Source organism: Ammospiza caudacuta, chromosome 15, assembly GCF_027887145.1.
Source record: "Ammospiza caudacuta isolate bAmmCau1 chromosome 15, bAmmCau1.pri, whole genome shotgun sequence".
In the NCBI taxonomy this organism is placed as follows: domain Eukaryota; kingdom Metazoa; phylum Chordata; class Aves; order Passeriformes; family Passerellidae; genus Ammospiza; species Ammospiza caudacuta.
Window position 1 is genome coordinate 17,692,208 of NC_080607.1, and position 72,089 is coordinate 17,764,296.

Sequence of the window (72,089 nt, forward strand, 5' to 3'; positions counted from 1 at the left end):
GCAATATTCTCACTCACACATTGCAGGAGTGAGATCCTGGGCTGGCTGAGCCCGGAGTGCTTTGGGTTTGTATCCAGGATCTCTCTGCTCCCTGCAGAAATGGCACTCCCAATTAGCACAGCAGTAATCAAATGAGCTCCAATTCCTCTCAGTCACCTCTTCACAGCCTGAGCAGCGTCAGAGAGCCAGGAAATTCCTCAAGGGTCAGAGGGGAAAACTTCATCAACACCTCAGTGAGAATGGGGAGGGCCATTACTGCCCTGGAGATTTATTGCTCAGCTAAAAAAAAAAAAATTAATTATATATCAATAAAAAAAGATAGGTAGGTAGGTAGGTAGGTAGATAGATAGATAGATAGATAGATAGATAAATACATATATATCTATTTATATATATGTGTGTGTGCATGTATTTTTATATATATATGTATATATATGTAATTATATACATGTAATTATAGATATACACACATATATAAAATTTTATATATATATATATATAAAATATATATTATTCTATAAAAAAATATTATTTTCTCTCTTCCTAAGCTTTGTCCTGCTTACATTTTTAATCCCCACCCTTTCTCACATTTCTGCTGTTTTGCAGAGATTTTGCTCTTTTGATTGTGGCCTGCAGGGCCCCCGGGGCTGCTCCTGTTCCTCCCAGGGCTTTCCCATCCCATCCTGCCCAAATCCCCCGCATCTCTGCCCTCCTCTCTCCCTGCCAGCCCCACTGCTCAGCTGTTTGTTAAACCATCTCCGTCAGGATAATTGGGCTTCCCAGGGAGGGGAGGATTTGCTGTCTCTGAATCAATTCCCCTCCTGGCAGCCTCCCTCTAATAAAAACATTTTTCTCTCCTTGCACTTAAAAGCTCATAAATATCTCTTTGGAGAGGAAGTCTCTGACCTTTGGGGCTTGCGGCTGCGTCTCTGTGAGTGACAGAGTGAACTCCCCGAAGCTGCAGGTTTTGGAGAGATGAAGTGTGTATTTCAACAAGGGAAAGGAAGGGAATGCTGAAGGCAAACTTGTTGAAATACACACTTCATCTCTCCAAAACCTACAGCTTCGGGGAGTAACCATCCATCCCATTACGAGCAGACACGGGGGTGCTGTGCCACACAAACCTGCAGGGCCCCCGGGGCTGCTCCCGTTCCTCCCAGGGCTTTCCCATCCCATCCTGCCCAAATCCCCCGCATCTCTGCCCTCCTCTCTCCCTGCCAGCCCCACTGCTCAGCTGTTTGTCAAACCATCTCCGTCAGGATAATTGGGCTTCCCAGGGAGGGGAGGATTTGCTGTCTCTGAATCAATTCCCCTCCTGGCAGCCTCCCTCCAATAAAAACATTTTTCTCTCCTTGCACTTAAAAGCTCATAAATATCTCTTTGGAGAGGAAGTCTCTGACCTTTGGGGCTTGCGGCTGCGTCTCTGTGAGTGACAGAGTGAACTCCCCGAAGCTGCAGGTTTTGGAGAGATGAACTGTGTATTTCAACAAGTTTGCCTTCAGCATTCCCTTCCTTTCCCCGTTTTTCCTTCTTTACCTTTTGCCCCTCTCTGCTCCCCTTCCTCCTGCCCAGAGCTGAAGGGTTATTTAAAGCAGAAAAGCATCAAGAAATCGTCAGCTGGAATTTTTGTCTGAGTTCTGTCTTTTTTTTTTCCATTTCCACTCTGTATCAGAAGGGTAGTTAACTTAAATCTCCTGATTTTGCAGGAAAACATTTTATTTATCAATTATTTCCCTGTTCCCTACACCTGTTGAAACGCATCAAAGCACACACTCAAGTCAAAGCCCTGAAACACTTCGGAAAATTTCCTGTTAGGCGTTTTTAAGACAAAATTTAATAAAAATGAGCAATCAAATTCTCCAAATTCACTCAGGTCTTTTTTAAGGTAATAAAAGGATTGAAAACAACCTGATAAATGTTCTGCAACATGATAAATGTTCCCAAACATGCTAAAAAATATTTAATTTGCAAAATTTGTGTGAATTTTTCATTGGTTTCAGGAGAAAAATTAGCTTCATTGACTGAGTGGAAAAAAAACCCCAGGTTTTTTGACATTAACCAGTTAGAAAGCAAATAAAGTAAATGTGACAAGTTAAAACAGCAGGAACTGCACAGGGCCTGGCAAAATCCGGGCTGTGGTGATTCTTTAAATGAATTCATGAAATTAGCTCTGATGATGCACTACAGGAGGAAATTTTGATTTACAGAATAAAATCAATGCAGAGCAGAGCTCAGTCTTGAGCTGCTACACAGACCCCTGCAGAGAACCTGGAGCTTTACAGGGAATGTTTGCCAAAAGAAGTCCTTGGGTAATACAGAACATCCATTTTAATGACTCTCTCTTCATCATAATGTGGCTGTGAAAGTGCAGCAAAATATCCAGGAGCACTGCTGGGAACCTGAGTGAGCAACGTGAAATTATGATTATGGGTAAGTCTAAGAGCAAATTATGAAAATGAAATCTAAATTTAAAGCCAGCAGCCCCCCGTTAAGAACTTTAAGTATGATTGCAGGTCTGCATTATTGGATAATTAGTATACAAATGAAATACTGGCAGGAATATGAGAAATATTATTTATGGGTGCTTGGTGTTAAGAAATTATTTCAGTAGGTAAAACCCTCAGGCTGGGCTTTACTCATTGGAATAAAGAATGATCCATCCCAGTGCTCAGCAAAATTATGATGCAAGCTGAGGCTGTTTGTTTTTTTTTCTTTTTAAGGCAAAATGTTGGTGAAATCAGAACTGAACTGATTGAAAGGTCCCGTGTCAGACGGTGTCACACAGAGCCTGGGCTTTTCCTGAGCATGGGAAGTTAAGCCCAGCTTTGGAACGGGCTGGGACAGACTGGGATGGATGAGGGGAGCTCGGGCGAGGCCCCAGGGATCCCTGGCAGTGCCCAAGGCCGGGCTGGGCAGGGCTGGGGTACCCTGGGGTGGTGGCAGGGGTGGGTGGAGGAGCTTCAAGGTCCCTCCCACCCCAAACCGCTCTGGGATTCTGAGATCCCAAAGCTCAGCGTCAGCAAAAGCAGAGCAAGAGGAAATCTCAGCTTTGTTCCAGCTTTGTTCCTGGCCTGGAGCATGGGGCTGCTTCTCCAGAGATGGAAACTTCATGAATTCCCACAAATTCCCATGGATTCCCATACGTTCCCACAAAGTCCCATGAATTCCCACGGATTCCCATGAATTTCCAAGAATTCCCACAAAATTCCCTCTGATTCCCACAAATTCCCATGGAATCCCACAGATTCCCATGGATTCCCATTAATTCCCATGAATTTCCATGGATTCCCATAAATCCCCACAAATTCCCACGGATTCCCACGGATTCCCATAAATTCCCACGAATTTCCATGGATTCCCATAAATTCCCACGAATTTCCATGGATTCCCATGGATTCCCACAAATTCCCACGAATTTCCATGGATTCCCATAAATTCCCACGAATTTCCATGGATTCCCATGGATTCCCACAAATTCCCACGAATTTCCATGGATTCCCATAAATCCCCACGAATTTCCATGGATTCCCATGGATTCCCACAAATTCCCACAAATTTCCATGGATTCCCATGGATTCCCACAAATTCCCACGAATTTCCATGGATTCCATAAATTCCCACGGATTCCCACAAATTCCCAAGAATTCCCGCTGATTCCCATGAGTTCCCAATAATTCCCACGAATTCCCACGGATTCCCACAAATTCCCACGAATTCCCGTGAATTCCCATGGATTCAGCTGCCCCCTGCACCTGCAGCAGGAAATCCCAGGGTTCAGGGTGGGGATTTTGGGGCTCAGGACAGAGCCAGGAGCTTGCAGGTGAGTTAATTTTTGTGGCAGCTGCCTGGCAACTCCCGCAGGGAAAGACTGAAACCCTTTTAAAGCATTTAAAGATTTAAAGCATGAGGAACTCATTTACAGATGGGACTGTGCCAGCTTTGGTCAGTGGGAAGCAGCAGAACCAGGAGTGAGGGACAAACCTGGGGTGGCCTGGAATGTGCAGCAGAAAATGAAACTCAAACATGGGATGGACTCCCTGACATTTGAGGGCAGGTTCAGAACTCCCCAAGTTGAGCAAACAAAGGATTGCTCAAATGCCAGCATGGATTTTAATTACAAAGTGCAGCCAAAGGAGGGAAGGGGCTTTGGTGGGACCGAGGAGGGGTGGCAGGGTCAGGTTTGGGTGGGCTCTGCTCCACACTGAAGTCAGGAGGCCAAAATTCACCCTTTATCCTCCAAAAGGCCTTTCAGGGTCATTAATTGCAGATGCACTGAGCTACAGGTGCTAAATATTTTCATGATGCTTTAAATAAAAGTTCAGTTTCTCATTTCCTTGTGTTTTGTTTGGTTTTTTCTTTTATTTTTTTTTTTTTTTGCCTTGTTTGCATTTCTACTGGAGTAAAAAAAAACTCTATGACATACAAAAAGCAATAAAACAAATGAAAGGTTTCATTTCAGGGCTTTTTAAACCCAAGCCTGTGTATTCCTTTTTCCCTGGATTGATCTGGACAGCTTTGCTTTCAACCCAGTTTAATTGAAAATATGAAAATGAAACATTACACTTTTCCTCATAAATAATTCCAATTTGCTGCTCTGCAGATGATTGGAGGGTTGCAGCTTCTCTTGTTCTGGCTGTGTAAAAACCAAATATTGATATGATGTAAATGTCAAGTTTCATTTAAAACAAAATAGATCCTGAAGAGCTGCAAAACCATTACAAATCATTTCAAAGGAGCAGACACAGGATTTTAGGGACTTTTTTTAAACTCAGCGCTGACTTTGGCACATTGCTGAGGGGCTGAATTTGGAAACGCAGATTTCAGGTGTCTGTCATGGGGGATGCAGGATTTGTAATGGAGCTGGTTTGTGATTGTCCAGCTGGAATTCCCCCTGGAAATGGGAATTTCCCCCTGGAAAGGGGAATTTCCCCTGGAAGGATTCACACCATGAAAGGTGACAAAATCAATGAGCTGGGCTTGGCTTTGCCCACTGGGGTTACCAGTGAATAAAAGATGCTGAAGAGGCTGATCTGAGGGAAAAATGCCAAAATAATTTATATAACGAATTATTATCTTCAAGGCATTTACCACATAGTGTGGCTACAGCTGATAGGCCAAGAAACACTTATATTGTAATTAATTAACAGTTAACTTCTGATTGTGATGGTGTGAATTATAACACCTGTATTGTCTCACCCTTTTCATAAGACTAAAAATAAAATACAGAATTTAAAGCACCTCTCAGTTGCCCCATCTGGGTCAGAAAAGGGCAGAATCCAACACCACAGCACTGGGACAGACTGAATTTCGAATACAGTGACTTCTGCTGGGTAAATTCATTTTGGTGGCAGCTCTTTGCAAGGAGATGTTTCCAAGAGAGCAAAACCCAACATTTTCCAAGGTCCTGTTTGAAGATCACTTGGCAAAGCTTGGTGAAACACAGCTCTCTCCATGGACCTTGGGAATGCATTGGAGGAGGATGAAAACAGAATTAAAACCAAGGAGAATTAAAACAGAAGGAGAATTAAAGGAGGATGAAAACAGAATTAAAACCAAGGAGAATTAAAACAGAAGGAAAATTAAAGGAGAATTAAAACAAAATTAAAATCAAGAGTGAGAGATGTGCAGCAGAACCCGGACAGGGTTTGGCATTGCCCAAACAGGACATGAAAAATAAAATCCACCCCAAAGTTCTCACTGCAGACTGTGGAGGAACCAAGAGCTCAGGAAATTCTTTGGGAGGTAATTGGGAGAATTGGGCACCTTCCTGTCGTGCTTGCAGTGCTGAAAACCAAATCTTTGTGTGCAAGGAGCTGCTCTGGTCCCTCATTAATTGGGCTGCTGGGCCCCTGCAGGATTTTATTAGAGGAGCCCATTGACATTTATTTAGTAAATCCCCTTTTAATGAGTTTTACACTCATGTCTACCCCAGCTAAAACTTTGGGCCAGAAAGCAAACTTTTTTGAGGGGGAAAAAAACAAAATTAGGAAATGCAAAAAGGAAAGAAGCGATTTATTTCTAGGATTGGCATTATCTATGAAGATTTCTGCACAAAGCAAACAGAAGAAAGTCAACAACTTCCTCAGCACATATCCCATTTATTGTCAGGTGTGTGTCAGCTTCTCCACAATTTAGGACCATTATTATTTCATTATTATTTACATCACTAGCTTGTAATATATATATACATATTTATATAAATAAAACATATATAAAATACATATAAAAATGTATAACTTACATCAACAAAAATACAAAATATATATTATATAAAATTATACACATATATTATAAATTATATGAAAATATTTTTAGATCTAAATTTTAAAAAATCGATATAACATAACTTACATCAACAAAACTATAGACTATATATTATATAGTAATTATAAATATATATTATAAATTATTAAAACATTTTATATTTTTATATAAATAAAACCAATCTATATAAGTATATAAATATAAATAAACAACCCATTAAACCCATTTAAATATATGAATATACATATAAATATATAAATATATATGTATATATTATATATACATATATATTATATGTATTATGTATAATATATAATATATAATATATAATATATAATATATAATATATAATATATAATATATAATATATAATATATAATATATAATATATTATATATTATATATTATATATTATATATTATATATTATATATTATATATTATATTATATTATATTATATTATATTATATATATATACATATATATACATGTACATATGCATATATATATATATATAGCTAGCTTTTATTTTTAAAAATATCTATGAAATTCAATGTCCCCTGTTATTTTTCAAAGGCGCCTCTCTGTCATCTTTATGAGAACTCCAGGGAAAATTTACTATCCTGGACAGTGACTGAAGTCCACAAAAAACCCTCTAAAGATGAAAATATTTAGCACCCTATCAGATGGAGACATCTTTTTGAAGAGGAGGTTTCAGAGCACAGAGATTTACAGCAGAGTTTGGGATCATTGAGAATTCAGGACTGAAAATCTGCCCTGAAATGGATCCACCTGAGCAGGGAAATGCCTGCACTGGAGAGCTCAGCAGCACAAAATCTGATTAAAGAGAGTTTCCGCAGGAATAGGGGATTATTCTCCTCTCCCCAGCACTGGGCTTTGCCTCCCCAGTGGATTTTGGGGATAATTCTGGGATTCTGCCACAGCCCAGACCTGGAAATGCACAACTGGCTCTGATTCAAAGAAGTGTCCGCAGACAATGGATGGCTCCCAGAGATAATAAAATCAGCTGCCAGTACATTAAACATGTTTTTCCCCTGACTGGTCATCACCAAATATCATCAGATCTGCCCCAAGAAAGGGCAGCCTGTTCTTAATGGGCTGACGAGCTCGGGAAGATCACATCTGATTTATTTGGTCATTATCAAAGCCAATGAAGAGTTCAAAGATGCAGAACTCCTTGTTGTGATGGGCTTGTTTTCCTCACTCTCACAAAGTCAGGATGGAATTTTTACCAGACACAGAATATTTCAGGGGCTGTTGACTGGAAACTCATATTTCACTGACTACAGGAATTTTGAAGGACAACCTAACAAATACCATGACCTAAAAAACTCTTTGCCTATAATGAAAAGCTGGAAAAGGACTTTGAGATGAACTTTGTTGAGGAGTTCCTGGGACAAATATGGGAAAATAGAGAGGGAAAATACAAAGTAAAAATAAATAATAAAAAAAAAAATCCCACTGATTTTTATAATCTATATCTAGAATTCCATATAATCCATCTGTAAATTCATGTATCATTCATATTCAATCCATATATATGTGATGTCTCTCTCTTTACTTGGCCAAAGAAAATTGTTTTCCATCTTCTTGGAGGATTCAACATTCAAAAATCTGCACAATATTTAATAAATTAATGGAGTTTGCAATGCCTCCCTCTCCATCTGCCAGCAGCTTGGTGCAGGCACAACAAACCCAGCTCTGGCTGGGGGACAAAATGGAAAATTTGTGTGCAATATTTAAACACCTCCAGAAATAAACAAACCACCCAGACACCTCAAATGAAGTGAATTTGTTTGCTGCTACAATAATTTAGTAAATGGTTTGATGTTAGAGAGAAATTACAGCCTGCAGATGTTGGATCACTGCTCAGGGCATTTGGGCACTTCAGAGATGCATTAAATCTCCTAAACACCTGTAATTAAAGAAGGGGTGGAAATTAGGTTCAATTTTATTTGTTTTTATGGGGAAGTCAGGTATATTTTGGACATTTTTTTATGATTAAGATACTAAGCAGGATGTCAGGGGTTTGCTTAGTGATGCACTAAATTGTTTTCTTCAAAATTAATTCAGCACCTGTTTGATGGCTTTGCTGTGAATATTCCAGTATCTGGAAGATCCTCAGCTGAAAAATAGATCTGCCCATAAATCATATTTGGTATTTTACAAATATTCATCATGACATAAAACTCGCATATTTTTGCCAGAGATGTTAAATTTTGTGTTCCAAAACTCAGCCCTGACAATATTGAATATGGGCTAAAGAAACATAAAGAATTTATCAAAAACCTGAAGAATTTATCAAAATTTACCAAAACCTGAAGGATTTATCTTTTATTGCCCATAGCAATTTAAACAGACTCTGCTAATTGGCTCTGACCTTGATTAACAGAGGGTTACAGGAGGACCCATGGCCAGAACTGCTCCAGGAGCACAAATAACCAAAATTATAAAGCTAATTTTGGGTCATGCTTTCCCCATCTGAAAGGGCATTAAAAAAAAAATCCATATTTGTGCTTTTGCAAAAGCAAAAACTCATGACAGTTTGTGTTTTCAGCAGTTAATTAATGACAACACATTAATTAGAGATTCCAGCTCTGAGATGGGAATCACAATCCTGGGCTGAAAACTTTCCACACTTCTCACTTCAAATATTCATTTCATTGCCACTTTTTTTTTTTTTTGTTTTGCTGCTAGTATCAATTTTGATTAATTAGAAGAAGAAAAGGAAAGGTTTTTCTTGTGGAAATTTGTGAAACCTTGGTGCAGCCAAGTGTGGAGGCCAGAAAGGCAATTAACCCCGGGCAGGCTGGAGGCAGGGCTGGCGAAGGAAGGATTGTTCTTTATTCCAGTTTTTCCTGCACGTTCCCAGCTGGAAATGAGGGCTGAATATTCATCTCTGCCCTCTGAGGAGCTGGAGGCTGCTGGGTTCCCCACCTGGCCGAGAGCTGAGGAATAAATGGGGTTTTGGAGGCCTCATTAAGGCAGGGAAATAACGAGCGAGTCTCCAGAAATACAATTTCCTAAAGAAATATGAATTTCTCTCAGCACCTCCATAAGATCCAGCAGGATTTTGCATTTATCCTCACAATGAGAACAGCGGTGCTCAGATAACCAATGCCACTAAAATCCGTCCATAATATCAAATTTTACCCAGTACTACACAGGACATTTTAACTCAATTCTCCCTTAGCTTGTTTCAACTCTGTTTTTTCTTCCTAAAAGACACACAGCTCTGGAAACACATTCCTGGATCACATCCCAACCTGGGTGCCAACTGAATACAATTAAAAACAATTTCTTTTTGTTAAAATCAATTTATTGAAATTTTTTTTTTTAATCAATTTCTCTCTCAGTATTTGAATTCCCAGCATGTAAAATTGGTTTTTTTCCACACCTTCCACCATCCCAGGCTGCTCCCAGCCCTGTCCAGCCCGGCCTTGGGCACTGCCAGGACCTGGGGACAGCTGAGGAGTGTTCATTTGGTTTTAAGTTTTTATTATTTGAGGTAAGGTTGGTGGTGGATTAGGGAAGGCATTAATTATGTATCTGTTTTTTTTTTTTTTTTTTTGTTGGGATTTGTAAAAGCTAAGTTTTGAAGTAGATGAGAATGTATGAATTTATTACTGTATTTTTTTGTGGTTTGTGCAAGGTGATTTATGAAAGAGGTGAATGGTTTAGATAATTCTTGTTTTATTTTTAAATAAATGTTATCACATAACGGGCAGCCACAGCTTTTCTGGGAATTCCTTCCCAAAATCCCACCCAGCCCTGCCCGCTGTCACACTGAATCCATTCCCCGTGTGCTCCATCCCTCAGAAATCCTCCCTCTCCACCTTTTACAGCTCTTCCAGGTACTCAAACAACTCAGGTATTTAAACAATATCAAACCTGGAAATGTGCTTTATTCCTCACTCCTGGTGTGTTTGTTCCACTCTCCATCGCCTCTCAGACTCTCCTCACCCCCAGCACTCCCCAGAAAGATCCTGAGCTGGATTTGTTCCAAGGAAACTTTGCGGGACTCTCACTTTAATCACTCCACTGAACACAGAGACCCTGAAAAAGCTGATTTTTTTTTTTTTAACACCTCACATAATTACATTTTCCAGCTTATTATTTCCCCTTACACCAAATATCTATAGTTGTGTTTCCTGTATTATCCCAGCCCAAAATGGGGACAAGGGGGTTCTGCTCCTTTCCAAAGCTCTGAAAAGGTTTTTGGGGTTGTTTTGTTGGGCTCTGACAGCTCAGCAGAGCTGAGGAAATGATCCAGGAGTGTGAGGTTGTTCCTGCAAATTGAGGCTCCAGGGGAAGCATCACCTCTGTGCTGGTGTGGTTGCGTTAGGGATGCATGGATAAAGTGATATTCAGAGTTTGGGGTCTCAGAAGGCAAAGGGGAAGTTTATTAGACACATTTATACAAGTTTATTAGACACCATGTGTCAAATATATATATATATACTAAAAATCTTATATATATAATAATATATAATTATATATATATATCATGCATATGCTATTATTATACTACTACTATTATTATTGTACTATTATTGTATTACATACTATATTATAGTATATACTATATTATTATACTATTATTATATATACTTTTATTATATATACTTTATATATTATCTACTATATTATTATATTATCTTATTATTGATATAGGATATATATAGTCTATATTATATAATAGATATTGTATATGCTATATATACTATATATACTATATACTATATACTATATACTATATACCATATACTATATACTATATACTATATACTATATACCATATACCATATACCATATACTATATACTATATACCATATACTATATACCATATACTATATACTATATACTATATACCATATACTATATACCATATACTATATACCATATACTATATACTATATACCATATACTATATACCATATACTATATACCATATACTATATACCATATACCATATACTACATACCATATACTATATACTATATACTATATTCTATATACTATATTATATATATTGTATATAAAATATATATAATATATAATATATATTATCATTTATTAGACACAAAATATTACACTTTTTTAATAATTACATGAAGTTGGATTTGATTGGTTTTTATTAACACTTTTTATACTATTGGTTTATTAGGAATAACACTCTATTTTATTTATAAATAATAACACATTTTATAAGTAAATAATATGTTTAAAGCACTAGTTATAAAGATTAAGGATGGGGTTTTTTTTTTTGTGAGTTTTCTCAAAACTTCCTAGAGTAAGGCTTGGGAAAGTTTATCTGACTCTTTTTGACCAGACTTTCAGGGTCTACATCACTTCACAGATAATTTGAGACTGTAGGAGCTCCAAAGGGGTTTTAATTTAGGAAAAGCTCTGAGTTTCTAAAAACTGCGCAGGGAAATGACCCCATGGCAGGAGCACAAATCAGTTCCAGCCAGGATGGGTGGGGAGAGCTCAGCTACTCCAGCCCAAGGAGGGGTGTTAAAATAAAATATTTATGGAGGGCTGTTAAAATAAAATATTTATTTTATATATTTTCCATCCAACTCCAGCAACTCTCTTTCTTTTGGTTTGTTTTTTTTTTTTGTAGTTCTTAAGTTCAATATTGAACAGGTTTTACTTGTCCAATTTAGTCTTGAACTTGAACATTTCATCACTTCTGTATTTCTCATTCCCTGAATGCAAAAGAATTCCAGCAAAATACCACTAAAAATGAACTGAAAATGACCCTGGCTTTTAGGGTCTGGCACTGAAATAGAAAAAAATTAAAATAAATAACTAACTAAATAAATAAATAAACCATGCAGTAATTTTTAAGGCATTAAATTTTGATTTCCACAACATCACAGTGAATAAAGCCCTACCCCTCTCCCTGCTCACTGGAAATTGCCAGGTTTTCATATTTGTTTCCCTTTCTTCTCTTTGCTATCTTTTACATAAAAGACAGAACCACTTCATCAGTTTTTTAAAAGCCTCAAATTCCTACTCATGGAAGCAATTCCTTATCAATTCCCCAGCCCTCCTGGCTGCTCACTCTCTAAAATTGATAATTTCACCACTTAGAAAATATTTATCCATTCTATAGCTCTTATCATCCTTTCCCCATACAGAAATAAGTCAGAAAATTGACTGTCACACCTATTTAGATTCATTTTATGCTTCCTATGGAAGCAATTTCAGGATTTATCTATATTTTGTATTAGAATTCTTTTATATCCAATTGTGGAACATCCAGGGGGAAAGAACAACCCAAAAAGTTCAGCTAAAATATTTTCTAAATTCCCTGTATATTCTGTATATTAATCATAGAAATAGATATTAAGAATAGAAATGCATACATTTTAATTATTTTTAGCCTTAATTCTAATGCAAATGTTAAAAATGTTGTGGCACATGAACTAAAAGCATCTTCCACTGCATTCTGCTGAAGTATTCCTTAAGAAAAGGACTTTCAAATCAAAGATATTTTTATGACATCTTTTCTATCATCAGCACATTTCTAAATGCCAAAAAGGATTATTAATGAATATTTACAATAATAATCTACAGATCTAATCTAATAATCTACATATAACAAAAAAATGAAAATCATCTTAATCCCCTAAAAATTTGGCTTTTTTTTGTGCAAATCAGCGTTGACAACTGAAAATCAACATTAAAACTGTATTTAATATAATATCTCTGAGTTATTTTAGGTGGGACAAGTGTCAGATCCAAGCTCAGACCTTAATTTAGCCAATTAATCACTTTTATTGCAGGCATCCCATGGAATATCCACTGCTTTGCTCCTCCCATCAAATTCCTCCCAAAACACAGAGATTTCCTGTGACCAGCGCCCAGCCAGAGCAAACACTGAGATCCTGCAGCATTTTCCAGTCCTTTCTCTCGATTTTTCTTTTATCTCCACACTCTGCAGAGAATTCTGATTTTAAATACCCAAATGTTCCCGGAAGCTGCTGGTAGTGGGGATTTCCTCAGGGCTCTGTTTCTAAATTGAAATTTTTCAAAAAATAGTGAATTTGGGTGTATAAGCAGCCAGCTCCACACAAATGAACGTCTGAGCAGCCCAGATTTAAATCAATTCCGTTCTCCTCGCATTTCCAAAGCTGCAGGACACATCTGGCCCTGCTAATGAAAGGCCAAGATATTCCAGCAGCAAGGTCAGATTCCAATTAATTCCCCTTGTTCTCTGTCTGAACCTGGCTCATTACAAGCCTACATAGATCAAACACTGAAATATTCCCTGAATTGTTCAAGATTTTCCCCCCAGTGACGGCTGCAGTACAAAAGCTGAATATTACCAAAAGCTCTCCTCACGATTTGCTGGTTTTAATCAACTTCTCTTGGTTCTGCTGTTTGATTTCTGGAGTGATCAGGTAATTAGTTATTATAAATTAGGGGTTTAGGTATCAAATTTCCACACAAGGAATTTTTTCCTATCTCTGGAAGTTTCCAAGGCCAGGTTGGGGACAGGATGGCAGTGGAAATCGCCATGGCAGGGCTGGGACAGGATGGCAACCCAAAAAAACAAAAAAAAAAACAAAAAAAAAAACCCAAAACTCAATTATTTTATGAATCAGGGGTTTTGGGGTGAAATTTAGAGCTCCCAGTGAATATTTTTGTCTCTACACTCATTGGCAGGTGTTGCTTTGCTTGTAGTGTGAGAAGAGCAGAACAACAAGATCCATAAAGAAATCCATAAATCCAAAAGAATGGGATTTATCCATAAAAATCCATAAATCCCAAAGAATTTTATTTATCCATAAGAAATCCATAAATCCAAAAGAATGGGATTAATCCATAAGAAATCCATATTTATCCATAAGAAATTCATAAATCCAAAAGAATTTAGTTCATCCATAAGAAATCGATAAATCCCAAAGAATTGGATTTATCCATAAGAAATCCACAAATCCAAAAGAATTTTATTTATCCATAAGAAATCCATAAATCGAAAAGAATTTGGTTTATCCATAAGAAATCCATAAATCCCAAAGAATTGGGTTTATCCATAAGAAATCCATAAATCCAAAAGAATGGGATTTATCCATAAGAAATCCATATTTATCCACAAGAAATTCATAAATCCAAAAGAATTCGGTTTATCCATAAGAAATTCACAAGTCCAAAAGAATTGGGTTTATCCATTAGAAAACCATAAATCCAAAAGAATTTTATTTATCCATAAGAAATCCATAAATCGAAAAGAATTTTATTTATCCATAAGAAATCCATAAATTCCAAAGAACCTGGTGTATCCACAAGAGTTGAGAGCTGGAGGAATTTGACTTTTTTTCCCTTGTAAGAAGTGATTTGTGTAATAAAGCTGTGGGGAAATTGAACTTGTCAGCGTGTTAAATGCATTTGTCTGCTGGAATAAAATAAACTACACGTGTGCAATTATGGGATTGGAGGCTGAAATTCCCTGTGATTCAAACTCTAATTTATCACCAGTTTTTCTTTAATCCACTCAAGCTTTACCAGTTAACGCTGCATAATAATTTCATTTGAAATGGAAATGAAACAGAAGGCTTTGAAAACAAACATTGAGCATTATTTAAATCTCTGCATTCCAGCTTTGCAGCAACAATTCCAGTGATTTACTGAGCAGGACACAGCTGAAAACTGCCAGGAATTTGGCAAAAAAAATTATGTGTGTGTGTATATATGTATATAAAATACTTGACATTTAAATATTGGTGGGCAGAGTACACTCAGCACTTCAAATATATATTTTAGGAGATGTATTAATTTAAAATAACTCCACAGAGCAGTGTGAGGTTTGTTCTTTTGGGGTTTTCCATCTCTCCAACCAGCCAGATCTTATCTTGAAAGCACCACTACAGTGGAAGGAAAAATAGATTTATGAGCTATTAAAGAAGCAGATGTTATTTTATTTTATTTTATTTTATTTTATTTTATTTTATTTTATTTTATTTTATTTTATTTTATTGTTTTGGCACTGCTCAAACCCAATTTGCCCTTCACAGACAGAGCTGGTATCTCATTTTCTCACAGTCACCCCAGCCCTGGTTTCCCTGCTCTTTTAAAGGGGATTTTTGTGAAGATAAGGTTGATTTTCATATAAATATATATTTGTGTGTAATTTATTTATTTTCATATTATTTTATTTTTAATTTTCATATTAACTTTACTTATATATTTATTTTTAATATTTATTTGTGTGTAATTTTTATTTTTATATTAATTTATTTTTATGTGCATATTAATTATATTAATATATTTATTTTTTATATTTTTGTGTGTAATTTATTTATTTTAGTATTAATTAAATATGTTTATTTTTAATATTTATTTGTGTGTAATTTATTTATTTTAATAGATTTAATTTTTGTTATAATTTAATTTATTTTAATATTAAAATGGGAGCAGAGGCACAGGCAGGGTCAGAGCGATGGACACAAATCCCCCAGGACTTTTCTGCCCCTGTCCCTGTGGTGAGCACATTTCACCACGTGTGTGACAGCTCCAGCTCTTCCTGCAGGAAATTTGGTTCATAAATAACTTTAGAACATAAGGACATTAAAATTATTGGTGTTTACATGAAAAATAATTGAATATCAATCAAAGCACACTGGCAACCTCCCGACAGCTCCAGCTCTGCTGTAATTCATGGAATTAATCAAGGCCTGACACTGGGAGATGTTATTGCAAAGGCTGAGGAAGGAGCAGGAAATTACAAAGTTTAAAAAAAAAAAAAAAAAAAAAAACAAAAAACAAAATAAAAACAGGATAATCTATTTTTTTTTCTTTACTTCCACTGTATGTGAAACTTTCCAGTGGAGGAGAACAAGGCCATGAAAATGCTGCCATAGTTCAGGCCCAGCTAATTTATATTTCAGCCCAAAAATCCACTAAAATGGTGGTGAAAGGGCTGCATCGGGCACGTCTTGAGTTAATCACAACAAAAATGACATTTTGGAGGCAGGAATTCAGGAGATGGTCAGGTCTGGAGGGACATTCCAGACCAAAACCTTCTCATGTACTGCCCCAACTGTGAGAAATTTCACTCAGTGTCCCTGATGGCTCTGTCCACCTGAAATTGTCACATTAAACACCCAGATCTTCAGTCCCCTTTTAACACCCTGAATTAAAACCCATATTAGGATTTTAACATTAGCAAATATTTTAATATTAGAATGCAATTTTAAAATGGCATTCAGTGTCCCTGATGGCTCTGTCCACCGGAAATTCTCACATTAAACACCCAGATCTTCAGTCCCCTTTTAACACCCTGAATTAAAACCCATATTTTAATATTAGCAAATATTTTGATATTAGCAAATATTTTAATATTAGCAAGTCTTGCCATCAGCAGGGTGGCAGTGACTGGATCCAGCTCCTGATTTCCTAGGGGTTGATTAGTGCATGACTCAGGAAAACCAGACTGGGAATTTCCTGGGGTTTAGATTTGGGTTAAGCCTCCACCTGCTCATCATTTGGAGATCTCCAAACCAACAGCGGAGGGAGGCTGAGGTGCAGCAGGGCTGGGCAGAGCCTGAAGGGCTGCAGGGCAGAGAACAGAGCACAGGAGGAGATTTCAGGAGCTGCTCCTCATCCCCAGCTCACCCACAGACAGGGCAGCGATATTTAATATCTCCGACCCCGATCATGTGCTCAGCAGCAGCTCCTAAAAGAACAAATGGCTTTTCCTGCAGCAACAATAAAGGCAGATCTCTCGGGAAAGAGGAGATGAAGTGGTTTTTGTTTGTCTAAAATATGAGCTGGGAAAATAAATAGCTGTGCCACACAGAAAATGCCGTTCAAATAAAACCCTGCACTTTCCTTTTGGATGGGATATTAAACATGACACTGAGATCCCTGCCCAGCTCCCATTGCCCCACAGCCACCTCTGGGTTACACACATTTTGTGATTTATTGGCCCTCACATGCAATATGAGCCTGTTCCTGCCTTGTCATTAATTCCTGGTGCACATTAATTACCAATTGTCATTAATTACTGGTACACAATTCCACAGCCCCAGAGCCTCTCAGGGGAAAGGAGGACATGTAAATACCACACATTTAAGGAGTATATTGATGTGTGTATACCACATATTTAAGGAGTAGATTGATGTGTGTTTATGCAGATGGATCCTCTGCAATAATTTATATTTTGTTGGGATGATTGCTCAGCCAAACACATCTGAGTGGCTTTTGCCAGTGCAAGAACAACAAAGCACAGAAATAAACACAAACTAAAGGGGAGCTCAAGGAACAAACAATACCTTCAGCAGTGGAGGATTCAGCACTAAAATAGGAATCAATCAGATCTATTATTTTAATCTACTTCCCAAAAGCCGGAGCAGCTTTTTTGGATTGCCTGCCTTGAGCAGTGGTGCTCCAGCACCTCCAGAGTGAGAGAACCTCTCCTTACGCCTTCCCTGCTCCAATCCTGCAGATTTAATTGCTTCAGGCTCCTGCCCTATGCACAGCCCCCTGAAATTGGTGCAGCCTTTTCCTCTGGCTGCTGAACTCGCTGTGTCCCTGCTCTGTGGCTGCCTAAGCAGTGGAACTAATACAGTTTGAGGGTGCATAATTCCCGTTCGTGTCAGAGAGGAGAGGATTTCTATGGAGATCAGCATCTCCTGATTGCATGGCTGATCACTCCTCCCCACTCCACAGGCCAGGGAAATAAATGTTTTTTTCCTGGGAGTGAATAAATTCAGGGGTGACAGCTGAAGTGATGGAAGTTAATGGGGAGAGGAGTGATGAATAAACCCTGAGCTCTCAGGACACCTCACCAAACCTGGGACAAGGCTCTGCCCTGCCCAGAGCATCCCCACAGAGGGGAACAGGTCACCCCAAACCCAAACAAAGCGAGAGGAAAAAGGGGGAAATCCTTGGAGAGGGAAAGGGCTGTGGAATGAGCAGGGCTCCGGCTCAGCTCCATCCTTTCTGCACTCCTGGGGCAGAGTGGAAGGGTCAGCACCTCCTGCCTTGCTCTGGGGGATTTCAGGGAATTTCACCATCTGCAAGGATCCTCTGCAGCTCACAGGAAAGGCAGCAGCAACAGGAACTATACCTGGGCAAGCAATTCTGCACCTTGCATATGGGGAAAATAAATCTGTGTGCACTGGCAGGACAGCCTGGGGTTTTTCTCTGATTCAGGGTGGTGTTGCCCTCCAGGTTTCAATTCCAGAAGCATTTGAGTGGTTCCATGATGGAAAACAAGTGGAGAGTGGATGGTGAGAACTGCGCCAACATAACCCCCAAACAGAGCAGGCTCTCAGCATCACCTGGGAACATCCAGTCACCAAATTCAGAAATCATCTCATGTTAAGCCCCAATTCCACAGCCTTAAACTGCTGTCTCACCTGGGTTAATCGGAGAATCAGAATAAAATGTTTTTATTCTCCTGTCCCAGCGTGGTTTTTTTTTTTAATTTTTCCCTTCCTGTTCACAGCCACAACTTCACATCTATTTTAACCACAGCTCCATGGCCCAGCCAGAATACCTGAACAGCAGCAGCCGCAGGTTTGGGCACTGAGCAATTCGTGTCTCCGGAGCAGAACTCAGCACATCCCCTGCTGGCATCCCGCGGCAGCCTCGGGCACTGCGCCCGGCCGGACAAACGCTGCCGGCTCCTCGTTCATCCCCTCACTCATCCCCCCATTCCCTGTACCCTGCGGCTGGAAAAACAAAAATCCACCTCACCAGCACAAACAAAATAAGATTTGTGATGGCTTAGAGCAGATGAACCCCTCCCTCCTTTTACCTGCAAGATTCCCAGAGTGTGGAAAAGCTGGGAAAACACTCGTGGACAAAGCAACCACCCTGAATGCCTCAGCACCCAACTCCCTTAATGTTTGTTTTTTTTTGGATTGTCAAAACTTACTATCTTTCTTTATAAGGTTTTTTTTTTAAGTATTTAATTAAGAAATTACACTTAAATTATTTTTTCTTTAAATTTAATAACTAATCACTCCAAGTTCACAATGTGCACTTTTTTGTCTAATTACAACACGCTACAACTTATGAAAAAGAAGGTGAAGAAGGTAAAGGAGTTTACTCGTTTCTGCCTGAAAATTTTTATCTTGTTTTATAAATTTTACTGTATTTTAAAACTTTAATCTCTAAGTTTTCTACTACACGACATTACACACTTCTAACCACACTACACACTTGTAATCCCAGCTCTCCCCATCAGTTTTGGAAGCCTTCTCCACAGCCTCAGGTCAAATGTAGTGTTTTTCTTCTGAGGGTCAGAGTTTGTCAGCACAGAAACTCTCAGACTCTCAGCCTCCAGATCTCCAGCATCAGAACCCAGAGGCAATAAAAATCAACCACCACAAACTTTTCCCCGCGTTGGTAAATCCAGAATGCGGAGAAGTCAATAGAGCCGAGCCCAGGCTCTAATTAGAGGCTCCTGTGTGAAACCAGCTTTCCTTCAAACACCACAGGGCTCGCGGCAGGGGCAGAATATTCCCTGAGAACCAGAGAAAGCTTCATTAGTGTTGGTGGGAGCAGAGGATCAATCTGCCCTTGTGGAAGTTAATGAGAGCAGCAGATTCACATCCTGGCCTGATCTCGCAGCCCGGGGCTGCAGGGCTGTTGGCATCCCCAAACGCTCAGCACCAGGCTCAGGTGCAGCTCTGCCCAAATTGATTCCACCTGTGTGGCTGTTTAACCGACTGCCAATCCGCCTGCAGGCCACAGATCCCAGAGATGCTCACCTTCAATATTAATGGAGCTCTTCTGCTGTGAGGGAAGGGAAAGGAAAGCTAAACACAATTATAAGAATAAGCACCGACAGCAGGGAAAGCTGGAAAAATAAAAGGTGTTTCATTCAGACAAATGCTAAACCAACCCACTTCAATCAATCACTGCCTTCCCTCGAGGAGGCAAAAATTGCTTTATTAAATCTTGATCAAGAGAAAAAGGGAAGATCTTCATTTAAGGAAAAAAAAAGATTTGAACTATGATAAAAACAAAGATGAACATAATCCTTATTTACAACGAATTAAGTTCCTCTTTGCACTGTGGGGTACCTTCCCCAATGATGGCAGATTGATTTTATTTCCTTCACAAACACATTTGCCTGGCTTGGCTTCCCCGAGAGCCTCCATTCCACTCCAGCTCTGTTCCCACAACATTCCTGCACGTGGAAATCCAGCATTTACCTTTTGCTATTTTTAACTCAAAGCCCGAGACCATGATTCTGTCCTAGAAGAAAATTAGCTTGTGCTAATTGAGTGACAAAAATAAACAAAAAAACCCAAAAAAAAAACCAAACAAAAAAAAACCACCAAAACCACCCCCAAACCAACAAAAAACCAAATCACTGCACCACAAATTGCATGGGACTTTTTTTTATTTTCAATGTTTACAGAGATGGAAATAAATACAGGAAAGAGGAGATTCTTTTAAAAGAAATCAATCAAGTCTTCAAACAGGAAAAATTGTATCCAAGAGTTGTTTCAAACTGGCCACCATTCCAGAGATCAGGAACAGGGTGACAATAATGGGAAAAACTCAAGGTAAGCATTGCCACAAATCGGTGTCGGGAGCCAAAATAACCACGCTACAGCAGATTCTCACATATTTACAACATACCTATCATACAAAATCAGTGGGAGTGTTCAGGGAGTGATTTCTTCTCTGTCCAGTGTATTTAAAGTTACACCAGAGGGTTTGGTGGCTTGGCTCTTCTCCCCAACATCCACAGGAGCGTTTCTGCTTTTGGCAAAGCTTAAAAAATCCTTTGTATCGCAGGAAATCTTCATCCAACATGGGCTTGTGTGCATTTGCACCCTTGTCTGCCATCAGCCCTGCTGCTCAGAGGGCAGAGGCAGCGAGGCTGTGCCTGGGCTCCTCTCCTGAGCTGCAGGATGGGAAGGTGTCCGTGGTGCCAGGGAGCTTCAGGGGGCTGCGAGCACCTTGAGAGAGAGCCAGGGAGGGAAAACCAGCCCAGTTAAACACAGCAGCCAGGCAGGATTCACACACACAGCACTTAACTCAGCCTAACCCTGCTTAATCTGCTGCTCCAGCTCAGAAACACCCACGCAGGTTTTCTTTACCCCTTCCTTCAGAACAGAAAGTTTGAAAAAAAAAAAGTTATTAATTTGCTTTTTATAAGTTCTGACTTGCATTTAAAATGTAAAAATGCTCTTTTAGATCCTTTTTTTCCCAGTCTAACAAGCAAGGTATTTTTCTAAATATAAACCAAGTGGTTTGTACCCCTGCAGCCTGTTTCTCTCGTGCCAGCTCCGTGCTGCATTACTGATTTAATAAAGGGCTCTGGGGAAGGGCACAGACTGTGCCACCAGCAGCTCCTCCTGCCATGTCCCCATGTCCCCATGCATGGACAGCTCTGGGCAGGCAGGCAGTGCTGCTTCATCCTGCATCCCTGCTCTGCAAGGAGCTTTCCATGGGCTGCCTGCCCCCTCTAGCGTTGGAAAGAAAGAACAGGGAAAAATAGTTCCTTTAAGGCTTTTTTTGGGGGGTTTTTGGGGGATTTTAATTCTGAAAACAAACACAACTCCACGGAGCTGACTTTGGCCCAGCTCCTCTGAGGTTTGAGCATCTCCTTTTATTTCCCCTCGTTTCCCTCTTCTGGGGGACGTGGCTGTTTTGGGTGAGTTTTAACAGGCACACAAAGTGAATGATGAAGGCTCTCAGTACGAGGCAGCCATGCAGAGCCAGGTGGTACAAAAGGCACTGAGAGCTCGGGGCAGGTCTGTCCTGAGCCTCCTCTGCTCCAGCACAAACAGCCCCAGCTCCCACAGCATCTGTGCTCCAGACCCTGCCCAGCCGTGGTGCCCTCGCTCCCCCAGCTCAATGTCCTTCCTAAACTGGGGACACGGCACCCAAACTGTCCCTGCTCCTGCTGGCCACAGCATCCCCAGCTGTCCCTCCCAAACAGGACATGTCCTTGTCCCCAGAGAGCTGAGCAGTGTTCAGGTGAGTGCCACCCCCACGAGTGCCACCCCCATGGAGCAGAGCAGTGTTCAGGTGAGTGCCACCCCCATGAGTGCCACCCCCACGAGTGCCACCCCCATGGAGCAGAGCAGTGTTCAGGTGAGTGCCACCCCCATGGGTGTCAGCCCCATCAGTGCCACCCCCATGAAGCAGAGCAGCGTTCAGGTTGAGAGTCACCTCCACGAGTGCCACTTCCATGACTGCCACCCCCATAAATGCCACCCGCATGGAGCAGAGCAGCATTCAGGCTCAGTGCCACGCTGGGGGCAGTGTCAGGGGTGGCTCCGTATCAGGTGTGGCTCAGTGCCACCTGGCAGTGTCAGGGCTGTCTCAGTGTCCCCAGGGCAGTGCCAGGGCTGTCTCAGTGCCACCCTGGGGGCAGTGTCAGGGCTCAGTGCCAGGGCTGTCTCAGTGCCACCTGGCAGTGTCTCAGTGTCGCACCGGGGCAGCGCCAGGGGTGTCTCAGTGCCACCCTGGGGGCAGTATCAGGTATGGCTCAGTGCCACCCTGGGGCAGCGGCTCAGTGTCCCCCCGGGGCAGTGTCAGAGGTGTCTCAGTGTCCCCAGGGCAGTGTCCCAGTGCCCCCCTTGGGGCAGCGTCGGGGCCGTCTGTGTCCCCCAGGGCGGCGCCCAGCTGGCATGTCCTCACCTGGCAGCCCCAGCAGGTGCCCCGTGCTGTGCTGGCGGGTGATGTGGTGCCAGTAGGCGCTGCGGGGCAGGGGCACCACGGTGCCCAGGGACACGGCCCGCTCGCTCCTCCTCAGCTGCAGCTGCAAGGCACGACAGGGTCAGCCACACCTGCAGCACGCCTGGGTCAGCAACTGCTTCTGACAGCAATGCCAGCTACACATATTGCACTAAATGTTATCATCGAGCAGGATTTAATAATAATAATAATATAATACTAATAATAATAATATAATAACAATCCTAAGTAGTAATAATAATAATAATCCTATATAATATATTGAACAAACTAACTTTGTACCCACAAACATTGAGGAATGTGTGTGCCCTTGTTGTTTTTATCAGCAATTGCTTTTCACAGGAATTCCAGTTATACATATTGCCTTGAATTTTATAATCGAGCAGAATTTAGTAATAATAATAATAATAGCTAAATGTTATAATCAAGCAGAATTTAATGATAACAATAAAAAATTATTATTATTATTACTACTACTAAAAATTGAATGAACTAACTTTGCACCCACAAACACTGTGGAATGTGCACTTATCCTTGAACAGGAATTCTGCTTATACAGATTGCTCTAAATTTTATAATCAAGCATGAAGAAATAATAATAATAATAATAATAATAATAATAATAATAATAATAATAATAATAATAATAATAAATGTAATAATTATATACAGCATAATTCTTAAATATAATAGCATAATAACTAAAGTATAATAATTACTTTATTATTAATAGTAAGAATATTAATAATAATAAAGTAATTACACTGCTAAGGATGATTACGACAATACCAATAACACTCCCCCTGAAGAGCCCAATCTGGTGGGTGCCCACTGCGGACCCCCCTGCCCGTGCCCTCCCCTGCCCACCGTACCCTGGAGTCCTTGGCGCTCTGCAGCAGCCGCTGGTGCTGCTCGGCGATGGCCAGGGCGGCCGAGTGCACCTTCTGGTAGATGGCCTCGCCGTGCCTGGTCTGGAAGATGAAGAGCCCCTCTCCCGTGTCACACATCCTGCAAGGCACAGCACAGCCCAGGGCAGCGCAGGGTCCAGCCCAGAGGGAGCCAGAACCTCCCCGAGCCACCCCAAAACCCCCTCGCACAACGAGGGGGGAACCAGGCGGGGACAAAGTCATTGCCACCCTCTGTTCCTGCCTTTCGTCAACCTGGAAATGGAACAAAGTTATTGCCACCTCTGTTCCTGCCTTTTCTCGACATGGAAATGGAACAAAGTTATTGCCACCCTGTGTCCCTGCCTTTTGTCAACCAGGAGGGGACAAAGTCATTGCCACCCTGTGTTCCCGCCTTTTCTCAGCCTGGAAATGGGAAAAAGTTATTGCCACCCTCAGTTCCTGCCTTTCCTCAACCAGGAAACGGAACAAAGTTATTTCCACCTGTTTTTTGCCTTTTCTCAACCAGGAAATGGAACAAAGTTATTGCCGCCCTCTGTTCCTGCCTTTTGTCAACCTGGAAATGGAATAAGTTATTTCCACCTCTCTGTTTCTGCCTTTTGTCAACCAGGAAATGGAACAAAGTTATTGCCATCTCTCTATTTCTGCCTTTTCTCAACCAGGAGGGAACAAAGTTATTGCCACCCTCCGTTCCTGCCTTTCCTCAATCAGGAAACAGAACAAAGTTATTTCCACCTGTTTTTTGCCTTTTCTCAACCAGGAAACAGAACAAAGTTATTTCCACCTGTTTTTTTGCTTTTCTCAACCAGGAAATGGAACAAAGTTATTGCCACTCTCTGTTTCTGCCTTTTCTCAACCAGGAAATGGAACAAAGTTATTGCCATCTCTCTATTTCTGCCTTTTCTCAACCAGAAGGGAACAAAGTTATTGCCGCCCTCTGTTCCTGCCTTTTGTCAACCTGGAAATGGAATAAGTTATTTCCACCCTCTGTTTCTGCCTCTCCTCAATCAGGAAATGGGAAAAAGTTATTTCCACCTGTTTTTTGCCTTTTCTCAACCAGGAAACAGAACAAAGTTATTTCCACCTGCTTTTGCCTTTCCTTAATCAGGAAACAGAACAAAGTTATTGCCACTCTCTGTTTCTGCCTTTTCTCAACTTGGAAATGGAACTTGGGATCATTTAGTAAGGAGGTAATATAAGAGTGGATCTTGGGTCCATGAAATATCTCTGAGAGTTGTTCTCAATTTTGGTTCCCAGCAAGAACCAAGAGAGCACTGGGGCTCTGTGCCCTCAGGACTTGGAGCTCTGGAATTTGTTTTGTCTTTCTGCCTAGGGAAAAGCCATGGAAAACCACAGGGACAAGCAGCCACTGATACAACAGCCACAGAGCTACAAATGGATGTGCAGAGAATACAGGGAACGTAAAAAAACCACAGAAACCAAAGGGCATCATTGCTGTCTGTGCTTGTGTGCAGCCCTGGTGCGTTCACTGACACCCAGCTGCTCCTTCACCGGTGCAAAGGCTCTGGAGAGCTCCTACACAAACCCAGATTTTTATATTTAGGCTCTATCTGGAATCTGTGTCAGGCAGGATTAATTTGTCTTCCCCTTTTGGACTTTTAATGAGTTATGCAGACTTTTGTCTTCCTCTTGAAACAACAAATACAAATTTTAGGTGGCTTTTTTTAGGGGTGTAGATTTGTTCCAGTATTTTAACCGGTGTTTGTATTTGTTTCACTATTTTAATTGGGTTTTGGGACTTATATTTGTTTCACCATTTTAATTAGGCTTCTGGGGGGGTTGCACTTGTTTCAATATTTTAATTTGCTTTGAGGGGGGTTATATTTGTTTCAGTATTTTAATTGGATTTTTAAGGAGGGTTTATACTTGTTTCAGTATTTTAATTGAGCTTTTTGGAAGGGTTTATATTTGTTTCAATATTTTAAATGGACTTGTTGTGGGCATTATATTTGTTTCTGTATATTAACTGATTGGCTTTTTGGGGGGGAGTTTATACTTGTTTCAGTATTTTTATTGGATGATTTTTGGGAAGGGTTATATTTGTTTCAGTCTACTAATTTGGTTTTTTGGGAGGGTTTATACTAGTTTCAGTATTTTAATTGCATTGCTTTGGGAGGAGTTATATTTGTTTAGTATTTTAATCAGGCTTTTGGGGAGTTATATTTGTTTAGCATTTTAATTTGGTTTTTGAGGGGGTTATATTTGTTTCACTATTTCAATTAGTTTTTTAGGGGGGAGGCGTATTTATTTCAGTATTTTAATTTGGATTGGGGGAGGGGTTATATTTATTTCAGTATTTTAATTTGGCTTCTGGGGGGTTATATTTGTTTAGCATTTTAATTTGGTTTTTGGGCGGGGCTATAATTGTTTCACTGTTTCAATTAGGGTTTTTTTTTGGGGGGGGGGGGGGGTTATACTTGTTTCACCCCTTTAATTGCAACGGGTCCAGGCTGGCTTCTGGCTGCAGATCAGCTCCCAAACCCTTGGAAACCCTTGGGGAAAGGTGGAGACACCCCCGGGAAGGCAGAGAGGAGCCGAGCCCACCCGCAGGAGCCAAATCCACCTACAGCACCCGAGCCCACCTACAGCAGCCCAGCCCACCTGCAGGACCTAAATCCACCTACAGCACTCGAGCCCACCTACAGCAGCCCAGCCCACCTGCAGGACCTAAATCCACCTACAGCACCCGAGCCCATCCGCAGGAGCCGAGCCCACCCGCAGGACCCAAGCCCACCTACAGCACTCGAGCCCATCCGCAGGAGCCAAATCCACCTACACGACCTGAGCCCACCTGCAGGACCCAAATCCACTCACAGGACCCAAGCCCACCTGCAGGACCTAAATCCACCTACAGCACCTGAGCCTACCCACAGGAGCCGAGCCCACCTGCAGGACCTAAATCCACCTACATGACCTGAGCCCACCCGCAGGAGCTGAGCCCACCTACAGCACCCCAACCCACCTGCATGACCCAAATCCACCTACAGCACCCGAGCCCACCCACAGGACCCAAATCCACCTACACGACCTGAGCCCACCTACAGCACCCCAGCCCACCTGCAGGACCTATATCCACCTACAGCACTCGAGCCCATCCGCAGGAGCCAAGCCCACCTACACGACCTGAGCCCACCTGCAGAAGCCGAGCCCACCTGCAGGACCTAAATCCACTCACAGGACCCCAGCTCACCTGCAGGACCCAAATCCACCTACACAACCTGAGCCCACCTGCAGGACCAAAATCCACCTGCAGGAGCCAAATCCACCTACAGCACCCCAACCCACCTGCATGACCCAAATCCACCTGCAGGAGCCAAATCCACCTACATGACCTGAGCCCACCTGCAGGACCCAAGCCCACCTGCAGGAGCCAAATCCACCTGCAGGACCTAAATCCACCTACACGACCTGAGCCCACCTGCAGGACCTAAATCCACTCACAGGACCCAAGCCCAAAGCCCACCTGCAGGACCCAAGCCCACCTGCAGGAGCCGAGCCCAGCTATAGAACCCGGGCCCATCTACAGCACCCCAGCCCATCTACAGCACCCCAGCCCACCTACACGACCTAAATCCACTCACAGGACCCCAGCTCACCTACAGGACCCAAGCCCACCTGCAGGACCTAAATCCACCTGCAGGACCTGAGCCCACCTACAGGAGCCGAGCCCACCTGCAGGAGCCAAATCCACCTGCAGGAGCCGAGCCCAGCTACAGCACCCATGCCCACCTACAGGAGCCCAGATCCACCCACAGGAGCCCAGCCCACCCACAGCACCCATGCCCACCCACAGCACCCATGCCCACCTACCTGCCCGCCTCGAAGGTGAACCAGGCTGGGTCGCGCCCGTAGCGCCGCAGGGCACTGAGAGGCCACGAGACCAGTTTGACTCTGGGATTCTGGATGTCCCAAAGACAGATATTCTCAAATGTTATCTGCAAGGTACATTCCCCATGCACATCTAAATTAGGGGATGGCATCAAATACACATTGAATCTCTCTGGGAGAAAAACAAAAGGTTAGTCTAAAATCCCTGCCCAGCACAGGTGCAAGTCATTCAAGGAATTTCCTATTTTCCATCCCTATTGTTTGCACTTAGAGCTAATCATTCCCACACAAAGAATTCCTTCTATAACTCTGTAAACCCCACGTTTGGGGCAGTCAAATGCTGCACCCAAAGGGCATCAAATATTTGTGTGTGCACTCAGAGCCTGAGGAGAAGTGCACCAGCATAATCCTGGTATTTGCAAACAGCTCATAAAGTTGTGAGCAATTTGTGAATAAATCCAGTGCCTGAGCAGGTAATGAGCTCATTTGCACAGGAAAGTGGAGTAGCCACGGGCTCAGGTTTTGCATGCAATTACTGTTATTTATTATTCTCTTTACAAAGCCTCAGCCACTGACATCACACCAAAAAGACACACAACAAATCGTTCCCATCTCCAAGAGCAGCTAACTGATCTGAGAAAGGGAAGTGCTACTCCAAAATAATTCTAGATAACTTATTTATTATCTCTGGTAGCAAGAGCCAAAAATAAACCCCCAACCAACCAAAACCAACACCCCAAAACAAGCAAGGAGGACTTGGAAAAACAGTTTTGCTCCTTTTAATTTCCAATATCATTATGTACAGTCTAAAAGGCTTGAAAATAATGCAATAAAAAATGGAAAATGTCGATATTTCTGTACCTACCACTCTGCTCCCTCTCTACTCCAGATGCCAACAAGTCAGGCTCTCCAAGGCTAATGTCATTAATTCGTGTTCCCAGGCACTCCATCTGCAGCACCTTGCACCACTCATCTGCCTCAAGCTCTGCACAAATGCCCAGAAAATCTCTGTGTGGGTACATCGCGTTTATAATTCCACAGCCAGCGCTCCGAGCGCGGCTGTTTGACCCACCTGAGTCACAAGCGAAGGTTCTGGAGGTGTCATCACTGAAATAAATGCCCACCGCGTGCTTCTTGGTGCCTTTGGGCAGCCTCGAGATGCTCTTCACGTTACTGAGCTCCGTGACCTGGGAAAGCACAATTGGGGATTTGAGTGGGGAGCTTGGAAAGGGATCTGTGCATCGCTGGGGAGCAGAGGAGGGCAAGGAGAGGGAGAGGAAGGTGGGACAGCACCAGCAGGCCCAGGGTCTCTGGGATGGCTCTTGAGGAGACGCAGCCCTGCAGGAATCACCTCAGTGGGAAATGCCAGGGGAAATTCTGTGATGGTGCTCACGGGGGTCCCAGGGTGAGGGAAGAGACGAGGATCTGACTCCATGCTTCAGAAGGCTGATTTATTATTTTATGGTATATATTACATTAAAACTATACTAAAAGAATAGAAGAAAAATTTTCATTAGAAGGCTGGCTAAGAACAGAATAGAGTAGAGTAGAGTAGAGTAGAATAGAATAGAGTAGAGTAGAATGGAATGGAATGGAATGGAATGGAATGGAATGCAATAGAATAGAATAGAATAGAATAGAATAGAATAGAATAGAATAGAATAGAATAGAATAGAATAGAATAGAATAGAATAGAATAGAATAGAATAGAATAGAATGATAACAAAGGTTTGTGGCTCAGACTCTCTGTCCGAGCCAGCTGACTGTGATTGGCCATTAATTACAAACAACCACATGAGGCCAATCCCAGATGCACCTGTTGCATCCCACAGCAGCAGATAATCAGTGTTCACATTTTGTTCCTGAGGCCTCCCAGCTTCTCAGGAGGAAAAATCCTAAGGAAAGGATTTTTCATAAAAGATGCCTGTGACAAAATTCCATCCTCCCTTGGGAGATGCAGCAGCCACATCCTCCAATGTGGTGGATGTTCACAGGGTCCCAGGATGAGGAAGAGATGAGGGTCTGACTCCATGTTTCAGAAGGCTGGTTTATTATTTTATGATACATATTATATTAAAAGAAAATTATATATTAAAACTATACTAAAAGAATGGAAGAAAGGATTTCATCAGAAGGCTTGAAATGAATAGAAAGGAATAAATAACAAAAGCTCATTAAAAGGAATAAATAAGAAAGGACTCTCTGAGAGTCCAAGCCAGCTGACTGTGATTGGCCATTAATTAAAAACAATCAGCACTGACCAATCACAGATGCACCTGTTGCACTCCACGGCAGAATATAATTGTTGTTTTTCTTTTCCTCTGAGGGTTCTCAGCTTCTCAGGAGAAAAATCCTGGCAAAGGGATTTTTCATAAAGTACCATGGTGACACTCCAGCTCTGTAGGACATCAGTGAGGGACATCATCCAGGACATCACCATCCTGAGGGAACTGCAGCCAAGGGAAAGGGGGAACCAGAGCTCCCTCCAGGCTGAGCAATATTCACACGAGGGGCAGGAGAAACACAACCTGGGGCAGCAGCACCAGAGAGGGGCAGAGGGAAACCCAAAGGATTCACCCAATTTGGAGCTCCAGCACAGTGCAGAAAAGCTGCTCTCTGTATTATTTTTTATTGAGGATTTGTTAGACTGCTCCACTTAAAAAAAAAAAATAAATAAAAGCAAAAATAAAATCACAGTTTTCAGTATCAGAAAGTGTTTTAAAGATTCAGAATCAGATTTCTGTCGTTTGGGTGCCAAACAATGACTGGAAAAAGCTTTTACACCCAAAGCCCTGAGCCTGGTGCCTCACTCCTCACTCCCAGCTAAGTGACAGCAATCACTAAAATAAATGTTCAGCAGCTCCTCCTCAGCAGAGTGGTCAGACTGGAAACATTTCATTTGCCACCGATACAGTTTTGCCTGGAAAACAATTACACGTTCCAAAATCCAATTTTCCAAATGGATTATTCCATAAACAGGCAGAAAAGACTGCTTAAATGACTCCTGCTGTTGCAAGGCAAGATTAATACAATCAGATTAAAACCCAGCCCCTCGAGGGCTCAGTGTATTCCTGTCAGCAGGACACAATTGGCTCAGCTTTTATTGGAATATTGAGGATTCTGGCACATCACTAAGGCAAAAGAAATAAGAATTTCCTCCTTCCTCCAGTATTTTGTTCAAGAATGTGGCAATTTGTGGTTGCTTATTTATTTTTAACAAGTGAAAACCAGACACTCACCTGAAAAGCAACTCGGTCTGCAGATTTTGCAGCCTGAATTCTAATTATTTTCCCTCCCTTGTGGCACCAAAGGAATTATGTGGGCAATTTGCTTTGTGTATGCAAATTCCCAGTTCACTCCATAAACCCCAACTGAGTGCTCCCACATTACCTTCATTTTAGGGCACTGTGACCTTCCCACTTTTAAAAAATAGAGCAAGATTAGATTAGAAAGGATTTAAAGGTTAATATTACACCAAAAGAATTATTTCTGTTTAACACATTATTTCTGTTTTACACCTCCAGCGGTGAGGATGTCCCCTTTAGGATTTTATAATGGATAAAACCTCCCCCAGGACTGATGAGGGCTGTTCGAGTTTTGTATTTTTATCAATTATTTTCTCAATAATTTTATGTTATCAATAATTTTTTCTCAATTATTTTCTCAATAATTTTATGTTATTAATTAATGTATTGATTGATAATTTTTTGTTATCAATAATTTTCTCAATAATTTTACGTTATTAATAATTTCCCTCAATTAGTTTGAGAGAAACCTGTTCCTTACCTTGTGGTAGCACCTGAAGTAAGCAGCTCGTTCATCTGAGAACTTCTCCAGCCTCTTGGGCCCTTTGCTTGAGGCCTTTTTGAACACCAACCAGCATCTCTGGTAAATCTGGAGGCACAAAAGGATGAACTTGGCACCTGCACTGAGCCGAGCATCAGCAGCACCAACAGGGAAGGGAAATCCTCAATCTGCTGTGGAACCCCAGAAGTTCATGGGGAGCACAAGGCCAGGCTGTGGGGGAGCTCCATCCTCTTTTTTTGGGCCCAGCCAGAAATCCTCGTGTGTGAGGAGGGTTTTTGTGAATTCTGTATTTTGTGAATTCTGTGCTTTGTGCATTTTGTGAATAAGGGTGCCCTGTGAGCACCAGGAATAATGGACAATGCAAAAAGCAGATTATTTAAGCGCAGAACCCAGGACCATCCTGTCACTTTGCTCCCAGGGTCTAACTGAATTTAAATCCAGGTCATTTGGGGCAGGCTCTGTGCAGGGTGGATTTAAAATCACCTTTTCCATCTCTCCATCTCCTGCCACATTCCCTGCAGCCCTCCCAGAGCTCTCAGCTGAGCTCAGCCTGCCCACAGAGGCAGGAGTTGCCAGCCCTGCCAACTGCTCACAGCCCACTCTCCATCATCACACCTGGCAGCTTCCAACTAAGCCCAAACTGCCACCAAAAACAGTGGGATTTCGAGAGCAAAACAAAAAAATAACCAGACAGGCCCTCAGCAAGTGGCTCACAGCATAAATTCAGTGATCAGTGATGGCATCCCAGCCATCAAATACCATTTATTTTACTTTTTCAAGTCCAAAAATGCCGTTCTCAACCTATTTAGTCGGTTTACCAGTAAGCAATTAACCAATACCACAAAATATCTCCCCAAATCTCTCACAATTCATTATCAATCCCACTAAAACCCAGAATATCTAAACCAAATTTCTCCCCCTGAAACACCCTATGAACCTCAACATTTAGAAATCCCTAATCCTTACATAAATCCTTAATATGGCTGAATAAAGCAGAAAAAACTCTTCTGCTGCAGGCCATCAGAGAAGAGCCAAGAAGCATTTACAGCAGAAACCCTCCCTTGGCAGGGACAGCTGAGAAAAGGCAGCCAGGCTGGGGCTCAGCATCAGATCTGGCTCCTTGGACATCGGCCGAGCTTTGTGCAGGGCACGGTCACTGCTGGGCATGGGACTGGAGAGAGACCCAGCCTGGGGTGGGACTGGGCAGGAGAAACAGCAAAGGCTTCCCTGGGGCTAAACTGGGCTCTGGGCAGGCAGCTGGTGCTGCCAGCAGCTGGATCTGCAGCTGGACGTGCAGAATTTGCAGCAGGATCTGCAGCTGGATGTGCAGAATTTGCAGCTGGATCTGCAGCTGGACGTGCAGAATTTGCAGCTGGGTCTGCAGCTGGACGTGCAGAATTTGCAGCAGGATCTGCAGCTGGATGTGCAGAATTTGCAGCTGGATCTGCAGCTGGACGTGCAGAATTTGCAGCTGGGTCTGCAGCTGGACGTGCAGAATTTGCAGCTGGATCTGCAGCTGGATGTGCTGCCCAGTCGTGGCACAATCCTGGGAACAGCCCCGTGCGGGATCAGGGAGCTGCAGGGTTTGCAGTGATCCCTGTGTGCCAGAGCATCTGGCTCTCCAGCTCCGCAGGCCATGGGGCACTGCTGAGCTCATTAACACTCACAGAGCTCGCTAATTAGGGCATGGGATGCTCTGGGTGACGGCCACCCCAGCCCTGCCAAGGACACTCCAGCCACAGCAGGGCAGCAGGCACGGCTGGGAGCTGCCCCACGCCTGGGATCCTCACAAACTCAGCTTTCCATCCCTCACAGCGCACAAATATCTCTGCAGGAGCTGCACTTGCTGTATTTCAGAGCTGGACTCGTGATTTTAAGATGACACCTAAGAAGACCCCAAAAAAAAGGGGCAGAAGTTGCACAGGAACAAACCCTTTGTGCTAATAAAGCAACTTTTCCAGCCCTGAGCTGCCACATCCAAAGCCAGCCAGGGGAGAAGGGCTGCAGTTTCTCCATCCCTGAGCAGCCCAGCTGTGCCTGAAAACAGAGTAAAAACCTACAAACCTGGGGTGATGATGATTGTGAGGAGCTGCCTGCAGATCCCAGGTGACAAACACCCTGCCAGCATCCCTCAGCAGATGGGATAATGGGAATAATGGGAATAATGGGAATAATCTCCCACTCCCGGCCTGCTGGCACCCTCTGGCACCAGCCGTGGGCTGCAGGGAGCACCAGAGGGGTTTCTGTGATCAATTTTTCCACAGTTTCTGCCATCCCTGCAGACAGCTCCAGGTGTGCAGCGAGCCCTGGCTCAGCACAGGTGAAGTCACCCCATTGCTCCCCATTTCCCCAAAGCGCTGCAGGCAGAGCTCAGTGCCCGGGAGCAGCTGTGGAACCCCAGGGATGGGCAGGGAAGGGCAGAGGGAGCTGCCAGGGGGTGCCAGCAGGCTGGGCTGCACCAGGGTGGGCCTTGGCAGGGGAGAGAGGGACCCTGGCACATCTGGAGTGGTTCCTGCCCCTCTGGAGTGATCCTGTCCCCCTGTCCAGCACATCTGGAAGGGTCCTGTCCCTCTGCCCAGCCCCATGAGGCACATCTGCAGTGCTGTGTCCAACTGTGGGCTCCTCGGAACACAGAGCACCTTTTTCATTTGTTTTTGGGGATTTTTTTTGGTTTTGGTTTTTTGCGGTTGTTGTTGTTGATTTGCTTTGGTTTGGTTTTTTTGGGTTTTTTTTTTTGTTTTGTTTTTTTGTTTTTTTTTTTCTTTTGATTTAGATGAATGGAGCAATACTGAGTTAAAGAAGCACTGAATAAAAGGATGGCAGAGCCAGTACTTCCCTGCTAGAATTCCCCCTTCCACCCTCTTCCAGCCCTCCTGCCCTTCTCCAGGTTGCTCCATGCACAAACCCAGCTCGTATGAATTCCTCACGTCTCACCTGGGTAATTAAAGGCTGAGTTCAGGAGTTCATTCACGTTTAGGGAGATCCAAGCTGAAGAAAGCTGCATTAAAAAATGTCCATAAAAGCTCTGCACTCCTGCATTTACCAGGGAATGGCCACTTGTGTTTCAGCACAAGCACCGTGCCAGGAGCTGCCACTCATTCAGAACAGATCAATGCAGAACAGCAGCAAACATCCCCCCTCACCTTCCTGGACACATCACAGCAAATTTTCCTTTGCCAGACAGAGAATTCATTGAGAGCTCCCCAGACAAACATTACTTGGCAAGTAAAGGGACAATTTAACCTCTTACACTGGCATCACTGAGGGGAAATACCACTCTGTTGACCCTATTGATCTCCTGAACCGAAACAAGCGACATTATCAGTAAAACAACAACAACAAAAACCCCACCAATATCCATTCCAGCAGCTTGAACTCTCACTGGCATTTCTGACAGCACTTGATGAAGCCAGACAAAAAGATAATGGAGCAGTCCATCATCTTCCCCAGCGTTCCTGAAGCTACACAAACACCAAATTAAGATGTCAGGCTCAAATTAAGATGTCACTCTCAGGAGCAGCCCTTGCATCTGTTACTTTCTCTCAAGTGTTTCCACGGGCTCTGCAAAACGTCATTTATCCCTGATCTCACTGCAGGGCAATGCCCTGCACAGCAGAGGGAGAATTCCACACTGGGAAAGGAGCTGCTGATGAAAAGGCCCCAGAAGCACCACAGAGTGAATTTCACCTGTTTATAATCAGGATTCCTTTCTCTTCCACTGCCTGGGCAATCATCCCTGACACACCGTGCAGGCTGGGGCTGTCACCTGCAGAAATCACAGATTTTTCTACCAAAAAAGAGGAAATAAGGAAAAGAGCGCCAGGATCCACAACCAGCAGGCCAGGGAAGCGTTTGGGATAAAGGAAAAGGGTCAGATTTGCTTTAAACTTGTTACAATGCAATATATATATCTTAAACAAGATGGCAAATGGGTAAGAGGCGCTTGTTTAGGAGTCAATTCAGCCCATGGAAACATTTGGAATTGATTGACTTCACAAGGTAAGCCCAACTTTCAAAGAGCACAGAAGGTGATTTATCTGAAAACAGGCTGGAAAGCACAAAAAAACCATTCCTCCTCCAAAGATGTGCCAACATCAAAGCAAGAGTTCCATATTCCAAATAATGATCTGTATAATCTTTTGGGGAAAATCAGGAATAGTTCTGAGGTTTGTCCTTTTTGGCTTTTGGTGGGGTTCTTTGGGAACAAATTAAGACCCTCATCATTCCGTGCTGTTCCCACGAGTCAAACACCAAAAGAAACAAAATGTGATTCCACCAGGGGAGCTGCAAAACTCCCTTGTACCCCCTCCAGAGGCAGGCTGAGCACCTGATCCCCCAGCACAGGGGTGACCCCATGAGGACACATGTCACTGTGATATTTCATGAAAAATCCCTTCTCCAGGATTTCCTCTCCTGGGGAGCTTCAGCTTCTCCATGTTTTGTTGCTTTGGAATGGGATTTGGAGAATTGTTTACCCAGCATGTGAATTGTTTTAATTTAATGGCCAATCCCAGCCAGCTGTGTTGGACTCTCTGAGTCTGTCATGGGTTTTTATATTCGTTCCCTTCCAGCTTTCTGATGTATCCTCTCTCTTTCTTTACTATAGTTTTCAAATATAATATACAATATATATTATATACTATATATTATATACTACATATTATATATTATATACTACATATTATATATTATATATTATATATTATATATTATATATTATATATTATATATTATATATTATATGTTATATATTATCTAGTATATAGTATATAGTATATAGTATATAGTATATAGTATATAGTATATATTTAATTGTATTATACATTATATTTGTATATAATATACAAATGTATATAATGTATATATATACATTATATATATTTGTATTATACATGATATTTGTAATATATAATATATAATATATAATATATAATATATAATATATTATATATAATATATTATATATTATATATTATATATTATATATTATATATAACATATATTGTATATTATATTATATTATATATATTATATATTATATATTATATAATGTAATATATAACAAATACAATGTAATATGATATTATCTAATATAATATCTAATATATAATAAAATATAATAAATGTAATATAGTAAACGTAATGTAATAAATGTAATGTAATAAATGTAATGTAATAAATGTAATGTGATGTGATTAATATAATATAATATAATATAATATAATATAATAGCCTTCTGAGAACCTGGAGTCAAATTCTCGTCTCTCACCTCATCCTGGGCACCCTCCCAACACCCCAACAGACCCAGACCTGGCCTCTGATCCCCCATCTCTGTGCCACACCAAACCCACAGGGTTTTCTGCCCCAGTGCCCAGAGGGAGCTGCTCTGGCCTTCGCTGGGATCCCTCCCCTCATCAGCTCCAGGAAAAGGCTCCAACCTCCCCAGGAATGTTCTGGACGCCATCCCTGCTGCCACTGACAGGCTCCAAGCAATAAGAAATCTTAATATCTGTGAATATATTCTAACACCTTATCTGGCAGCTCGGGAGGACTCTGAATTTCCAGGGAGATTAATATCCTGCAGGTTGCACTTGGTGCCTGAGAAATCTGTTCAGTTTTTCCCTCTCTCCAACTTCCAGACTGGAAGGAGCTGCAGAGGTGAACAGAGTTTTATTAATAAAGCTGCTTCAAACTGAGACACAGGAACTTTTTCCCTTCTCCTTCCCCCTTCCCCCAGCCTTACATCATTCTCCTTTCCAGTTTTCACAGCCCAGGCTCTGAAATCCTCATGTTAACTCGCTGGCACAGGTACCCAGGCACCCGATCTCCCGCACCATATGGTTGCAGTCCTGCAGATTGTCTCTCCCCCGCTCTGCCTCTCCTCCCAGCGGCTTTCGCAGCCCCCGAGCTGAGTGGAGCCTGGCACAGTGCTGGGCACAGGGATGTGCAGCGCCCGGCACAGTGCTGGGCACAGGCATGAGCAGAGCCCGGCACAGTGCTGGGCACAGGGATGTGCAGCGCCCGGCACAGTGCTGGGCACAGGCATGTGCAGAGCCCGGCACAGTGCTGGGCACAGGCATGTGCAGAGCCCGGCACAGCGCTGGGCACAGGGATGTGCAGAGCTGGGCACAGTGCAGGGCACAGGCATGTGCAGAGCGGGGCACAGTGCCGGGCACAGGCATGTGCAGCGCCCGGCACAGTGCAGGGCACAGGCATGTGCAGAGCGGGGCACAGTGCCGGGCACAGGCATGTGCAGCGCCCGGCACAGTGCAGGGCACAGGCATGTGCAGCGCCCGGCACAGTGCTGGGCACAGGCATGTGCAGCGCCCGGCACAGTGCAGGGCACAGGCATGTGCAGCGCCCGGCACAGTGCAGGGCACAGGGATGTGCAGAGCTGGGCACAGTGCAGGGCACAGGCATGTGCAGAGCGGGGCACAGTGCTGGGCACAGGCATGAGCAGCGCCCGGCACAGTGCTGGGCACAGGGATGTGCAGAGCCCGGCACAGTGCTGGGCACAGGCATGAGCAGCGCCCGGTACAGTGCTGGGCACAGGCATGAGCAGAGCCCGGCACAGTGATGGGCACAGGCATGTGCAGAGCCTGGCACAGTGCTGGGCACAGGCATGTGCAGCGCCCGGCACAGTGCTGGGCACAGGGATGTGCAGCGCCAGGCTGCTCAACGGGGCTGCCCCAGCGCTCGCCACAACTCAAACCCAGCACAGCCGACCCTCAGAGCTCCAGCCCTTCCACAATCAAACCTTTCTGCTGGACTGGGCGAGCCCTGAGCTTCGGGCAGGAGTGTCCCTATGGGACACGAAAGAACACAAGCTCACACTGCGGCTCTCAAGGTAAGAAAAAGGGGAGTTTATTTTCTGACTCCAACATTTATAGATTTCCAAAAGTGACAGCGGATTGGAGGGTGACAGTGCCACCTCTCCAATGATGCTGGACAAACCATCAACTCTCTCTACTTCTATAAAGGAATGCAAAACAATGAGTTATTTACAGAAAGTGTGTGAGAAAGTTCACTACAAGAATGTCAACATCAAAAAGCTGAGAAAATCTTAAAAAACCAGGGTGACACAGGAGTTTCTCCAAATTTCTAGGCACAGGCAGAAGTTTTCCCATCTGAAATGAGGGTGTGCAGCCAGCGCTGGCGCTCTGTGGGAACAACCCTGGACAGAATTGCTGGGTGTTCCCAGCTCAGCCTTGGCCACTGTGCACAGGGAACTCCTCACCCAGCACTCCAATAAACACAGCAAGGCTCCACACCCTCCTCATTGCAGGTGAAAGTTTAACATTGCCAGGAAACCACTAAGCAAAGCAAAGCAGGCAAGCCAGAAAATGAAGAACTAATTTTTGTGACGGTGTTCACGGGGGTTTTCAGGTGAGGGAAGAGACGAGAGTGTTGACTCCATGTTCAGAAGGCTTATTTATTATTTTATGATATATATTACATTAAAACTATACTAAAAAGAATAGAAGGAAAAGAATTATAACAAAGGCAGCTGCCTCAGACTCTCTGTCCAAGCCAGCTGACTGTGACTGGCCATTAATTACAAAAAACCACACGAGACCAGTCCCAGATGCACCTGTTGCATTCCACAGCAGCAGATAACCATTGCTTGCATTTTGCTCCTGAGACCTCTCAGCTCCTCAGGAGGAAAAAATCCCAAGGAAAGGATTTTCACAAAAAGATGTCTGGGACAATTTTTTTCCGCTGGGTTTTTCAATCAATGCAGCAGCACTCGAGCATTTCCCAGGAGCAAACAGCTGGCTGCAGAGCTGTGGCAGCCCCAGCTCCCTCCTGGCACAGGCTGAGGGCTCAGTTACCACAAACCCTGCACGCAGGGCTGCCCACGAGTGCCCCAAGGCCGGAGGACACCCCCGACTCCACATTCCTTCCCCCTGATGTGATGGAGATGCTTTGGGCCAGGCAGGCTCCTCAGGCACAGAAACCTGAGCCCCACAGATCCCATTTCTGTCCTCAAGGAGGGTCACACTAAAGAGGGAACAGCTCCAGCACTCACATCTCCCACCAGGGCTCAGGATACTGAAGGGGAAGCTCGGCCTGGACAGGGAGCGCAAACCCAAAAAGTGAGCCTGGAACCAGCACACTTTTCCCTGGTGCAGCTCCTCATGCTCAGCAGTGCTGCAAACCCCTCCACTTCAAAGATCTGCTCCTGTTCTGATTTTAATTGGGATTTTTAATTGAGCCAGCCCAAGCTGAAGAGAAAGCTCAGGTGTGTTCACATCCCAAAAATGGAAAGCCAAGAACAGGTTTTCCACCAGGGAAACATCTCCACAATGCACTCCCCCCTCAGAAAGGTCACACCTGTACCCACAGAATAAGGCACGATCTGAAAATCATGAGCACAAAAACGACTTTTTAGACAGAGAGAAGCCATAAAGCAGCAGCCCTGCTTCATGCTCAGACATAAATCCATTTATCAGCTGCCAAAGCGCTGAGCGTCCCTCCCCAGACACAGGCACTGGTGGTCCCTGGCAGAACCCCTGCTCCCACAGCAAATCTGATTTTCCCCTGCTTTGGAGCACTCTGGAGGTGCTGCCTCTGCCCTGTCAGCATTTCCCAGCTCACAGCCTCCCGTGTGTCACTGCTAATAATGACACACCAGCCCCACACCACCGGCTCAGGCAATGATCCTCCTCCCTACAAGGGTGGAAAGAGCCAGGAGAAAGCTCACTCTTCCTGAATAAATCTGGCTCTGCAGAAGACACATGCGGCACAAATGTTGCTATGGAAACCATTCTATTAAATAATATTCAATTAAACTCACACGTCTGAGGCACGCAGGAAGGGTTCAGGTGCAGAGCTAATTAGCCTAAATTCAATTTTGGAATTACAGAGCAGGGCCTGGCAGAGCCGTCACGTTCCTTTCAGAGGAGGCTGGGCTTTGAGCAAGCTGCTTCTCTGCTCCCCTCTCATTCCAAAGGTGTCACCTGCACCCCAGGCGCTCAGGAAAGCCATTTCTGAGGCAATCTGTGGCTCCCGGTTCCCTTGGAGATGGAACTGCCACAGAGGCACAGGCAGGGGCTGCATCCAGCCCGGAGAGCAGTGCTGTGACTGCAGCCGTGCCAGCAGCACGGGGGAGCGGCTGCAGCGACTCCCATCGCATCCTGCCACACAGGAGGGAGCTGAGATCCCCTCAGCCACCACAGCCCTGCAGGGTTTTCCTTCCTGATGGTTCCACGGCCTGGGGAGCTTGTCTGAAAGTTATTCTTCCATACTTGGAAGTATTTTCTTCCCTTTCTCCCTTCCTTTTCTTCCCTTTCCAGCACCTGGGTGTCCCACAGCCCTCCCCAGCTGTGGGAAACAACCTGTTGGCTGTTTAAACAAAAACAAAATAACAAAAGAATTTGTTTAAAAAAAAACCCAAATAACAAAAAACAAAAGCAACCTGTTGAAATCCATTGCTCACCCTGTGAAGGAGGCAAGATGACAGCAGCCACTGAGTGAGACTGAATTCAGGCTCAGCCAGCCCCAGGTGTCCCATCACACCTGCAGCAGCAGGAAGGGGCACCAAGGAGCAGGGACAGGCTCCAGCCCTGCCTCCAGAGACCTCAGACTGGTGATAATTCCCCATTGCTGCACATCAGGGCACTGGGCTGGGAGCAGCTCACAGAAAATGCCACAGGGAGAATCTGCAGCCACATCTGCTCTCGAGTCATGGGCCAACCCTTCCCAAGCTGGAAACTAAGCAGCCCCAAATCATAACCTGTGTATGGTCCATAAAAAAACCCCAACAAGCCAGCATACCTACACTTTGTAGGCTGTAGGTCCATAAAAAAAGAGGAAGAATATTTCATATAATGCTCTTTTTAATGATACCACATCCAACTCATCAGTTTTGCAGGGAGAGCAGGCTGGAGACCCAAGTCTTGCTTTTAATGCCTTTTAAAAAGGTTGATTTAAGAAGCACCTCCCAGGGTACTCTGAGTAGAGGGGGCAGAGAAATGACATTTTTACAGCTGTCACATCTCCTAAGAGGGCATCCGGCCCTTCCTCAGCAGCAGCACCCTCAGAGTGGTCTGGAAATAAAGGAAAGGCACCAGCACTGACAGCATTCACAACTATTGTGTGGTTGGATAAAACCTTACTCATACCTTCACTGAGCTTTGCTGTTACAGCATGGGAAAACACAGCACAGTTTAATCTTACTCATCCTTTACACCAGAGCAAACTGAACGCTGTAATGAGGCTGAATCAGGACACAATTGTGCCCAATTTACTACAATGGCATTCCCTCAAAATGTCACAGAATCTCGTGGTTTTACAGCATGAGCTGTGCCTGCCAGTGCAGGGCTGAGAAATGCAGCCCGATGGAAGAGTTCTCAATCTCTCCTGTTTCCAAAGCAGCCAGGGAGATGCAAGTTCCCAAAACTGTGGAGAAGTCATTGCCCACAACGGGCACAGCAAGAGAAGGGAGCTGTAACTGCACTGGCTTTCAGAGGACCACAGACACTCCCCCGAAATGAACAAATTCTGGAGTAATACAACAGTGTTTAACACAATAAATCTGTTTCTTTCCGGTCCTGCGAGGCAGATACACCAATTGAAATGTTCAATACACACACACAGCCTTCTTCCAGGTGCATCCCCTGGGCCAGGCTCCCTCAGGGACACGGAGCTCTCCAGTCCATCCCCTGCCGGGATATGGGGGAGCCCTGGGCTGGAGGAGCATCCCTGGAACTCCAGAGCTCACCCCAGAACCGGCATCACGCCACGGCCCCAGAACAGCCTGGAAATAACCCCAATATTACACCAGCACCCAAGGGGGGCTGCGGGAATTTTCATTTGGTGCAACTCAAGCGACTCTAAAAGCCCCGAAAACACCGCAAAGCTTCACCTGCCCCACGCAGGAGCCCAAACCCGGAGTGGCAGCAGGAACAGGAGCACCCGAGCGCTGCAGGGTCCGTGCAGTTATTAGGGCAGATAGTTCCTTCATGCAGTTATTAGGGCAGATAGTTCCTTCATGCAGTTATTAGGGCAGATAGCTTTAGGACTTTGCCTGTATTTAGGGTGACGAAAACGGCTGCGTATAGGTAGAAGTTGAGGAGGGTGAGTTTAGGGCTGTAGATAATAATGATTGCTATTCAGCCTAGGTAGGAGATAGGAAAAAAAAGCTAGGATTTTTCGAATTTGTGTTTGGTTGAGTCCTATTCATCTTCCTAGGGCCTGCCGGAACTCCCGCACCCCCAGCTCTGCCCGGAGCTCCCGCACCCCAGCCCCGGGCACGGCCCCAGCCCCGGGTCCCTCCCGGAGCCAAGGGCAGGGACGGCGGCGGAGGCAGCGCAGCATCCCCGGCTGCCGACGGGAGAGATTGAGAAAATAAATATATCCATCCACACCTATATACAATGCACATTCAGGTGCCTTCATTGTTCTCTCCTCATCTTTTTGTTTCCTGCGGAAAAACCCACCCGGCTCAGTTTGCATAAAGAGGACAAAGGAGCGGCAGGGGAAAAGAAATAAATAGCAAAATGCCCAGCCCTGGGCAGGTTCCCCCGGGCACTCACCCCCAGCCGGCGGCTCCGGATGCGCACGTAGCCCTGCTTGACGATGTCGTTGAAATTGGAGGCCATCCTCGCCCGGGACAGGCGGCGGCGGCGCCGCTCAGCCCGCCCGCATGGCCGGGCAGCGCCGGCCGCACCCGGGAGAGCAGAGCGGAACAGAACAGAACAGAACGGCACCGCCCCGAGAGAACAGAACAGCACCGCCCCGGCTGGGACAGCACCGCCCCGAGAGAGCAGCACCGCCCCCGGAGCGCCGCCGGGAGCGATCCGCACCGCCCCCGAGTATCCCGCATCTCCCCGCCCCGCTCCGCACCGCCCTCTGAGCGATCCGCCCCGCACCGCCCTGTGGAGCGATCCGCAGCACTCCTGGAGCGATCCGCACCGCCCCTGAGTTTCCCGCATATCTCCGCACGACCCCTGAGTGACCCGCATCTCCCTGCACCGCCCCTCTGAACATCCCGCATCGCCTCCGGAGCGATCCGCACCGCATCCGAGTATCCCGCACCGCCCCGCACCGCCCTCTGAACGATCCGCGCCACTCCCGGAGCGAGCCCGCAGCGCTCTGCAATGCCCCGCACCGCCCCCGGAGCGCTCCGCTCCGTCCCGCCCTTCCCCGCATTCCCCGGAGCGCTCCGCTCCGTCCCGCTCCTGCCCGCATTCCCCGGAGCGCTCCGCTCCGTCCCGCTCCTGCCCGCATTCCCCGGAGCGCTCCGCTCGTTCCCGCTCCTCCCCGCATTCCCCGGAGCGCTCCGCTCCGTCCCGCCCTTCCCCGCATTCCCCGGAGCGCTCCGCTCCGTCCCGCCCTTCCCCGCATTCCCCGGAGCGCTCCGCTCCGTCCCGCCCTTCCCCGCATTTCCCCGGAGCGCTCCGCTCCGTCCCGCTCCTCCCCTCACCGCCCCTGGCCGGGGACAGAGCTGTCCCAGCTCCATCCCGCACTCCCCGTGCGACCCCCGCTGCCCCATGCCCGCACCCCCAGCCCATCCCGCACCGCCCCGCAGCCGCGGCCGGCCCAGCCGAGCCGAGTGCCTGTCCCTGAAAGTCTTTCGGGTACCTGGAATTCAGGCGGGATTCTCCGGAATCGCCTCGCAAGGACGAGGGACGGTAACCCGAGCTGCTGCCCCGTGTCCCCGCAGCCTGAGCTGGGTTTTTACGGGCGCTGTGTGGCTGCAGTGAGGACAGACCTTGCGTGGGATTGCCCTCTGTGCCTCCAAGTTCTGCTTTTCCAAGAACGTGCAAACAGTGCCAAGCACTCCGGAGATGCAGAGGAGAGGGGCTCTGGTGGCTCCACACGGGTTACCTGGCTATAAATACCGTGGCCTGGAAAAGGGACTGCTCAGCCCTGCATAACTGCTTTTAATAGAGCCACAAATACAGCCCAAGGAGGTCAGCCAGACTCCAGGCCTTACTTTGGGAATTGTCCTGAGGTGGAAATCACAAATAGGACAGCAGAGGTGGCAGAGCAGGGACACAGCACAGAGCACACCAGGGAGAGCAGCCCAGCTGGGCTGAGCTCAGGGCTGTGGGGAAGAGCTGCCCGTATTTATTCGGGTCACAGAATCAAAGAATGATTTAGGTTGGGAAAGGTTATCGAGGGTAAATCACCTCTGATGGAAGTGGTCCTGTCTGGTTTGGATGTGTGGCTCCTTCATTTTGGGCAGCCAGGAGTGATGTGGGGGCAGCGTGGTGCTCACAGCCCTTGCTTTAAGAGGCAATTGTGCTTTGTGAAATATTCATTGATGGAGTGGATTTCAGAGGGCTCTCCAGCTGGAGGACTGATTCACTGGGGATACAGGAGGCGAGTCCGCACTCCTCACTTTGGGATTTTACACTTCCCGCTCCTTTTCACTGAGCTTTTCTTACAGAATGCATAAAATCAAAGAGCTCCAGCCAGAAACAGCAGGACCTTCCACCCCCATGCGCCAAAACACACCAGAAATTAGAGGAATATTCTGAGATGAGTCTGGAACACAACCTTGAGGCCACCAGGTTGATCAGAGGGATGGAGCATCCCTCCTATAAGGAAAGGCTGGGAAAGCTGCCATGGACACAAGATTTGGGGTGAGCTCAGTGTGGCCTCACAGGGTCTGGAGGAGCTGCAGGAGAGGTGGGGAGAGAGTTTGGACAAGGGATAGAGGGACAGCACACAGGGAATGGCTTCAAACTGACAGAGAGGAGGTTTAGGTGGGATACTGGGGAGGAATTCCAGCTGTGGCTGCCCCTGGATCCCTGGCACAGTGGCAGGGATGGAACAGGATGAGCTTTAGGATCCCTCCATCCCAAACCATCCCATGAAATCCCCACGCAGCAGCTGCACGAGGCAAAGCCCAGGCTGCAGAACCACCCCGAAACGCACTTTTGTACAGTACCAATGCTGGAAGCATCAAGTGACTTCTAAACCAGGATTAAAAAATTACAATAATAAACAAGCCCAGAGAGGCTTGGCTGGGTTTCAAAGACATTTGGAGCAGGGAAGAAATGACAGAGCCACTTTAGATGGTTTTTCAACAAGTTTAGACGTTCCTTTAATCCCTGGCAGGACCTGTAAACACTCTCTGCTGGTTTCATCAGTCACTGGCAAATTCCTGCAGGTAAACACATTCCTGAGAGCTCGGCTACGTCAAGGTGGATTTAAGCCTGTGCTTATTCTTTGATGAATGAGGATATTAGAGGCCACTTACATCGTCCCTTTGAACAGCATAAATCCCTCACACACGCCACGGTTCAAAGAGAAAATGCACTTTAATTCCCATGTGGGCAATGCATTCCAAGAATGTGCCAGAAAATCTCATTGTTCAGGTTTTCCACTCGGTGCTATCTCCAGAAAAAAAAAAAAAAAAACAACCAACCAAACAAAACCAAACTTGTTTCGCACTTTTTAAAATGTAAGTGTGGTTTGACAGGAATCCTTTCCTTTGCCTGGGCTCTGCTGACCATTAGCCCTCACCACAAGGAAATGCAGCACTAAATTCATCTTCATCCACATTCCAAACTGTCAGAAACCTCTTTAATAAGCTGTCACTGAAACTCTTTTCCTTTTAATGCCAATATTTTTGCTATTATTTCTGGGGAAGATAAGAGCCAAGGGTCACTTTGAAGCACCAGCCTGTTGTTAATAATTTAAGTGGATTATTGTTATATCTTAATCTCATCAAAACTCTCATTGTGCTGCCCTACAATGAGCTTGTTGCTTTCAGCCCCCTGTAAACACAGATCACAAATTTTAACTCAGTTTTCCTCAAAATGCCATCCTGACATTTGAAAAGGAAGTTACATTTAACTCATTTATCTGCAGCATGAGACCCTTGGCTCTTCCAAAGAAATAACAGCAATAATATTGGCAATAAAAGGAAAATAATTTCAGGATATTATTTCATTACAGCTGAAGTCTGCCAAACATCTGTGGGACTGTACAAATTAAAGGATAAAAAACCACTTAATTTCAGGAAGCAATATTTACCATGAAGTTATTTCCTAGCACTAGTCAAGCATCTCCCGATTAAAAAAAAAAAGAAAAAACGAAGTTTCTCATTTGATCACCCTGAAATGATTTTCTGCAAATCTATAACACACGTGAATATTTTCTTTATGAAATGCTCCCCTGCCATTTTGCCTCCATAAGGTGAAGATTCCAACATTTTTCTGCTTTTGTTTTGATTTTCCAGAGCAGTTTGGAGATGCTCACATCACAGTGAGGTGTGCTGCCTTTCCCCAGGGCTCAGAGGTTACTGGAATGCAATATTTCAACCACAGGATGTCCATGAAAAGCTTTTGGGCATTCCACTGTCTCGTTTTGTTGTGGTGTGAGGTACATTTTTGACATTTCCTCCTGATTTCTGCAGTGGGAATTGTGAATTTGGATGAGTTCTAGCCGTGAGGAAATACAACAGGTAATGAGTGAAATAAGAAACTCTAATTCTTTATAAAATGGATGGGTTCTCTCATGTTACTGCAGACTTATAAATCCCTTATTCTCCTTCTGCAAACTGCTGCCTTCAATCACTTAATTCTGGAGAAAGACATAAAAGAGGAGTTCATCCCAAATTTATTTCTTTCAGAACGCAGAGATTTGATTAATTTTGCCTCATGGCTGTGGCTTGTTCTCCTCTGGTGCAAACTCTGGATCCTCAGCATGAAACTGCTCAGAAATTCCTTCCCCACTTACGTGTCATGGTGCTAATTAATTTTGAGTGAATGAATTCTGCTGCAATGAAGATTTCTCAGGTACTTTTCCCTGCTGTTCCATCTTCTCCTCCTGTACATTTTTCTCTGTACATCATCCACAATCTGTTTCTGAGTGTTCCGTTTCAATGTCCAGCTCTGTCAGGCTGAGGAGCTTGTGCTGGGTCACAGAATTTAGGAAATTTCCATAAAACTGGGCATAAATTTGAGCATTCCCCAGTGGAGTGAGGGCAGGACCTTGGTTAAAACATCTTTATTCACGCTGGGGATTTTTAAATACACCAGGTAGAAATCTGCATTAGTGCAATGCACCCAGAATTACTATGCAGATATCAGTCAGTGCCAAAACATGAAAATTCATGAGGCTGAACATTGAACATTTAACTGATAAAAAATCCCATCCTAGCAGCAGCAAGGCACAGAGCTCGTTGTGCAGCAGCAACCCCTGATAATCAATATTTAATGGCAATAAATAATCAATTAACAGGGCTGCCGTGTCACTGTGCACAGAGCAGGATTCATCCCAAGAATTCTGCAAGGCAAATCCTTTATTTATTTATTTATCTATTGCTGCAGGAAATTTGCACTCAGAATTTTTGGGTTTTTTTGATCTTTTTATCGCTGTTAAGCGAGTTTTGAAAAAGGGGATGTTCTAACTATAGTCCTTGCAGATGGCACTTGGAAAAGGCACCCAACAGTGCCAGTTTACCAGGCAGTTTGTTATCTTGTGCTGCCTTAGGAGCAGGAGATTTGGGGGCTGCATTTTGCCATTCCCTTGGGGCAGGGTTAAATTTGCACGAGCATTTGGGCTAAATAAAATAAATCAATCAAAGGGATAAATTGGAAGAGAGAGAGCATTCCCCAGGACTGCAGGGAGGAAAAGCCAAAGATGTCCCAACCCCTGGGGCTTGCGAAGGTGTGAAGGGTGGAATTTGTGTTCCTCCCTTTGCAGGAAACAGAATTTTGCCAGGGTGGGTTTCAATCCTGTGCCAAAAGCACAAAAGCAACGCACAAAAGGGGGATCAGGGGTTCTCCATGCCTTGGAAATCCTCTCTTTGCATCTTTCCTGCAGCTCCTTCAGGCCCTGCAAGGCCACTCTGAGCTCAGCCCTGGTCTCCTGTGCAGGTGAGCAATGCCAGCTCTGCTCCATCCCTCTGCCCACCCTGGGGCTCCTCTGGGCCCTCCCCAGCAGCTCCAGCTCCCCCCAGGGCTGGGTGCAGGACTCCAGCTGGGCTCTCACCACATGAATTCTCCTCCACACTCAGTCTTTCCCTGCAGGAATTCACTCACGCAGGATGGAAAACGTCCCTGCCAAAGGTGGGGACACCAATAATGACATCCAGGCTGCCAGGGCCAGCAGCAGAACTCCTGGATCTGGAGAGATGTCACCCTCTAACCACTGTCCTGGCAGCTTGCTCCCCCTTTTCTGGACATGCTGGATGGAGCAGCACACGAGCCAGCAGTGCAGGGACCCCTGGGTAAAAACAGGGTGGGTTATTACAGCGGCCTGTGTGGGCCGCTGGCTGGTGAGAGAGAGACGGTGAATCTTGTATCTTGATCAGAAGGCTGAATTTATTAATATATGATATAATACATTATAGTTATACTAAATAGAATATAGAGAGAGGTTTGCAGAGCTGCTAGCTAAGCTAAGAAGAGATAGAAAGGACCCACAACAAAGTTGTGGCCAAGGACTCAGTCCCCTGGCTTGAACTGATGATTGGCTCTTAATTATAAACATAGAAAATGAGCCAATCAAGGTGAATTCTATTGCATTCCACAGCAGCTGATAATAATTGTTTACCTTCTCTTTGGGGGCCCCTGGCCTCCCGAAGACACAGAAATGTGAAAGAAAGGATTTCTGTGGAGAAATGTCTGCGATAGTGGGTGACACCTCACGGCACACACGGAGCTGTTTGGGGGACACTCTGAGTCCCCATGGCACTGCCAGGCTGCTGTGAAGGGACCAAACAGCTCCTGGGCTAATTGGGATGGTTAATTAATTGGGGAGGGTTAATTGGGAGGGTCAATCTCACCCCAATGGATGCTCCCACCGTTGGATGGCTCAGCCAGGTTCCAGCTCCCAGCCGTGGCTCGGCTCAGGGACGCTCGGATGGAGCCCTGGCCATCAGGCAGGGATGAGGGTTTGTCCCCATGGCACTGGAGCTCTGCTGCCACCTCCTCCCACCCTGGGACACTCCATTTCCCAAACCTGAACAAATGTTATTCCCTTGGACAAATGTTACTCCCTCTGATGAGAACCGGCCCCTTCTGTCAGCCCTCCTTTGGGCAGCTTGGCTAAAAAGCATTTCTGGGGAATATTTAATGCTGCCGGCACATTTTCTGCTTTGTTTCAAACTGTTTGCCACTAAACAAAATGTATAATTGCAAATCTAATTATGCAGATTGTCTTTATAAATGTGCTTAGCAACTCGGTGTTTTAATGAGCCAAACACAAACCTATTATTGCTATTATTCAAGGATTTGTGACATTTCTTACTTTAAAAGCATAAACAATTGGTGATTTGGGTGGATAAAGTTCTTTAGTGGCTTTTCTCCTGAGCTTTTTTTCCTGTGTCCGACTTTAATTAAGGAATTTGACTCCACTGCATTGTGACAAACCCTTGAAACCACTGACAGGAAAGAATAAAATTTATATCCAGGGGAATCTCTAAGTGCATCTTAGACACATCCAGGTGTTGTTGCCACCTCTCAAAGCTGGATTGAAAAGGTGAAAATCTGATTTTTTAAAAGCCCTAGCCCATTTAACATCACCAGTTGATTTTTATTCATTTTATAGATTACATTTCAAGGCATTTTAATTTCAGAATAACAACAGGACCCTGAAGAACAGCTTGGTTTGAAGCATCTCTTAGTTACCAGAAACAGAATATGTGAGGGAGTTTTGATTTAAATCTGCCCATTCCTTCAAGGACATCTCAGCCCAGACCACCTCAGCAACCCCAGAAAACATTTTGCAATGGATTCACTTCCAGTTTTTGCCTGTCCCTTAATTTCTAGAAGAAAGCCAGGAAACCTCTTTTTATATAATTCTGTATATTTTTTTTCTCTCTAATTCTGTTGATTTTCTGACTCTTGCTGTGGTTAATGCTGGCAGCTCAGCAGGATGAAAAGCTGATCTGGGCTCAGTCACTTCCCTGATCTTCAGCAGAAGCACCACAATAAACTCCTCTCACTTCTTGCCCTAAAATTCCCAGCCTAATCCAAAAGGAAGATTATCCTTTCACTCAACAAGTGGCAGAGCAGAAGATAAGCAATCGTGGCAGCAGATTAGAAGGACTCCAAAATCTCCTTGTAAAATAAACTATTAAAGGCTTTGATGTGCCCTTATCTGGCAGGGAGAGATTGCCCAAACATTCCAGACAGAAACAATTGCACTGCAGGACTGCAAGGCCAAGCAATAAACTCTGGGTGCACTTTAGGGGCTGAGTCAGTAAAAAACAGCTCAGCCTTTAAGGAAGCACAAACCACACATTAAACAGAAAAAAATAAAATCAATATTAAATAAAATATACCTTGCACATATGGGAACTAAATAGCTCCTTGTAGCTTAATGCAAAGGATTAATATTTTTATTGATAAATACTGATAAATAGAAAGGGGAAAAATACCTCCTAACAGCTCAATAATATAATTTAACATACACAAATATATATATATATATATATGTATATATATAATATATTATATATTATATATAAAGTTATATAATATATATTATATATTATATATAAAATATATATGTTTGCATATAAATATATATTTTATATAATATATTAAAATATGTATATAAAGTTTTATATATAACATATATATAAAGTTATATAATATATAATATATATTATATATAAATATATATTTTTATTTATAAAGCTATGTATATATAAATAATATCATTTATACCAAAAGTATACATGAAATCAGCCTATGTGAACTTTGCATTATTTTCAAGGATTTTTGGGCAAAAAGGTTGCTCAAAACTCATGTACCAGAAGCCAAGATTCATTGTGATAAAGGTAAAAGGCAGGCCCCGAAAATATAGAAAAGATCAAAAGGTTTGTTTTAAAATCTGCTAAATTGAAAGTGAGTGACTGCAAACAGCCACGCTGGCAGAGCATTTCATCCAGAGAAGGTTTCAGATGGTTAATGGTAATTATAAAATATGTGACAAATTAACTCAAAGCAAATGAAGACATACATGACAGATAAAAGCAAATATTACAGCTCTGCTGACAGCTCCTCAGTCTTTCAGTGACAAGAATTTCAGAATGGGTCAGAAAGTGCTTGAAAAGAGAAAAAAAGGCAGATAAAAGCAGTCATTTGGAAGATGAAGCCACTGCAAAGGAACCATCCAGTTTGATGTCCCCAGGCATCGAGGGGCTGATCAAACAGAAAGCTCCAGGAAGCATTAGGAATAAATAGGTGCCGTGTTGAGCTGCCACTCAAGATACCAGTAAAAGAATGGCTGTGTTGAGCAACTTCTACCAAAATCAGCCTTTAAATATAGGGCTTAAAACTTAGGGAGTTTTGGAGCTTGTAAGAAAACCACAGGCATCAGAGAATCGCTCATTCTTCTTTTAAACCAAGTCAGAAATTCTGAACTTCTCTGTCTGTCTCTGCACAGAAGCACAAGCACTGTTGTGTTACAGCAGAAGGAGGTGGCCCTACCACATGCATGAAAGTGAAGGGGTAGAGTAAAATCTAGCTGAAAAGGCAAGAACTATAGAAAAAAAAAAAGTGGATAAAAGTTTGGGTGGAAGGAAGATTTCCTAAAGCCTTTCCTTGAGCATATGCATGGCCATGGGTGAGCACAGGGGCGCAGCCACCCTTGGTGACCTGCCAGCAGCACTTAGTGTCCAGCCCTGTTCCTGAGAAGGGCAGGGAAACAGCTCAGAGGGTCCTGAAGGGTTCTGGGGGGCTCTGCTGGGACAGAGCTCAGCCACCAGCCTCAGAAGAGCCCCGTTGTCCATGGGCATCCCGATCCTCCTCCAGTCGTGCAGAAGCGCAGAACTGATCCCAGGCAAAGCAGCAATGAATGGGAATCCTTCCGTGAGGAAGTAAGGAAGGTCAACAGCAGAGATGGTGGCCAGGGATGGAGAAATGCATCTGTGCTGTCCAGGAAAACAGCAGCTGTAAAATAATACAACAGCAGCTGTAAAATAATGCTCTGGCTTCTGCGGCTCCCGCAAAGGAGGTTCTTGCATGAGGTTTGTGGGATGGAGAAATGCATCTGTGCTGTCCAGGAAAACAGCAGCTGTAAAATAATGCTCTGGCTTCTGCGGCTCCCACAAAGGAGGTTCTTGCATGAGGTTTGTGGGCAGCTCAAAACAGACAAGTCCAAACCCGGGTGTCCAGGTCCTGGAGATGAGGAGCTCTGGGTGAATGGAGCAACCGCAATATCTTGTCCAAAACTTTGTTCCACAGAATGAGATTTTAGGGGTATTTTCAGTAGGGTAGGGAGGAAAAGGAAAGAGAGAGAGAAAATTCTTGTGAATCACAACATAACACAACACAAAGGACTGTGGTTTTTTTCTAAATGTGGGGATTTTTGCAATATTATCAGGCAATTTTTGGTATCCCCCATGCTCTGACACCCACGGAGGTGTTTTCAGCCACAGCAACACTCTTGAAGAAATGAAATGGGAAAAAGCTGCCAGGGGAGGAGAACCAGTGGGATGATGGGGATGAGCCCATGGAGCAGTGACAGGGGGGCTGTCTGGGCACAGTGTGGCACCAGAGATTTGGGACATGTGCAGCAAAACAAAAAACACAAAATACAAACAAAAACCCCAAAACAACAACAACAAAAACAAAAAACAAACACAAACACAAAAACAAAACAAAAAAAAGACCCCAAAAAAACCAACCAACCAAAACCAAAACCAAACCAAACCAAAACCAAAAAAACCAGAAAAAATAAAGTTGGCATGTCAGCTCAGGACACATCTTGTTGGGATGTATTTCCAATAAATGCAAACTAATAAATAATGTATAATAAATACATTATTTATTTATAAGAATATATATATCTTATAAGAAATATATTTCTTATAATATATTATCTATTATAATAAATAATATATATTTATTAAATATATTATATTGAATATTTATGTATTACTATAATTATTTATTCTATTATATATTTATATTTTATTATACATTATTAGTAATGAATATAAATATACATTACTAATATATACATATATTATATACTATATATAATTATATGCATATGTATACACATTATATATGTATACACATGTATACATATATAATGTATATGCACATATATACATTATATACATATATACACATTATATGCATATATGTACTATATATACATATATAATATAAATATACACATATATATGTATATAAATACACATATATATACATATATAAATACACATATATATACATTATATGCATATATATATTATATGCATCTATATACTATATATACATATATAATAGAAATGTAAATATACATTACTAATAAATAATGTATTTCTAATAAATGCAAATTAATAAATGCAAACCCAAAATGCCACTCAGTCAATAAAAGTCACCAGTGACCAAAGTTGTGGGGGGGAGAGCATTTGCTGTCATCCTGTTTGAAAGGATTGTCAGTGCTGTGCATTTGGAGCTGCAAAAGAGAGTTATCAAAATAGGAGCTAAAATCAGAAAGCGTGTTCAGGCACTGAGCTGTGCCATGGCAATGCGTGCTGCAATTACAGTTTGTTAAAAATACATCATTGCCTGCGGCTGAGCCATCTGCAGGGATTCACTCACCTTTGTGCACAGGCCAGGATGCCATCGACCTAAAAACCAGAGAAATTGCATCAAAAAACTGTGTGGGCAGCAGGAGCAGGGCAGGGATTGTCCCTCTGTCCCTCTGGGCTGGGCACTGGGAGGTGACAGTGTCCAGTGTCCAGTGTCCAGTGTCCAGTGTCCAGTTACAGGAGGCAGGGAAAGGAGCTGGGAAGGGAATGGAGAATCCCTGAGGAGCTGGAAGGGAATGGAGAATTCCTGAGGGAGCTGAGAAGGGAATGGAGAATCCCTGAGGAGTGGGAAGGGAATGGAGAATTCCTGAGGAGTGGGAAGGGAATGGAGAATTCCTGAAGAGCTGGGAAGGGAATGGAGAATTCCTGAGGGAGCTGGAAGGGAATGGAGAATTCCTGAGGAGTGGGAAGGGGCTCACCTGGAGCACAGGAGGATCCCCAGGGATCTTTTCCCTCTCTGCAATTCCCTGCCAGGAGGGGACAGGGACAGGGACAGGGACAGGGACAGGGACAGGGACAGGGACAGGAGCAGAGGGAATGGCCTCAGGGCAGCTCAGGGTGGGCACAGCAGGAATTTCCCCATGGAAAGGGGGTCAGACAATGGAAATGCCCAGGGAGGGTTCAGTGCCCATCCTGGAGGTGTCTCAGGAACTCCTGGAGGTGGCATTCAGGGCTGGGGACAAGGTGGGGATCAAGAAAAAGTCACAAGATTCTGTGATTTACAGAGGGAAGAAACCTCCAATCCCAAACTCAATCTAAAGAAACCAAACTATTCTTTTCCCACTCCCACTGTTATTGTAAAAGAACAATTTTCGTGGCAAATAGATTTAACTGGAGTGCCTGCAATGAGCAATATTTGGTAAACACGTCTGTATTTCATGGGTTTGCCCTGCAAACAGCAGAGAACTCTGCAAGCCACACAACAATCAATCTTCTGCAGCATCACTTTGATTTTGGAGTGGTCTGAAGTGAGGGTCTAAGAGCCAATAAAGCATTTCAGATCATCTGGGATCCCTTGCTGGAATTTTAAGTGTGCTCCTCAAAGAGGAGAGTGGTGCTCGTGAGCCTGGAGTTCAATTGGCTTTAGTGGTTTAAATGCAAAGGAAAGTTAATTAGTCATTTAAAAAAATGCTCCATGATAAACATGGCAGCCCAATTTGTATTCAAATATGACTTTTCTGATCTAAAATAGAAAGCAAAGCAATTAGCCAGCAAAGGCATTAAGTGCTGGGGTTATTCAGTGGATAATGAGCAAATGCAGCCACTTCCCTCTGCAGTGCTGTTTGTCACTGCCTTTATGCATTCCCAGCATTAGGGTTTGTTTACCATGATGGTGATTAACAACAGGATCACACCCCACTCTCAGCTGCCCTGCAAGACCAGGAAATTCATGGCAGGAGCAGCACTTGGCCCTCTGCAACCCCTGAATTTCCAGCACAGCTCGGTTTGAGCACTGAAAAGCCTCCTCAAAGTGCGCAGGAAGCGCTGTGAGCTTGACTTGGCGCCTTTTAAAATGTAAATAAGAAAATTATCAGAGATCCTGAGCTCAGGGAATGCGTGGAAATCACCCGGTGTGTTCATGAGGGAAATGCAGCAGTGATGGAAACAGCAGAGGATGGCCCAGGAGAGAAGCACAGGGCAGAGCTGGGCAAGACAAGGACACCCAAATAACCCCTGAAGCCGCTCCCGGAGGGACAGACAGACAGACAGACAGACAGACAGAGTTCCACTGCAGCTGGACATGCCACGTGCACAGTGACACCCTCAGGAGGCACCTGAGGGCTCCAGAGGGAGCGATCCCAAATCTTCAGGGATTTAACCTCATTTGAATTGCATTGCTTTTCTTCTCCCTCTCGGAATATTAATTGGGATTTTTTGACAGATCAGTTTGCTGTCAGGGAGATGAAAGATATGCCTGTCAGGCAGTATTTACAAGGCAGTCTTCAAGCTGGGAGAGAAAATTAAAACCATTACCATGCCACCAGTCTGAAGCCAAACTTGGTTTCACACTGAATATTTTGCAATTAATCTGAATTAGAAGAAATGAAGAGAAGAATCCTTCACCTTGGCTGGAGCTGGAGTTTTTACCTCAGCACATTGTCCAGTCACACTTAAATCACAGATTTGAGGAGAGGGAAAGTGAGCTCACCAAAACACTCGGTGTTGTAAAATCATGTTTTCAGTGTTCTTAATCCAAACCCTCCAGAAGTTCTGCTGGGATCAGCTGGAGATGGAGCAGGGAGTGGAATCCTCATCCTCTGGAGATTCTGGATTGCTCCACTCAATAACCCCAGCAGTTAGTTTTGCAGGTTAATTGCTTTGCTTTCTATTTGAGACCATTCCAGGATTATCTGGAGCCACCCTTCCTGGTTTATTTTATTTGGAGCCACCTTTCCTGGTTTATTTGGAGCCACCATTCTTGGTTTATTTTATTTTAAGCCACCTTTCCTGGTTTATTTTATTTGGAGCCACCTTTCCTGGTTTATCTGGAGCCACCATTCCTGGTTTATTTTATTTGGAGCCACCATTCCTGGTTTATTTTATTTGCAGCCACCATTCCTGGTTTATCTGGAGCCACCCTTCCTGGTTTATTTGGAGCCACCATTCCAGGTTTATTTTATTTGGAGCCACCACTCCTGGTTTATTTGGAGCCACCATTCCAGGTTTATTTGGAGCCACCACTCCTGGTTTATTTGGAGCCACCATTCCAGGTTTATCTGGAGCCACCATTCCTGGTTTATTTGGAGCCACCATTCCTGGTGCTGGGCAGTAACTGGATGAGACAGGAGGAGCCCCAGGCCCATGTGAAGCACTGAGGCAGACTAAAGGGGATTTTCAGGCCTGGTTTGTGTCTGCAGCAGTGCCCCTGGTTTGTCAGCAGTGAGTCAGGGCTCCTGACAGGCACAAAGGTCGATTTTCCCCTCCCTGAGCAGAGGAAACTGAGGCTGCTGACTCAAAATCACATTTCCAGTCACTGCCTTGGCTGATTCATCATCAGTTTTATCCCAGCTCGAGCATGAAAAGCTGGAGGTGTTGGGAAGAGTGAACTGGGGTTTCAAATGCTCTCAAAAATGAATATTTGGTGTCTGTTTGAGAGCATTCAGAGTAAATGGGAAGGGCAGGTAGGGAAGGACAACACCGAGGGAAGAAGGAGTGGCAAGAGAAATCTGGTGGGGTTTTAGCTCAGAAAAACTCCTGAAATCACAGAATGGTTTGGGTTGGAAGGGACCCCAAAGACCATCCAGTCCAACCCCTGCCATGGGCCTTCCACCAGCACATTTTGTATTTTTGGTTATTGGTTGGAATTGCGTTCCAGTTTAACCAGCCCCAGCTCCTTTTTCTCCCACAGCCTCGTTAACGTTTCCTGGGCTGTGCTGCCACAGATTTCAGCAGATTCACAGTTTGATTGCCACGAGACTTCCCAAAGTGAAAAACAGAGATAAAATCCCTCTTATGAGAGCTCCAGGCATTTAAAGTCTGCGTTGCAGCACTGAATACTGATAGAAAAATCCTCTGGAACACCTTGGAAATATGGGAGCAGAAAACAGAGTCAGTATCTTCTTACCTCAATTCTGGCAATTTTGTGACAAGAGCAGGGGGACGTTTTATGGGTTTTTAAGAGCTTAATTTAAAAAGGATTAGCTACCATTACCCAAAATATTGATTTAGAGGGAGGAATTCAGGGGTTTGAGTGCCTTCATGCCCCTCATTCTGGAGCTTCAGACCCAAATCAGACCCAAAGTGAGCTGACAAAGTGATTTTTGCTCTTGCTCATTCTGTGGCCTGAACAGAGCAGGTGAGTTCAGTTTGGCACAGAGCAGGATTCTGCTCACCCCTTGCAACCTGCTGGGATTTCAAACGGCAATATTTTATACAATATATATTTTATAGAATATGTATCTTACACAACCTGCTGGGATTTCAAATGGCAATATTTTATACAATATATATTTTATAAAGCATATATTTTATACAACCTGATCTTATTACATTCAGTAATATTTTACACAATATATAGTTTATAAAATATGTATTTTATACAACCTGCTCTTATTACATACAATATTTTATACAATATATATTTTATACAACCTGATCTTATTACATACAGAAATATTTTATACAATATATATTTTGTACAATATATATATTATACAATCTGCTGGGATTTAATACAACAATATTTTGCACAATATATATTTTATAAAATATGTATGTTATACAACCTGATCTTATTACATACAGCAATATTTTATACAATATATACTTTATACAATTTGCTTGTATTACATACAACAATATTTTACACAATATATATTTTATTAAATATGTATTTTATACAACCTGTTCTTATTACATACAGCAATATTTTATACAATATATGTTTTATAGAATGTATATTTTACACAACATGCTTGTATTACATACAACAATATTTTACACAATATATATTTTATACAATATATATTTTATACAACATCCTTGTATTACATAAACAATATTTTATACAATACATATTTTTACACAATATATATATTTTATACAACCTGCTGGGATTTAATACCACAATATTTTACACAATAAATATTTTATACAATATATATTTCCTGCACCCTGCTCAGATTTGCACACCCAAGGCAGCACATTCCTGCTCTTTGGGTGCCTCGGGAGCTCACAAGCCAGGCCAGACAATGCCAGTGCTGTAACAGGTGGTGATTTTCCTCTCCAACCTGTTCATTTTGAGCTCTTCCAGCCCGGATGTTTGCTGTGGGCATGCAGGGGGAAAAAGGGACAATCCAAGCTCCTTGTGCCAGGGGCTCATGCATTTTCAGCAGCCAGCAGAGGAATGAGTCCATTTGGAATTGAAATTAGCTCATTATAATTTCCTTTATTACTGGCTCCTGACCAAGCAAGAAATGCTTTCTAATATTCAGAACATGCTGTACAGTTCACTGCTTTACAAACAATTGGAGAAAAAAACAATATTGTGATCAGAAAATGAAACTCTGGTTTGGGTTCAGTTACATTAGGAACAGGAGCTGGAAAGCATAGAGAAAGTCACAGATTTTGGTGAAATTATTCCATGAGGTTTGTGCTCCCCGTGCTACCTGCAATATTTCAGTAGTAATTAATGCAGCAGTGCTTTATGAACCTCCTTGCTTTCCTCTCATTAACTACACTGGCATTGCCTGCAAAGAAGAAAAAAAAAAAAAAAAAAAAAGAAAGAAAAAGAAAAGAGAGAGAAAAACTTTTCTGAGCATTTAAAAAACTCCAGAAAAAATAATTTCCACTGCAACATGGCCCAGGTGAGATTCTGACTGAAGAAAACAAAATTTGAATTTCTGGGGGGAATTTCAATGAAAAAATGGCCAAACCAGCCACCAAGGTGCTGGGCACTGCAGGGAGAGGATGGGAATAATGTCCTGTTTGTCCCAGGTGCATTCCCTGCCTCCCAATAAACCAACACCTGGAGATGTGGATGTGCTCAAACCAAAATCTTCCCATTTTTCTGCAGACTCAGAAATTCCTGATGTTCTGGAAACCCTGGCCCAGCTTGTGCCAGAACTGGGATTCTCCAGAGCTGTTTTATTGCCCCCAGAGGTTAAAAAACCCAAAATTCCTCCTGGCTGGAGCATCCCAGCGCTGAGATTAGGAGCTGAATTCTTCTGGGGGGCAGCTGAAAGGACACGTAATTAGATAAAAACAAATTAGGATTCTATTGAATTCTTTTAATGACACACTCATTTCAGCAGCAGGGAGTGTGCATTGAGGTGTCAGAAATGTAAATGGCTGAAAGCACAATGGTGCATTTGGGGAAAATGCACATTATCCTGGAGTTACATCATCCTGGTGTTCCATCATCCTGGCGAAGTGCAAACAACTCAAAGGGGAAAACAGATCCTTTCACAAAATTTACATTGGAAGTGTCAGAATTAAGAAGATCTCTGAAGGATAATGTACAATATCATCATTTTCTTAGTCAATATTTGACAAAAAGTCTTTTCCCCCCAGTTTTTCAGTGAAGTCAGACTCCTCCTTTCCCTGCTCTGTTGTGTGCTGTGGGAATTTGATGAATGGATGATAAATGGATGATAAACGGATGATAAATGGATAATAAACGGATGATAAATGGATGATAAATGGATGATAAATGGATGATAAACGGATGATAAATGCCCAGCCCTCCCTGCCTTTATTGGGATCTCACCTTGTGCATGTTTGATTATTGTCACAAAACCAGGCAAAGCCCACCCCACCTCACACAATAAATCTGTTTCCTCTCCATTTCTGATCCCCCCACTGCAGAAATGAATGTTCTCCTTCAGCACCTGCAGGGCTGGGATTTCTCAGCATCTCTGGCAGGGGCCACATGAGCAATCCTAGCCTGCTGAAATTAAAATCTGCCTCTTGCTCCCAAGGACCACAAGCAGTGAGAAAGAGCCTGGAATAAGAATTTAGCTGACAATCCAATGCATGAGCCTTTTTTCTGCCCCCAACAGCTCCTTTTGGATCCCAGCTGTGTTTACAGAAAGCATTCTTTGCCTTGTAAGCTGATTAAGTTTGACCCAGAAGTTAGAGAAAAATGAATGTAGCATTCTGTTAATCCAATTTATTTTTTGCTAACCATCCAGCATCTCATACACAGCAAGCTGGAGAAGTGGGAGCAGCTTAATAAAATATTACAGCTTGCATTTAGTCTGTGCCAAATTAGAGGAATGCCGTCAGAACTGCTGGTACACAGAGATCAAACCCAGAGCAGAGCAGAGCTGCCTCCCTGGATTTACAGACAGCACCAAAGAGAAACAGACTGAGGTGACAAATGACCTGTCTGGGGATGGAAGTGCCCCTGACCCTCACAAACAGGCATTTCCCCACTCCTTTATTGGGGTATTTCAGTGGGAAGGGCTGGGCTGTGCTCTGCCCTCTGGGGATGGGCAGGGTTTAGCTCTGCCTTGCCCGGCGGGGCTGGTTTTAAACAAAAAACAGTGATTTTAAACAAAAACCAGTGTTTTTAAACAAAACTCGGGAGCATCTGTGGGGCTGCAGAGGAGTTTTCAAACCAAGGGAGGCACTCAGGCTGGAAATTGCATTTTTGACAGCAACACCTGTAGTGACCCCTCTGCATCTGGAGGGATGGAGAAAGGCAGGTGTCCTGTATTAATTAATAATGTTAGTTATAACTAACAACTGGATTGTCAATGCACAAGGAAATGGGAAGCAGGGATTGATTAATAATCTGTTTAACTAACAACTGGATTGTCAATGCACGAGGAAATGGGAAGCAGGGAACTGCAGGCTCCATCCAGGGTGTTGTTCTGGGAGTCCATCTGAGCCTCAAGGTCTCACAACAAAACCAAGTTCCCAACACCCAAACTCTGTCTTTTCATTGCTTCCTTCGCCTGTTTTGAAGACCAAACCTCACAATATCCATCACTTGAGGCTGTGAGCACTCCAGCCTCAGGAAGCTGGAGGAAAAATCCCCTTTTTGAGGCTGGAATTCCTGCATGCCCTGAAGCCCTGAGGGATGCTGAAGGTGTCTAACACCTATTCCAATCCCCACCTCTGATTTTGCATTTATTGGCTCAGAGAATGAAACCAGCTGTTCTTTGGGAAATGAGGGCTGCTGAAAAGTCCTTTACCTTGGCAGTAAATTCATCCAGACTGCAGCTTGTCCTTCCTTTTTCTCCTCAACTCCAATATTCCACGTGCCAAAGCCATTCCTGATGGCTTTTAGAAGAGAGGGATAGCTCAGATCCAGATTGTGAGCCAGCTGAGTAATTCCTGTGCTGGCTTCTCAAGGGTCTGACAGTGTCAGACAAGCAGGAGGCAGAGAGGTTCATTAGTGTAATTATGTAATTTTGAGGATAAATGCAGGAAAATGGGAAATAGAAGGGTAGAACATGGAACAGAGCAATCCTCAGCATCACCTGTGCTTTATGTTCAGCGCTGAACATTAACCTCAGTCCCTCTGGAATTACTCAGTGCTTTAAATCAGTGTCATTGTCCTGTGCAAGTCACAGGGAATTTGCAAACTGTCACTGGTTCTTTGCCTGTCAGGGCTGTAGAGAACTTTTACCTGCTTCTGATTTTAAATACCTGGAGAATTTTACTTGCTTCTGATTTTAAATACTTCAACTGCACACCTGATTTCCAAGAGCCCAGCAGAGATATAAAGCTGGAAAATCACTTACAGGACCTGGTTCACTGCCTGTTTATCCCATTTGGTTGGAGTAGCTGAAATACTGTCAGGATAATTTAAAAATATCCCATATAAAAATACTTAAGATGATGATTAACTGTTAGAAATGAGATTGATAACACTTGATTGCTGTGTAACTTCAGATATTTAAAATTCCCCAGATTTGTGCATGCAAATGCTCAGCCCTGTAGCTCTATTAGGAGCAAACAGGATTTATTATGTGAGCTGTCAGCTCCTTTGATCTGTGCATTCACTCAAATGCTCTTTGCAGGCAAGTGCAATTACACATGCAAAGTGCAGAGGAAAATGGATTAAACAGGTTTGGAACCTCTCAGGAAAAAAAAAATTACCCCCTGTACATTTTAAGCCACCCTTTTCACAGCAGCTGAAATAAATTCTATTTCTTTTAGAAGTGTAAAATTCTATTTCTTTTAGAAGTGAATTACAGTTGCCAAAATCCACTCCAAAATGATCAGGGGCAGGGATTATGATACACTGGTTTATATGTGATTTTGGGAGCTGAGGCATCTCTGAGTTCAAGGACAACACAACCAGGACCAGCCTCTAGAAAAAATAAATGAATAAAGGAGCAACTCCTTTATGAAAAATTAAATTTTTAGTGCTTAATTCTTTTTGCAAGGCCCTGCAAAGATGTCCTGTCCAGCTGCAGCAAAGTTAACGGAAAGTCAGGCCGGAGAATTGCAATGAAAGGCAATGTGCAGCAGCGCAGGGGTGAAGGCAGAGAGGGCTCAGCCCCTGACCCAGCCCTGAATTGTTCATGGAAAGGATTTGAGCCTTTTCCCAGCCCAAAGAGCCCAAATCCATCAGTGGAGAGAGGCCGGGGATGGCTGAGCAGGGTGGTTGTGCAGGTAATGACCCGGAGATTGGGGGTAATTAAAGCTTCACTCGGCTCTTCAGGAACTCTGATCCACTCCCTGTCCCTTCAGTGATGCTCTGCTCATTAAACAGCACCGTCATTAGCTCATTAACAGCGCAGAATGCAAATGAGGGCAACCAGAGGCAAGTTAATGTCCCTGTGGCTGTGGGGAGTGCTCGGAGCTGGGCCGGTAATTTTTTACAACTGCTGTTATTAGAGTGGTTCTGTCAATGAAAGCAGCTGCAAAAAATGAAAATGAAAGCTAACAAGAATTAATATTGCCCTGTTAAATAGTTAACAAATTGCTGTTCTGAAAGGTACAGCTCACAGTGCTGGTGGCTCTAATTTCCTGAACCAAAAGGTGCCCCTTTTTTTCTGTTTTAATACAGAAATAAACTCCAGTGTCTCTCCCCCAAGGCTGTACCACTCTGAAACACATGGACAGAGCCTGGGCAGAAAAACCTGGGGAAAACCTGGAATGATTCCCAATAATGAAAGAAAAATTAATTACACAAATCAAAGCAGTTCCACACAAGGATGCGTGTCAGGGCATTTGTCCCCAGCTCTGCAGCCTGCTTGGGCCAGAAGGAGCAGGAAAGAGGAATCCTGATGGTGTCAATCTCATTTCTAACAGTTCATCATCATCTAAGTATTTTATATGGGGAGTGATGGGATATTTTTGAATTATCCTGACCGTATTTCAGCTATTTCAACCAAAGGGAATAAACCAGGTCCTGTAAGTGATTTTCCAGTTTTATTTCTCTGCTGGGCTCTTGGAAATCAGGTGTGCAATTGAAGTGAAGTATTTAAAACCAGAAGCAGGTAAAATTCTCCCCACACCCCCAGATCTGGGCAGTGCCCTTTTCCAGGCAGTTCAGCTACCTCTAAAAAATGGCTCCACTTTCACGAGTACCAGAGCAAAGGAGTTAATTAACAGGGCACTTAATCACATCTCCTGGCACCCATACATCAGCTACAGGTGTCATTTCCATTAACATCCTCAAATATTTATATTTTTCAGGGCTCTGTGAAAGTGCTGCTAATGGAGTTGAGAAGAAGAGAGAATTTTCTTGCTGCAGTGAGTCTGTGTGATTAAGTGCTCAGGCCCTGGTAACAAATGAATGCAACAACCTTTAAATCCTTTCCAAACGGACAAATTAATGCATTTCTCATAATAATATTGCTGGGAATGCAGACAGGCCAGTGCATCTTTGTGACTTTCTCTGCATGAGTCACATTTACACCGCTGCACTGGGGAGGAAAAATAAGAAAAGGGCTGGGATGACAAGTGGATAAACACGTTAAAATAACACCACTTGCACTGTGCCATTTGTGTGCTGTCAGCACACACATAATTCCAGAAATTACTGAGGATAAATCCATTCCAGGGCTCCTGGTGCTGCCTCCCCATTTGGTTTTTTTTGGAATTTTCATGGCACAGCCACCCAGAGCAAAGTGGCAGTGCTGCTCCAGCCCTGCTGCCATCCCAGTTTGATGGCAGTGTTACAGTCCCATTGCCAAATCCCCCCTGCTAACAGTGCTTGAGCCTTAATTGCACATTTAATCATCAGCATTACAGCGTGGCTGGGGAAGCTGGATGGGAAATGCAGTGGGACAAGGCAGCAGAGCAAATCCAACAGCACAGGGAGGGAAAAGAAGGCATTTTCTGGTTTGCAGAAATGTTGAATGTGTTTTTCAGCCAATGGTGGAATGAGATCCCTGGAAATATCAGCTTTGTGCTGCTGGATGCTCTGTGCTTACTGGAACTAATTATCTACAAATTTATCTGTTTACCTACAATCTAAAGGGCACACGGCCATCCACTAAACTCGAGCACTAAAAATGAAAAAAATTGAGCTCTGGACTCGGATTTTTGTGTAGCTGGCTGAGTTCTTTTAAAGCTCTGCGTAGCAAATCTCCACCTCACACAAGAAACGTTCTGTGTTTGAAGAAGACAGATTTTTAACTTGATAATTACAACACTTGACTGCTAACAGCAAATCCATCCTATCCGCAGGCTCTCTGAAGCCAGCATTTCAAGAGTCTCAAAGAAGTTACTAAATCAGTCACCAAGGAAATGAAGGTGACGCAGTTGGAGAAATAATGAACTGAAGCTGGGAGCTGGGATGTTGGTGCTGAGATGTCAGAACTGCAATTCCTGTCTCAGTGCCTGATCTCCTGCAGCACAATTATTTTGAGGAAAGTCAAAATCAGGTTTGAAAACAGTCCACAGACAATGGAATGATTCTCACTACGGGTTTGTTACTGACACTTCCTCCTCCAGTCTTTTGGTGGCCGTGTAACTTCTGAGAAATGAAACTCTGCCTTCATAACTGAGCTGCCAGCTCCAATCACTCGGTTAGACCTGGGTAAAAATACATCTCTCTTCTTCAGAAAAAGCTGTCTTTTTCTCTCTGGAAAGCAAATTGTTCAGCAAAACTCTAAAAGCTTTTTCTAAATAATCCAAAGGTACGAAACCGGTCTGGAGGCTGCCCAAAGAGAGGATGAAGGACAGAATCCAACCTGCGTCTGACACTGGGAATGGGTTTGCTTTTGTACCCAGCTAAATTCTGCTCTCTACCCCCAGAAAATCAATTCCTGCTCTGGTTTAGCTGCCACCCAGCCCAAATTGATACTGCAGGAGAAACTGGAGTGATAAATGGAGGTGGGTTTGACCTTTTCTCTTGAAGCCCCAAAACGGATAGCCTTCAAGAAATAATGAGTTAAAACATAGAATGTGAAGCATTTGAAGAAGGTATAGTATTAGGAAACACATAGAGCAATTAATTAGCTAAAGCATGGAACAAAATGACAGGAAAGAGATAGGGATAAAAGAAGCGATGGGCTAAGCATGATCAGAGCCAACAATGTCAAACTGACCCTAAGAACTTTGCCAAGCCATAGAGACCAAGCCAAGTACACCGGGAATTGACCAAATTAGGGAAGAGGTTCAAAAGTTTAAAGAGGAAGACTCATCAGGAGACCCCAGCCCATGATGAAGGCAACCAGAACGACCACCAAGATGATCCTCAAAAGAAATGCCCACGCCCACGCTCCGCCTACACCACGCCCCGTATGAATATTCATGCAAAAGATATGATTACGTATATGATCTGATGTAATCCTATATCCAAAACTGTATAAAAGAGCTTGCTTTTGTTACGGGAAACTCGGAAATCCACTTTGTGATTTCCCCGACGCGTCGCAATAAAATACCTCCTGCTTATTAGACTTAAGCTGAGTCTCTTAGGCAGTTATTCTCGCCTTTTGGGGCAAAATTCAGCATCACTCTGCAATCTGGCATTTACAGAGATGAGCACCTCTGGATCACCCACAGGGCTGGCTGTGCTGCGTCCCCGAGCCCAGGTGGGAGCAGCACCCTTGCTTTTCCTGGGAGCCCTGGAACCTCTGTCCTGTGGGCTCTCGGAGCTTGGCTTTGCTGTCAGCCACAGCAAGCCAGCAGAAATTCCTGCTGGGAATTCCCAGCCCCGCTGACACCACCCTGCCTGAGGCTGTGCTTCTTTCTCCCTTCCCTTGAGGGTTTTCCTGCCTGACATTTCCCTCTTCCAGTTCACCAAATGCCATCAGATTTGGCAATCTGGACTTGTCCCACACCCAGCAGCCCAGGCAAGTGCTGGAATGCTCCTGGTGGCTCCAGCTCCCCGCAATCCTGATGTGCCTCACAATGGTTGAAAGGAAAGCTCCTTCCTCTCCAATGCACTGGGTGATGAGCAGATGTAATCCCTCCTGAGCCCTGTGAATTATCAGGAGCAAATCTGTGCCTTCTTGATAAATCACATAAAGCATCTATTTGCAACGTTTAATTTAATCTGCAGACTGATACCATATTGCTCCAAGCTTTATATCTTAAAAAAACCCCATGGAAGATGGACAGGCTGTGCTAATGACATTTGACAGCTCTTTGTCCTCCAATAATGCATTTCCACAGAGCAGAGATTTCCTGGCTAACATTTGCTGGGGGTTCAGATGATTAATGACAGGCTGGGTTACAGAATGGCAGGGATAAAGGTCTCCTGTCCCAGGTTTATCAGCAGCCCAAGCCTCTCAAATCGAGCTCAGCAGCAGCTTTGTGGCTTATTGTGTGTGTATGTTCTTGTTTTGGTGGGGCACTTATCAGCAAATCAATGGAACAGACTGGCAGAGAGGAGGTTTGGATGGGATATTGGGAAGAAATTCCTCCCTCCCAGGGTGAGGAGGTTGTCCAGAGGAGCCTGTGGTGGTTTTTATTTCATTTACAGATATTTTATAGCTTTAACTGTTTGCTTGGCTTGGATTAGGGATGGAGCAGGTTGGATCTGGGTGTGTGAGCTGCTCAGAGCTGCCTCCAGAGCCTGATCCAGCCCAGCCCTTTTCTCTCACCCTATTGACATTTCCTCAATCAATGTGGGCTCAGAGCAGGAGATCGCTCAGGCAGCCAGGGCTCCTGTGCATTCCTGCTCACACAGCCCTGGTGGGAGAGAAAAACCCAGACAAAAACACACAAACATGGCCTGAGCTCCCACACCCTGTGTGTCATCTCTGGGCCTTCCAGTCAGTACATGGAAATGCAAATTTGCATTTACTTAGAAATATATCTGAAACTGTACATCTGTCAAATTAACAAATAAATTGAGCAGTAAAATAAATTCTGCAGTCGATTTTCCTACTTGTGTAAAACCAAGTATTGTGACTACAATAAATGTGTCATTGGGACCAAAATTCTTCTACAATGAAGTCCATTTTGTTATTTTAGATAAAAATAGCCATTTTTAATATTTAGGTTTTAAGATAGTAATTTTTAATATTTAGATTTAACTGCACAAGTGTTGCAGCAGCATTTTCTGCAAAGGAAAAGTCAACTCTTATAAAAGCCGTCCTGACCATCTCCAGCTGTGATTCCACTCCAAAATGTGATTCCACAACTCCTCAGGAGCTGAAATGAGCGCAGTGATTTGTTTTAGGCAGCACACACACCACAACAAACACCTGAACACAAAACAGACCCCTACAAACAGAGACAAGCTTTAGGTTTAAACCTTTCCCAGGGGCTGTTTGATCCCTGATATGTTCAACATTGGAGCTGGGAGACATTTTTGGAAGCAAACCAAAGCTCTTCTGGCTGAACTTTTAACAGCAGGATTAAAAACTGGAGGGGAAAGTGCTTTCACAGCAGCAATGGAACTGAATGTTTTATTATTTTCCCCCCAGTGTTAATAAAAAGCAATATTGGAGTTACCAGCAGGCCTTGGCCGTGTGTGCTGGGATTAATGATTTTCCTCTGAGTTGATTGTACCCAAAGGCAGCCAGTTTTATCTTATAAATAAATATATTTTGTGTACTGCAGGTTGTTGGTCAGAGGCCAGGCCTTACACAGGAGCTTGGTTAAATTCAGACAAACCCCAGATAGCCAAGAGACAGCAGAAATTTAAACAGAATTTTAAAATCCCCAAAGCAGTGTGGTGTAAGTCTGGTGTGCACAACCCTGTTTGTTACAGGAAAGGCAGGAAAAGCACCCAAGTTTGATGCTTTGATGGAATTCTGGACTGTGCTCGAAGGGTAAAACTTGTCAGACACTAAAACTCCACTGAATGAGGTTTTTCCTCCCTTTGCTGGGTTGAGAAATCCACCAGGAATTTTTCCTTAAGGAATGGCTGGGAGCAGTCCTGGCCCAGCCTGGAGTCCAACACTGAGCACATCCTGATGTTCTCCTCATGTTTATAATTTTTTATTCCATTTTTTATTCCACCTTTTATCAGCTGGATGGAAGTCCCCTTAATGCAGACCTGCTGGGGGAATCCTCCTGGCTGTGTTCAGTGTTCTGTGCAGCCCCACCAGCAGCCAGAGCTTAATTAGAAAATAATTTGGTTTTCTGCATGACTCACACCATCTAAATAAAGACAAAGTTGGTTGTAAATAATTTCTGTCAGGCCTTATTATGCCTATATATATTCATATTTTTTTCTCTCTCATGAATCAGGCTATTAGAATAACATTAGAGAAATTATCTGAACCACTGACTCATGCAAACCAAACTGCTCAGTTCTGTTGTTCCTACAGAAATGTAGCTTCAGTATTCAGAATTCAGTCTCTTCTTGCCCTTGGATGTGATTTTATTACCACAAAATTATCAGTGCTTCAGATCCACACCATTTCCTGCAATTACTGAATAATTATCTACCACATTTGTATGGTGGAGTGTAAAGGGAGCTCAGGTCTGCTCTAAAAATGGGGATTAATAAAGGTTCCACTGGGGATCATCCTGTGGGAAACATTTCTATATCAGAGGTACAGAATCACAAACCAGCCTTGCAAATCCCTGAAGTGCAGGAATTGATCCCATGGTGTTTGACAGAGGTTTTACCCAGCTCTAAAAATCTGGGAGCTCCTTGACAGCAGGCACCAAAAAGAGCAGAATTTCACCTGTATTTACTGCTTTAACTGCTGCAGCCAAGTGAAAACCAGCCGTGGGTGACTGTGGGACTTGCAAAACAAAGCCTGCATTGAAATTTTATTTTCAGATAAAATAAAGCTGAAAAGGTGATTCCATGAGTGAGGGATCCTCAGCCCAGTGCTCTGAGACGAAAGAACAGCACTTTGTGACACATTTCATCCCCAGGTGCCTACAAATGTCCCTCCCCTGGCAGCACAGGGAAGGACAATAAACTGTTGGCATTCTGACCAGGATATTTACACATTGATCCTGCCAAGTGCGCCTGGATGGTTCATCGGGGTGAACAGAGCACCAGGGCTTGGCTCATGGGCTTCTATCACAGCTCTCTTGTTCAGGTAAAGGAAACATTATTAGAGATAACAGATTCTAATCCGCCAAAAATAAAAAGTCCTTAGAACAGAATGCTGAACAGAATAAGTGCCAACTCAGAAACAATTACAGATCTTCATGCCAGAAAGGTTATTAAAAAGCAAAACCAGGATGCTGTCAAATAATTCCAAGCAGCAGATGCACCATCTGCAAAGCCACTTGCACAATGACAACTCCAGAATAAAAAAAGTGTTTCCTGCATGTTCTGCTTTACACGTATAAAAATACCAAATGATAGCTTGGCACAGGAGCTCTGCAAATGACAAAAATTCAGAGGCTGAGCTGAAAAATGAGATGTAATGACTTGCAAAGACAATTGGCCGGAGCACAGGAGGAAATTGGACACCCCAGGTGCAAAAAAGCCCTCCTCTGATTTCTGTAGCAAGGACTAAGCCAACAGGAAAAATGTATCACACCCATAAAACCCCAAAAGGAGAGAAAATAAAGGGAAAATCAGATCTGTGGCACTGAACAATCTTCCCTGAACATCAGCGCTGTGTTTGTAGCCAATCCCAATTTCAGGACCAAAGAGCAGCAAGCTCTCCACACCCTGCCATGGCAGGAGGGTTGGAAATAAAATATCCTAAAATCATCTTTACGGTCCTTTCCAACCCAAACCCTTTTTTCCCCACAACGAAGCCACATCACGCTGTGGCCTGGCTGGAGGTGGCAACGATCTGAAATCCCCACAGAGCTGTGAAATGCCCAGCACAGCAGTGACCCTGGAACTGTCACCACCCAATTCAAGCTCCTTCACTGCCAGCAGCAGTGGCACTGCCAGCCTGGCACGGGCTGGGCATTGCCAGGTCTCTGATGCCATCTGCTGGGGGCTCCTCGTGTTGGGCCACACTGCAGCAGCTCCACCGGGGAAGAACACCCACCCCTGTCACGGACAAAAATGATTTTCACAGGATTTTCCTCCTGAGAAGCTGAGAGGCCTCAGAAATGAAATGTAAATAATTACCTGCTGCTGTGGAATGCAATAGATGAATCTGTGATTGGTCTTCTGTGGTTATTTGTAATTAATGGCCATTCACAGTCCACCTGTCTGGACTCTCTGGTCACTCACAAGATTTTATTATGATTCCTTTCCTTTCTTTGCTAGCTCTCTGATGAAATCCTCTTTCTTTAGTGTAGTTTTAATGTATCATTTTCTTTTAATATAATATATATCATAAAATAATAAATCAGCTTTCTGAAACACGGAGTCAAGATTCTCATCTCTTCCCTCAACCACCTACCCCTCTTTTGTGTTTTCTTTGGATATAAAGACAAATTCAGCCAATTAAGACATTTAAAAATTACATTCAGCTCCTACTAGTGATGGAGACACAGATTAGGGATTGATGCTGGCACTGCAACAAAACCTATGAACAATTGTGACATCAACTTGCTACATAAATATGGATTTAGGAACTGTTCAGGAAAATTAGAAATTAAGACTCAGAATTGTGACTTGCAGCAGTTTTTGGGATTCCCAAATACAAAGCAGTAAATGAGTGAATATGGGGGCCCCAAAAGCTTTTCCTCACTGCTAAAGTGAGCTTTAAAGTAAATTAGAGTAAGTTCCTGACCCCTGAGCTGAGGGTGAAACAGAGGATGAATTTAGGAGCTCCAGGAGGGCTCTTAAAACACCTGCACAGCATCACTCCCTCATCATATCCTCTGTATCACACAGCTTTTATCCAACAGCCACTCCCAAATTCCCTCTTTCCATTTGTTTTAAGCCTTTTCATGAGTGGAAAACAAAACCCAGGAAAGTCCAATACATGCCTGGCTTTATTGCCTTAATAAACAATGCAGATATTCCAATCTTGATGCTTTACCAGCAATGTGAAGTCAGTGTTTTCCTGAATAAATAAATAACTGCAATAACCAAAATAAGAAAGTTCTTATTAAATATACAGAACTTTACAGGAAGTAAAAAAAAAAAACAACAAACCAACAAAAAGAAAGGGATGGATTTTCTGTTCTCAAATGTAATTACAGCAATGTTATCAAAACATTTAATAACCTAAGGAAAGGTTGGGTGTTGTGTTTAGAAAAGCTTTAACTGTCCTCAGCCTCCAGGTTTATGTTATTCCCAAACTTTGCATAGAGCTGGACTTTGAGGTCAGACAGCACGCTCTGGATGGACTCCACT

At 43.7% G+C, this 72,089-nt stretch overlaps 2 protein-coding genes across 4 annotated transcripts in view; both read right to left on the bottom strand.

The window, feature by feature from the left end:
- Window positions 1-20,639: 20,639 nt before the first annotated feature.
- On the bottom strand, window positions 20,640-43,210 carry DOK5 (docking protein 5). 3 transcript variants are annotated; one of them, XM_058814788.1, is made up of 8 exons: window positions 43,068-43,210; window positions 31,510-31,617; window positions 28,796-28,910; window positions 28,589-28,708; window positions 27,706-27,895; window positions 23,842-23,977; window positions 22,913-23,033; window positions 20,640-21,222 (listed from the first exon to the last, which is right to left on the bottom strand). In XM_058814788.1, the coding sequence occupies exons 1-8, from the start codon at window positions 43,131-43,133 to the stop codon at window positions 21,122-21,124; spliced, it is 957 nt and encodes a 318-aa protein (XP_058670771.1). In that variant the 5' UTR covers window positions 43,134-43,210; the 3' UTR covers window positions 20,640-21,121. The 3 variants fall into 3 exon arrangements, with proteins under 3 accessions (XP_058670771.1, XP_058670769.1, XP_058670770.1); XM_058814786.1 differs by having other exon boundaries at window positions 22,913-23,106; XM_058814787.1 differs by lacking the exon at window positions 31,510-31,617 and having other exon boundaries at window positions 22,913-23,106; window positions 43,068-43,193.
- A 28,497-nt stretch (window positions 43,211-71,707) lies between these two features.
- Window positions 71,708-72,089, bottom strand: part of PFDN4 (prefoldin subunit 4) — a 2,429-nt gene continuing 2,047 nt past the window's right edge. Inside the window, exon 4 of the mRNA XM_058814877.1 lies at window positions 71,708-72,089. This exon is cut by the window's right edge and continues 38 nt beyond it. Within this exon, the coding sequence (XP_058670860.1) occupies window positions 71,996-72,089 (94 nt within the window). The 3' untranslated portion in view covers window positions 71,708-71,995.

Excerpts from the sequence above, each read along its gene's own strand:
- DOK5 (XM_058814786.1), bottom strand. The coding sequence starts at position 43,133 with ATGGCCTCCAATTTCAACGACATCGTCAAGCAGGGCTACGTGCGCATC. Across the intron at positions 28,709-28,795 it reads AACCTTCGCTTGTGACTCAG|AGCTTGAGGCAGATGAGTGG; the intron begins GTGGGTCAAACA and ends GCATTTGTGCAG. Across the intron at positions 23,978-27,705 it reads TTCACCTTCGAGGCGGGCAG|GATGTGTGACACGGGAGAGG; the intron begins GTAGGTGGGCAT and ends TGTGCCTTGCAG.